The sequence below is a fragment of the Plecotus auritus genome, assembly GCF_963455305.1.
Source record: "Plecotus auritus genome assembly, chromosome: 6".
Classification (NCBI taxonomy): domain Eukaryota; kingdom Metazoa; phylum Chordata; class Mammalia; order Chiroptera; family Vespertilionidae; genus Plecotus; species Plecotus auritus.
The window spans coordinates 145,384,409-145,456,497 of record NC_137773.1 but is presented as its reverse complement, the minus strand read 5'-3'; the positions used below and the strand labels follow the sequence as shown (position 1 = coordinate 145,456,497).

The 72,089-nt window shown below is 45.5% G+C and overlaps 1 protein-coding gene and 1 pseudogene across 2 annotated transcripts; both read left to right on the top strand.

The window, feature by feature from the left end:
* Window positions 1–42,964: 42,964 nt before the first annotated feature.
* LOC308250534 (large ribosomal subunit protein uL15-like) lies at window positions 42,965–43,409 on the top strand (annotated as a pseudogene). The gene has a single exon. The product of its transcript is annotated as a large ribosomal subunit protein uL15-like (transcript).
* Window positions 43,410–47,439: 4,030 nt separating this feature from the next.
* On the top strand, window positions 47,440–47,682 carry LOC308251919 (26S proteasome complex subunit SEM1-like; the record flags this gene model as incomplete). Its single annotated transcript, XM_080675575.1, has 1 exon — window positions 47,440–47,682. The coding sequence occupies one exon, from the start codon at window positions 47,440–47,442 to the stop codon at window positions 47,644–47,646; it is 207 nt and encodes a 68-aa protein (XP_080531701.1). The 3' UTR covers window positions 47,647–47,682.
* Between the last annotated feature and the right edge of the window lie 24,407 nt (window positions 47,683–72,089).

Sequence of the window (72,089 nt, the reverse complement as noted above, 5' to 3'; positions counted from 1 at the left end):
GCCACTCTGTCTCTGGAGGACCCTGTCGGGGTGCTTTACACCCACTCTGTAAAAGGGGTAGAAACACCCCTTGGGAAGGGCGGTCATGACGACAATCGGGCTATAGAAGGAGAACATATCCTCATGGACTCACGCATAGTGCCTGGCCTGGGGCAGATGCTCAGTAATTGATATTTGCTGCTACAGTTACAAGGATCATCCACCCAGTTGATGTGAACTGCCTCTTTTAAGGAAAAGCAATCTGAACTTTTTCCAAGTTACTGGCCCCTCTTCAAGAATCTGAAAAAGTGACAGACCCTGGCAAAAAGCACATAGGCACAAGATTTGGCACAGGATTTCAGTGGAGTCAGGAAGTCCCTCCTTGCAGGGGTCCAGGCGGGCCGCACCAAGTTCAGGGCCCTGCATTCAGGAGGACTTGCCTATGTCTGAACTCATTTATGTTCTGCTGAGATGAGAGTGGGGTGGCCTCTGTGTCCATTTTCTCAGGCCAGTCTTGGGAGGCCAGTCACCATACCACCATGAAGGGCTTACGGAGATCTCCTGGCCCAGAAAGGCCCATCTTTGGGCCAGGAGCAAACAGAGCTGCAAGAACTGGGGTGCACACCAGGCCCCGTGTGAACAAATCACACACACCCCCATGCACAAGCTTGCATTTTTCAAACACAGGAAACTGCCTTGGCAACAAACACAAAATACAAAGCTACTAAAAGCACAAGCACCAACCTGTGGGGTACCAGAAATATTTGACATTTAGGGAGACCCTCAAACTTGACAAGGTCAGACATCCCTGCTGTGGTCTAGCTGCCCTTTCTGGACGCCCCCTCCGGGGTAGGCATCCATGACAGGGGGTTGCCTAGGCAATGCCTGAGCAGTTGGCCTCCTGTGGCAACTAATATAATTAAAGTGGAGACCTTTTAGAGCACAGTTTAAACAGAATAGAATCGTGCCACATCCAAGGGCCCCTTTTTTTAGATCCTGCAAATAAATCCCATTTCCAGGGTCCCTGGGTCACGAACTCTGCTCACAGCCACTTTGCCAGTCTCCGTGCCTAGACTCTCACACAAAGAGAAAGGTTTGGCTTGGGTTTGTTTTTCTCTTTGTTTCTTTGTCTCTCTCTCACAGAAACTAAAGTTACAGAAAAAGATGAAATATGAAATAGTGGGGGACGGGGTGGGGACTGGGTGAGATGGGCAAAGGGATCAAGCAAAGAAAAAATAAAAAGACAGGTTCATGAACACAGGGGTGCTGCTTCACTTTTGGGCCCAGATGGAACACACATGGAACAAACCTGAGCCCAACCAGCAGCAAGGAGCCAAGGCCACCTGGAGTCATCATTTGAAGCTGAGCTGTCCAAGCAAGGCAAACTTGTGTCCGTCGAACTGCAGCTCCCGTGATCGTAAAAATAAGCGCTTATTGCTACATGTCACTGAGTTTGGGGTGATTTGTTATGCAGCATTACTGCACCAATAGTTGACCGATGCAGTGCTGAAAGTTCTTCAGATACCTTGATAATTTACTTTACAAGTTTATGACACAGTGATCCTAGAGTGTCATGCCAGGAAAATGATGAAGGCAGAGCCTGGCAAACGCTGCCCATCTTGTCAGGACAAGGAGAAATGGGACAGAGTTGGGCAGGCTGCACTGTCACCGTTTAAAAGGGCAAGGATGTATGAGATTCCCATGTGTAGAGTGGACACAGAAGTTAGTGGGTTTGAGCCATACTGATGGAATCTTACTACAAAGTAGCGTCTGCCAGGTGGGGAAATCCATCAGTAAGAGGCGGCGGGTAGACCTTCGGGGCAAAGTAGAGGGAGAGGAGCTGCAGCAGATGTAGAAGGACAGCAAGATGAATGAAGAGGTCACCATGCCCTCCTTTCCCACGGTGGGTCCATGAGCTTGGGCCATTCTAAACTGGAAGGAGGAGAGGAGTGAAATGTGAGATTAGAGTTTTTACCTAGATTTGACTAGACCTTTTAAACCGTGGAAAACAGGGTTCTTGTAACCAAGAAGCGGACAGAAAACTATGAAATCTGGGGAAAGAAGAGATCCGACAGAACAGATTGGAAGACAATGTTGGGATTAAACCATTCAATCAAATGGTTACAGTATTATGTTACATATAATTTTACCACAGTCTGTATATATATAGTTATGTATTAATTATGTTATATATTATATATATATTTAGCATGTCAAGATATTTGTGTTTTGGGTCTGAGACAGGATTGTCTGTTGGGTGGGGCTCCTGCAGTGGGAAAAGACTGCAGCCATCTCCTCTCCTTAGTTCGCTGGGCCCTAACATATGGCTCACTCCTCAGCAAATCTTTCTTCAAATGTACAGCCTGGACAATGAGATATTCTTATAGCTTTTTCTTTAACATCCCCCTGAGAATTATCATTTGCATTCATAAGGTAATACCAAGAAGCAAAGGCACATTTTCCCCCAACAAATTTTCTCTTCTTCCAAATAATGGAGGGATCAGAACCCAGTAGGGCAGAGAACTGGACCCCAGAGTTTAAAAACAGGAATTCTTGTCTGGTCAGTGGCCTAGACTCCCTATGTGACCTCAAGCAAGTCCCTTGGGCTTTCTGGTCTTCATTTTCCTCTCATGTAGATCTGCCACAAGATGTGCCCCGAACATCCTGTGTACCAGGATGTCTTTTGTTGTGCACTGGGTTGATAATCAGAACATGTGTATTCTAGTCCTTCTATTCCACCAAGGATCACTATGACCCCAAGCAAAGAATTGAGTGTCATTGAGCATCAGGTTTCTTAGCCTTAAAATAAGTCACATTTTACCAACCTCCCAAATATTATTGTTAACTTAATGTTTCGGTTACCTAGTGCTGCATACCACCACAAAACACAGTGGCTAAAAACAAAACCATCTATTTTTCTCGTGATTATGTGGGTTGAGGATTTGGGGAAAGACCTAACTGGGTGGTTCATCTTTGCCCTGTGTAGCATCATGTGGGGCCTCTGGGGCTGGAGAATTCAGTCCCACAATGCTTCCTCACTCACATACCTGGCACAATAATACTTACTGATCTCTGTCTCTCTCTCTCACTCATTCCTCCCCCCTCCCCACATACATCCCGCATGGTATCTCATCCTAGAGCCTAAACATGGTAAGCAGGAAGCAGAGCTTCTGTCATTTAGGAACTACTCCCAGAACTGGCACAGCGTAACTTCCGCTGGATTTATCCTATTGGTCCAAGCAATCAAAGTCCAGCCTGGGAGCAAGGGTTGAGAAATGAGCATCTCTTGATGGAGGAATGGCAAGTCCACGTTGCAGAAGAGCAAATGGGGTGGCAGATATTGGAAAATAGAATCTGTCACATATGGTTTTGTTGTTTATTCTGGGCAAAAATTATAATAGATATGGAAAGTCTTTGAAAAATTAAATCTCTGTGCATCGAGCAAGTGCCATTATAATTTTCATTTCAACTTTCCATGTTCAATCTACTTTGGTTAGTGTGACTTTGAGGTAAGCAATAGCTCCATCCCAAGTCCAGCTGCGGTGGTCTCCAAAGCATTATAGGCCCCTGAGATCGACTTCAATTAGAGACCCAGGGTAATGCCTCCAGCAGGAGGACACAGGGATCTTTTGGCTGAGCAGAGATTTGATGTATCAGTCATGACATGACAGATTACGATCTAGTAACTGACAATCCCGAAATCGATGGCTTAAGAAGAGCGTACCTCTCACTGTGTGCCTATCACAGGCTGGCTGGGCTCTGCTGCTCTGAGCCCTGAGCTGAAAAGAGCCACCTGCAGACTTGCTGGGCCCTGCAGCAAAGGCAGGCAGCATGGTTTCCACCCAAAAGTGAGACACGTCACTTCCACCCACATTCCATTGACCAACACAAGTCACGTGGCCACACCCAACCTCAAAGGGGCAGGTGTGTGCAACCTTTCTATGCCCCAGAAGGAGGAGAACCAGAAATACCAGAGAACTGGGTGCCTAATGACATTCTCATCGACTTTTTCAGGATTCTGCTCAAGGACTCTTTCAGAGCCCCTTTGCAATGCACAGCACCTGTTTGAAGTTGCAGAGAGGAAATGCGTGCCGTTATCCTATATTCTCCTGCTCTAATATGCTATATATTTTTTGCCAAGCTTTTCTTTGCTGTTTCTTGTAAGACATTTCCCAGGGGAGTGACAGTGATTGAAATCCTGACCTTGCGTGGAAATTCATGGAGAACAAAATGTTCCGGGGGAGGAAGCGGGGTGGAGTCCACAATAGTATCCATCTGCCAGCTCCATAGAACAACACATGGAGCTGCTACATGCGGCCCACATTAGTGAGTTTCCACCCAGAGTTTCATGTTCCTGCCTTAGATGGTGGTGTGTTAGCAGTCAGCACGGCAGAGTGGAGAGAGCGGTGCAGTAGGAATCACACTGCCTGGGTTCAAAGCCACCACTTCCTAGTCTGTGGCTGAGAAAAATTTACTCAACTCCTTGAGCCTCGGTTTCCTCAGCTGCAAAATGACAATAGTAATAACACCTTTCTGGAACTGTTGTTAAAATCCAATGAGATAATATGTGCAGAACACTTAAAACAGCAACTGGAACTTCTAACATGGTTAATTTTGCTGTTGCTGGTATTGTTGTTGGTATTTGGCCTGGCTCTGCAAGCCTGAGACTGGTGTTGAACCCTGTGCCGAAACTGACAGTCATGCTCTGATGGGCAGGCCCTCGGTGCCCTGCAGGAGAGCGCAGCCACTGGTGCTGTGAGGATGAAATGAAGAAGGTGCGGAAAGCAGCAGCCCCTGACATTTAATTATCATGGGGTGATTATGGAACAAGGAGGTAGTTATCTTTCTTATCCAAAAAATCTCTCCTACGAACCTGCCAAGGTGCCTGATAGTTTACCATTAGAAATCCATCCCTCTGCTTTAACCTTTGGTTTGTCTAAGTGCCTCATAAACATTCATTAAGTAAATGAGGGACAGAGGGAAAGGAGTAGCCGATGCATTTCTGACATATACCTTGGTGAAAAGGACTAGAAAATTCTCCTGCCCAGTAATCTCCCAAACAACAAAGAATAAGTAAAATACCACCTTGTGTGATGACATTAAAAATTCTTATTAAAATGTGTGGGGGTTTTTTCATCTGTCTCACTGAAATGGTTTCTGCTGAACCAGCATTCTTATCTCCAATCAGCCTCCTCTACTCCAGCCCACTGCCAAGGTCATCTTCCTACAAATAGGTGTGATCTTGTCATGCACCTGTTCTAGTGCCCTGTGCTTCAAGATAGATACTGGTTCCTTGGGATGGCATGGTCACACTCTTGGCCCCTCTTTAGCTTTGGCCTTTACTGCCGCCTCTAGCTTTCTCATCACCAGCCAACATTCTAACTCACACACACAAACTGGCTAAGCAGGAACTATCACATTGTTTTCTTTGCCTGTCACCTTTGCAGGAGTTGTCCCCTTTGCCTCCATCACATTTGATGGAAATCGTAGCCCAGGGAGAACTTTCCTCCATCAGCATTATCATGAGACTCTTGTGGGACGAACAAGACTCATTTCTTCTAGACACAGAGAATGGGCACGTGACTCAGGCTCAGCCAACCAGAGAGCTGTTTCTCCTTGGAAATGAGACTGGTCCAGGTACGGCCAAGTGATCCAAATAAGGCAAATCAGAGCATTCCCTTGTGGTTTTATTAAATGAAGTCTGATCTCTTTGGCCAGGAAGCTAGAATCATGTTCACCAGGGGCTGCCAGAAGCTCTCCTCCACCTCCATTGCATAGATATCATCAGCTGGAGGAAGTGAAACAGTAAAGGGAGAGAGAGAGGGAGGTGAGGGAGAGAGGGAGAGAGGGAGAGAGGGAGAGAGGGAGAGAGGGAGAGAGAGAGAGAGGGAGAGAGGGAGAGAGGGAGAGAGGGAGAGAGAGAGAGAGAGAGAGAGAGAGAGAGAGAATATGAATTTACAACAGATATTTTTATCCCTGGATCCAGTCAAACCTGCTGTGGTGAATTTAAAATAGGTCCAAAATTTTTTGAGACCCCCTCCTTCAAAAGGCGGGGCCCAATTTCCCTCTCCTTTTATGTGGGTTGTATTCAGAGTCTTGCTCCTACTGAATAGAATGTGGTAGAAACTACGTACAGAGCATGACTTTTGAGGATGGGTCTTACAGGCATTGTGGCTTCTACTTCTCTCTCTTTTGCACCACTTAAGTCTGGGAGCAGCTAGCTGCATGTGAGAGGACACTGAAGCAGTCCTGAAGAAAGGCCCGCATGGTGAGAACAAAGGCTCCTGCCAACAGCCAGAGAGGAACTGAAGGCCCTTGCCCATGGCCACGTGAGTGAGCCATCCTGAAGGTGGACCTTTCAGCTAGCCAAGCCTTCAGATGCCTCGGACAACATCTTCTCTGCAGCCTCATGCAAGACCTGAGCCAGGACCACCCACTAAGCAGCTACTGAAACCCTGACCCTCAGAAATTGTGAGATAGTATTTGTTGTTTTAAATCACTACGTGTTGGGGTAACTTGTTTCTCAATTAGGTAACTAATACATGAAGCATCTCCAGGTCCATTCTTGGATATCCCATTTTTCTGTAGTTGAGTTAGGTTTCCATCTTTTACATCTGAAATTTCCCTAATTAGAATGTCACCATTCCCTTGCTCTCCTAACTTCTTCACCCAGCTAAGTCCCTCTTATCTTTCAGGTTCTTACTGGGTAACACCTCCTTTGGGAAGGCTTATCTGTCCCCCTCCCCATGCTCCGCCCCTCCGTGCTGGGATAGTCCCTTCTCCCCGCTTCCTTCCACTCAGTGCCAATGTCATTTTGTGTGTCTCCCCAACTAGACTTCAAGCTCCTGAGGGGCAGGACCATGTCTTTTCAACACTGACCACTGCATTCCCACTACCAAGAAGAGTTTTTACATATCAAGACCCCAGCCGATGTATTCAACACAATCAATGCCCCGCACACACCTCCTCTGCTGCCAGGTAGGATGGACCACTAATGCCAGACTGCCCAGTACTGAAAATCCTGCGTCCCGGGGCCTGCTCAGTCCTGGGTAAATCAAGTCATCCTGGGAAAATCAAGGCCACTGTAGGTCACCAGCTCCCAGCTCCTGCTGCAAGGGCTGCTGCCAAGAGTTGACACATGTGACCATATTCAGAGATGGCCTTTGGCTGACAGAAGCTGCCTCACCCAGAGACACTAGGAGGGGCAGTGACTGGCTGATACAGGGGTTCAAAAGCACAGCCCCCTTATCTACGGTGGGGCAACTTGTGGTGCTGTTTATGCTCCAGAGCCCCCGTGATGATTCAGGTCAAGGTGACACTCCACCTGAGACCACATCCTTGCTCCTTGCTTTCCCCTGCTTACCCTGCTTACCCATTTCCTATGTGATTTGAGCACCCCTCATTAGACCACATGTGCCCAGTCCCTGCAGCAGGCTCTGCTTCAAGGGACCCCAAACACGGTGGTAAATAGTTGCTGAATGAATGAAGAGAACCTTAGTCACTAACCATCTCTGAGCCATACCTTCCTCACCTATAAACAGGGATAATAACACTCGCCTTACAGAGTTGTCATGAGAATTAAAGGAAGTGTCATGAGAATTAAAGGAAGTGTGCTATCCCCATGAGAGGTTGTTCCATAGCAACTCCCACCCCCGCCCCGACCCGACACACACACATGAAAGAAAGCCCACTGCAGGGATAGGGTAGTGCCCTTCTGTGCCCTGGGGTGAGCCAGGCTCTTCCCTCTGCCCGCAGTGACTGACAGCTTTCCTGAGCCTGACGCAGCCCAGAGGTCTGACTGTGGAGAATGTGGTTGTTTCTGAATTTAAGGGAGGCTCTGCCACTGCAAAAAGCTAGGAGGTAGACAGGGAGAAACTGACAAGCCATCTGATAGCAGGTTGAGTAGAAAGCAGTGTGGGCCAAAGCACGTTTATTTTCTTGAAAGGAAAGGAAATGTCCAACTTGGGGAAGGAAATGTCCAACTTCTCCCACTTTAAGCCTCTCCAAGGTGGTTTCCTGTTGGAAAAGAGGTCCAGAATGTGCAGGGGCTCCTGTGACAGCGGCAGATGCATGTAAAGGCCGTGGACAGAGCCTCCCCAGAGTCCCACAGCAAGCAGCACCAGCCCCACCCGCTGACCACAGGCACCTGCCCCATCCACCTCCCTGGGAAATTCATGGTTCCAGGGAACATGGTAACTTGTCACTTCATTGGAGGCTTAGCTGAAGAAAGACCCTTGATCTTGCTCTAGAGCAGCGATTTTTCAACTGGTGTGCCACAGCACACTGGTGTGCCATGAGATGTTTTAAAGCATGCAGGGCCTGACTATTTAGTCAGGGCACTGACCTTTTTTTCCTTAGATTGACAAATAAGAAAATGACAACAGCCAACACAACAATAGCCATCCGGTATGAATGAATCAAAATTAGTTTTTTGTCCAGTTGGCAAAAAATATATTTTATGGTGTTCTGCAGAATTTTAGTAATTAGTTTATGTGTGACATGAGGTGGAAAAGGTTGGATGTTGCTGCTCTATACCACAGGCCTCTGAGGGAATGAACAGCAAGCCCTGGTTATGGCACTTAGGGAAAACTGCCCTTCCTCCACCACCCAAATGTGTGTGGCAGGTCTCTGGTGCCAAAGGGAAGCTCTTGTGATTGGGGGGTGTGGGGGAGAGCTACCCCCAGAAAAATGCTCCAAGTCTCAGCTTAAAGAGACCTGGCTTCAGAATTAGGTGGACATGGCCACAAAGCCTGGCTCCACTCTCATTGTCTCTGTGACCTTGGGTGAAGTCACATCTCCATATCTCTGAGCCTCCATTTACTCATCTATAAAATGGGTGTCATCATCCTTGCTTCACAGCGCTATGGGAAAGATGAGCAAATGCCATAGCAGTAGAGAGCTTGGCTTGCCCCAGGCACTCATGTTGCAGAAGCTATGGTCTCCTTGAGCTAAGAACTGAGCCAGGGCACCCAGGCTACGTCTGGACCCACAGAGTCCAGCCTCAGAATCCCCAATCTGTTCTCTCTGACCCTCCCTTTCCCTCACCCACATGGCCAAGGCTTCAGGCTAGCTGGATTCTATTCCCAGTAAAACCTGCGTTCTAAAATTATATTTTTATTGATTTTATTATATTTTTATTGATTTCAGAGAGGAAGAGAGAGATAGAAACATCAATGATGAGAGGGAATCATTGATTGGCTGCCTCCTACATGTTGGACCAAGCCCGCAACCCAGGCATGTGCCCTTGACCAGAATTAAACCTGGGACCCTTCAGTCTGCAGGCTGATGCTCTATCTGAGCCAAACCAGTCAGGGCAAAAACCTGTATTCTAAAAGGGGTGTTCCAGATAGCTTAATATCTCACCCCAAGAAATAAACTGGCCATGATGGAATTTCCACACAATAATAAATGTTGGATCTTGCCAGTTCCCATTATCTATTACTCCTTAACAAGCCAATGCAGAACAGCACTTAAAATAAAACTGTATGTATGAATAAATAATAAAATTATTATCTGGGTTCTAGGGTTGACAGAGTGGCTCTCACTTGGGTCTCTCCTGCAATGGCTGGGGTTGGAGCCACTGAAGGCTTCACTGGGCTGGATGCCCGATGTCTCACTGGCATAGTTGGCAACTGATACTGGCAGTTTCCTAGGAGCTCGGCGAAAGCCGGCCCCAGAGCAACTGCGCATGCTCTCTCCATCCAGTGACAGCAGCTGGGTTCTGAAGGCTGTGCCCCACGAGTAAGCGTTTCCGGAGGCCCAGGGGCAGCTGCGGGGCTTCAACTCTGGTGACCCGGCCTCGGACACTCCACAGTATCACTTCCACTGCCTCTGCTGGGGAATCCTCACAGCCCAGGTCAAGGGCCAGACACAGCCAGCCCAGCAAGGTGTGGACATCGGGAGGCCCGGTTCACTGGGTGCCATCTTTGGAGACCACTTACCACAAAAATAAATTAAGGATGAGAAGAGGAAGGTTAGCATTTATCAAGTGCCTGCTCTCTGCCAGGTTTTCCAAAAATTTCACCCCAGAAAGGTGTGCTTGCCCCCATTTTTAAGAAAAGGCAACTGAGGTGCAGAGAGATGATGTGTTTAGCCAAAGTCATAAAACCACAGAGTAGCCAGACCAGAGTTTGAACTCAGGTCTGTGGGCTTCCGTGCCTGTGGCCTCGCCTGGGCTGTGAGGATTCCCCAGGCAGCCATTTCCTGGCTGTTCTGCCTCAAGATGCTGAGGGCTTCACAAGCTGATAATTACCTTCTCCTTTCCACTTGGACAAGTTGCCCTTTCATTGGAAAGGGAAATGACTTCCAGCTCCATGCAGTAAATCCCCCGGCGCCCGCTCTGACCATGGAGACAGTGAGGCCCGTCCATCACTGCGGCCTGGCTCACCTGCTCCCTTACTGCTGTATTAGCTCAGACCCTGGCCCTGCCAGGAGCAGGGGCAGCCATGTTCCAGCTCCTCCCCAACTTCCCTCCTTCCTGCTGAGATGAGCCCCCATTTCCCCACGGATCTCTCAGCCTGCTTTGCTGGCTGGCTTCGCAAAGGTTCCCTGACTTTTATAGACATAAGCCAGAGCTAGGTCATTAAGCCTGAATCTTTTTAAATCCCAGAGATTCGTTTCAATCTAAGACCTGTGGCAGGTGGGGGGCAAAGCACAGGTAATCGGGCAGCACAGATTCAGAGCCTGTAAGTTGGAGTTTGAGGCCACCCTGGGAGGACCGGCTAAACTCCAAAGGCCCCCAGAAGCTGAAGTCCAGGACACACACCAACTTCTTACTGAGTACCCCTGTGTGACCAGCTGAGAGTCAGGGCCTGTGGATGCAAGAGAAGAGTGGAGAGCTTTGCCTCCAAGACCTTTGAGTGATCAGCAGAGCCCTGCACATAAATAGATGTTGATAGAAGAATAAAAGAATGAATGAGAGAATGAACCTTGTATAGTTCAACAGCAGATTTTATAGGTGTACTAGCGGCCTGGTGCACAAATTCATGCACCAGTGGGGTCCCTTGGCCTGGCCTGCAGGATGGGGCTGAAACCGGCTCTCCAACATCCCCCGAGGGGTCCCGGATTGTGAGAGTGTTCAGGCCAGGCCGAGGGACCCCACCGGTGCACTGTTGGGGTCGGAGAGGGACTTGGGTGGTTGGACAGCCGGGGAGGGACTGTGGGAGGGCTCCGGGGCATGTCCAACCCATCTTGCTCAGTCCCAATTGGCCAGACCCCAGCAGCAAGCTAACCTACCGGTTGGAGCGTCATTCCCCTGATGGTCAGTGCATGTCATAGCAACTGGTCAACTGATCGACTGTCTGCCCCCTGGTGGTCAGTGCATGTCATAGCGAGCAGTTGAGCGGCCTTAGCATATCATTAGCATATTACGCTTTGATTGGTTGAACAGACAACTGGATGACTGGACACTTAGCATATTAGGCTTTTATTATATAGGAGGATATGCAGCTTCCACCAGAAGGTAGTATGGTAGGAAAAACACTAATTCTATTAAACTGAGCACCAATTGTATACCTCCACCATTAGAAAGACCAGGTCCTGAAAAGTGGACCTAAATCATCTTAATCACTTAAGCGTCTGGAGTGGAGGAAAGATGGTGGTGGCCTGAAGCTGAGGGAGGCTCTATCAAGGTGAACTTGCCTGGGGCCCACAGGCAGAGAGAGGGAGCCCACTGCCCTTGGGCACAGCACACAGGGGAAGCACCCCCAGTAGTATGGCCCCACTGTAATATGGCCCCACTGGCCCAGGTGCTCATTCACAGAGGAAATCAAAGCAGGATGGGTGGCAAGTTTTAAATGTCCACCCTTGGTTCTTTCCTAATAGACAACGGCTGAAATGTGAGGTGAGGGCCAGAAACTGTTCCCACCCCCACTACACAGAGTGATGGCCAAACCAGGAACTCCTCAGTGTTAAGGCCTGTTCACACAGGCCGCCCACCTGCAGCTATGAAATCATCCGCATCCCTAAGCAGCGTGCCCCTCCTTGGCTGTGAATCCATCCCCCGAGTCCAAGGGGAAGGACCCATGGGAAAGTAAGGATGCACATCCTCCGTGGGCTCATTTGCAACCTGGTTCCAGGACTCACTCTCCCTTTTCCCCAATTAGGGCACCAATGCCCTTGCATCTAGCCCTGGAGGGTGGGGGCCTGGGAGAGTGAAACCTCCTCCCAGCCTCTTTCTTCCCAGAGCACAGAGCAGCGCCTAAATACTGCAGCACCTGTGCTCATTTGATCCCGATGTTATGCGAAAATGCAACTGTTCCAGCTCACTGTCCTCACCTGTTTGGTGAAAGCTTGAACTAAATAAAGGTTCCTCCCAGATCTTAAATCCATGATTTTTATGTCAGAGTGATGGAGTGATATTAAAACAAATTCGCCCACAGAGAGTTACCATAATTTTTTTTCATTACCCTTTTTTCTCTGCTGCTTCCAATCCCAGGAGTCATTATGCGTTCGCTGGTACTGGTTTCCATCCCTGCTCTGCCCCTGTGTCACCTTGGGCAAGTTACTTGCCGGCTCTGAGGCTCTGTCTCCTAGGAAAATGGGGTTGAAGTTAGCTGACTCACAATGTCATTATAAAGATCAAATGAGATCATGTCTGCAGAGCACCTGATTCAGGAGGGACTCAGAAGACACTCAGCAAATGTTAATTCTCTCTGGCTCCTCCCAAATTCCCTGCTCATAAAGAAATCCCCACAGGAACATTCACACCCCACCCCACCCCAGGCCTTTTGCTATGGGAATAGGGTTTCCTCCCTCCCATCCACGCCCTTCCCTGACAGACAGTGGTGGTTCCAGCCAGCTTGCACCGGCATGTGAGAGCTCACGGTGCTCATTTCTTCCCAACTCTGCCTCTAGTGCCCTCCTATTGACAGGCTGATATCGGCCACAGCGGTCTTGACACTACAGGACTCAGCAATGCTACGTGTCAAAGCATCCATCCCCCAGGCCGGTTCACCAGCATGCCCCTGCTGGCCGGCTACCCTTCTCCACCATCCTACTCACCCAGGCCCGCCCAGAGCCCACGAGGGGGGCAGGAGGCTGGACACCGTGGGGAATGTTGGGCATAAAGCACGCTTCCTCCATACTAAGCAGAGCTTTTCAACTGGTTACGTGGGGCCGGTCCCAGCGCACTGATCGCCAGATGCCATTGATTTTCTAACAAGAGGCAAAACCAGCAGAAAGAACGTGGACTCAGAGGCCAGTCAACCTTTTATTGGATCAGATGAACCCAATTGAAAAACAACTGCCAAAAAGCTCTGGCTCAGACAGCATAATAGGGGCTCTTTCTGAAACAACACCACTTCGTGGTTTAAGCATACAAAATTGATGGGTTCTTTTCTCTCCATGAACTGAAAAGAAAATTTTCTAAAGAAGATTTTAAAGCAGATGCATTATATATAAGGAAAAGGCAAAAAAAAATTAGAGGCCACAAATTGTTCATAATAATACATATACTTATTTGGCCCTTAAGGTTCACCAGGCCTGGTTTTAAGCACTTGACATATGTTAACTTATTAAATCCTCACAGTCAACCTGTGAGATACACTAGCATTAACCCATTTTGTAGATAAGGAAACTGAGGCTAAGAAAGGAACTCTCTGAAGTCAAGATCCACAGCCTTTGACAAGGTAGCCCCTGGTAGATATTTGCTGAGGCATTTGCTGAGGTGGAGGAGGGGTGAGAAGGGGGTCCTGGCATGCTCATGCCCTCCCTACATTGTTCCTCCTCTCTGACCATCTCCTCTGCCTGGACCACCCATCTCCTCTTCGATCTGGCAAACTCCTGCTTATCCTTTCCATTCTCATAAGCTGTGGGGGAAGGAGGTTTGCCTCTCCTCTCTTGGCCTTCTTCCCATCCAACCTACCCCCTCCCTGGAGAAGAGAATAATATCATGATAGCCCAACAATGGAATTTTAGGAAATGCTGTTGGTGGTAGGAGGAGAAAGGCCTGCTTGTCTCCCAGTGCTCCTGGAAGGCTCTGGAACCTCTAAGATTCCTGTGGGGCTGCACAAGACTCAGGTTTCTGGGCAGGACTCCCAGGAAGCGTGTGACCCTAGAAGAGATGGCAAAAAGAAAGACACAATGAGATGAAAGGGGAGATCGGAACACCCACAGGAGGGACCTGGGAGACTAATCCGTGTCTCTGTGAGAACAATGGGAAAACAGTTTGCATGGACGCCCCTGAATTCTGAGTGCAGGCTTCATCAGTGAGGACAAAACTCACAGATGCCCTGGGCAAGACTGAGAGCCCACTAACCAATTTACACAGTGCAGCGGGATGGAAGGTGCAGTGTGAAAATTGAGAGCATATTTCAAGTTTTATTTACCTAAAAAGCAAAACAAATCATAGGGGATCAAAGAATAAAAAAGGAACGTAAAACTTTAATAAATCACCCAAACATTGATTTTTATGTGAATAGGGAAATTAATCTAAAAGTATAAGAAAATGGAAGAATCAATATTCAATGATCTGACTAAAAGCTGTATTTTAAATACTGAGCCACAAGTCAGGACTAGAAAAGAATGCCCGCATTTAGGCTTTTATTTGGTGACAATGTTATTGTCATGAGATTAGAGGTGTCACTTGAAAATCAAATTTTGGAAAAATTGTGTATCAAAACTGCATTGCAACTGTTCCTATAAAGAAAATATATCCGTTACTCCCTTTCACCTTTTCAATTTTAACATGAACAAATACAACATACATTCATTTGAAAAAAAAACTAAGTCCCTCATTAACCTTGCCTGAATCCCCAGGGGACTGGTGACCTTCCAGGTCACTTCTTCATTCATATACGCCTACTGTTTTCTACGTAATTGGAATCATACTCTACATATTATTCTGTGACTTCATGTCTTAGAAAATCTCCCTGTCGATACCTATAGATTGACAGAGGTCCTGTTTGCCATTACGTTGCATTCCCTAATAAAATGCACTCATTCCCTATTGAAGAAGTATTAGATGGTTTCCAGTTCTCTACTAATGCAAACTATTGCCAAGAGCTTGGCCATGCCTGTGCTTATTTAAGGCTGGCTGAGGGATAGATTCCTAAATGTGGGATTGCTAGGCCAAAAGGTGTGAAATGGTAGATTCTGCCAAATTTCTTTCCAGTAATGAAGTAGCAATGACTCTCACACTAACAATCCATGTAAATTATTGAATCTATAAAATAACTTGAGGAGAATCGCCATCTTACTGTCTTCTCCCATCTAGAATGTCCGTCTGCCTGTTATCTCAAAACTTGTCTCATATGGACCATGTACCTCTCTTGTCAGGTGTATTCCTAAACATTCAGACTTCTAAACTTGCTACTAGTTCTAACAGTTTCTCAAGTGACATGACTGAATGTTATTTTTAAAATACCCGTGTCATTTCATCTTTTCTTGTATTACTGTGTCAACTGTTTTTCTTTACAGAGCCATCTCCAGAAGCCATCACTTCTCAGCCTGCTTTCCTCTAACACATGGCACACAGCACCTTGCACAGGATCACCTGTGTACTGACAGTTTCCCATTTGAAAATTGGCTTCTCATCACCACCATATGTAAGCATATGTAATGTGCCATGGCCTGTGCTGAGCAGTTTCCATTCACTGTGTCATTTAATTCTGGTATCACACCTCTGGAGAGGTTATTATCATTCCCATTTGCCAAGGAGGAAACTGGGGCTCAGAGAAGGAATGTGGCACTCCCAGGTCTGCAGAGCTAATAGCTGAGGAGTTCACATTTCAACCTCAATCATATTGTCACAAGCCAGCACCCCCACTCTGCTATGGCACCTTCCTAAGGACAGGAACTCATGTTATATTCATCTCCTCATCCTTTCTTCTAGCACAGTGTGCATTGCATCTTAGATCCTTGCCTAATGTCACTCCTTTGTGATGTCAGTTAGCTCAGAAAGGTTCCAAATAGTTCCCCAAGCTTGGACAAAACCCATCAGGTCCCTACTTGTGGTCTCCAGTGTATGGAAGATGCATTTGATAACAACAAAGGATTGGGGTTTCAGCAACAGAAAAGAACATTCTGGTAGAAAGTATCAGACGTCTCACATCCTCTTTGCCTGCCTTTTACTCCCCCATCAGGGCAGCCAGCAGCTCAAGCACCTTTCTTTCCAGCTGTCTCTCTCTCCTACCCCCAGATTTCCCCACCCTTGCTGGTGAACCACCCATGGCAATGTAGTCAGCCATTCTGAAGCTTGAGCCAGGCGAGAAAAGCAAAGGTTGTAAACCTGCCAGATAAGGACTCCCTATTAGGGTGGACCACTCCGAAGCACATCCTGGACAGCTCCACAGAGGGTTCCACAAGGCCTGAGTCAACTGTCCACAGCAAGACCAGCTTGGTGACACACCTGGGTTGGTTTTCCCACCTTCTCTGTTTCCCTTCTTCAGTCTCCCACTCCTGTTCCCTTGAATCACTTGCCAAAATCAGCTACCTGCACACAAACTCTTGTTGTGGGCTCTGCTTTCTGAGGCTTCCTAGTCCAAGTGAACAGAGGATGTGGTACAAGTGCCAGCTCATATGGGTGCTGCGCACACATGCTCACCTACACCCCTCGCTCATGTGCGCACATGTACACTACACACATCAATTGGGATCAATCAGGGTTTGCTTTTTTTAAATCTGCATTAAAGAAGTCAACTGTAGTCAAGGAAAATGAAGCATTTGTCCTTTCAGCCTCATCAGGGCTCACATTTAGATGCCATTATTCCTTACACTACAATAGATTACATCAATTAAAAACCAGAGTCTACTTACCTAATATCATTAGAGCCCATGCTACGCTCATTTAAAAACAATCTTTTTTAAAAATTTGTCTATCTGTGCCCAACCCCCAGCTCTGTCTCTTCACACCTATAGGAGGCAAGAAAGCTCAAGGTCAAAGAACTAGTCTTGGGTTTGGTGATCGACAATATAGTACATCTTACTAATGGTAAAGAGTGTTCAACTGCAGAGACAGAGCAATGGTCAGGCTCTGTCTGACTTGTAGTATGACCCTAGCGACCCTCATAATTTCTCTGAGCCTCAGGTTCCCCATCTGTAAAATGAGGAACAGCCTAGAATTCAGATTTTGTACTAATTCACAATCATTTCCCCAGTTACTCAGAATATCAACATGTATCTGTGTATGGGAGAAGGATGAGGGATTTAAGATGGACGAGGCACTGAACTATCCATGACTTCATCACAGCCCTTATTTCATTTAATGTTCACAGCAAGCAGCTACATTCTCCTCTCCATTTTATAATGTGGCCACTGAAACTCAGAGGTCAAGTAACACTCTCAAAGTCGATCAGATGGTCAATAGCAGCACCAGGACTTAGACTCGTGTCTCTGAGACTAAACCCATTTGCTTCCCACTGCTCCACCCACACCTTAGAGTGTGGCAAACAATAAGGTGCACAGTTAGCTTTCAAAGATTCCTCTGGGTCTCATCTCACCTGCTAAAGTGAAAGCCCCTTAAAGGCCAGGATCCCATGGATGAAACTTCTCACCTTAGCCCATGTATTAGTTTCCTGTGGCTGCTGTAACAAACTGCCACAAACTTGGTGCCTTAACACACGTTTATTCCCTTAACAGTTCTGAGGTCAGAAGTCCAAAGTGTTTTCACTAGCCCAAACCCATGTGTTGACAGGGCCACACTCCCTTCAGAGACACTAACCTCTCCTTTCTTGCCTTCTCCAGCCTAGAGAGCTACATCCCTTGCACTCCTTGGCTCATGGCCCCTTCCTTCATCTCCAAAGCCAGTATCTTCTCTCTGACTCTAACTCTGCCTCCCTCTGCTTCGGGCATATGGCCTTCTCCTCTTCTGCCTGTAGCCAAGTCTCCCTACCTCTTCTAAGGAAATTTTGGATTGTGATTAGGGGCTACCTGGATAATCCAACATAAATCTACCCATTTTAAGAACGTTAACTTAATCATATCTGCAAAAACCCTTTTTCCATATAAGGTAACCTTCACAGTTTCCAGGGATTAAGAGGACCATTATTCAGCCTGCCACAGCCCAGTTCAGACAAATCCTTATGACTTTTTGAAGCCAAACAAAGCCAACCAACTTTGGAGCTGCTCTAGAAAATTAACCCAGAAAATGACTAAATAATCAGCCTAGTCAGTCATGCACACTTTAGACCTGAGGAAAGGAGGCCAACCCACAATACACTCATGAAATCAGCAACGTGCAAAGACGTCCCAGACACCTCAGCTGGCCTTGCTACACCTGCCTGCTTGCCCCGGGTGCTCAGGGTCCTCCCATTCCAATGCTCTCCTTCCTCGCCTGCATAGTAATAAACTCTCGGAGAGAAGGATATCAGGAAGTTACTCTGCCAAGGATTTGCAGCCTCAGCCTAATTTTTAGTATAGGATGAAAGGCCTTATCCTCTGCCAAAGGGATGTCCAGCATCAGAGACCAACCAAGGGCTTCCTACTGCTCATGCGGACAGCCAATGAGGCCCCTTGGCATTTCTTCCCCACCAAGGAAATATTCAGGGTTAAGCCAGAGATGTCTTACCCCCAGGAAATGCATTTCCATTGCAGGCATCTTCAGCTGAGTGAAGATTCTGCTGAAGGCTTGTCTTCCCTCCTCCACCTCGTCTTGCTAGCAACACCTGCTACACTTGCTTAACAAACCATGGTAGCAGGGACACCAGCTGCAGAAATGGCAGCCTCGCTGAGCCAGGGTACTGAAAGCAGGGTCCTGAAGACTTTATGGTTCAAATCCAAAAGCTGGATTCTCCCTGCCTCCCAAGGGCTGCATCAGTGACCTTCTGCCTGCCTATTGGCTTCTCTCCAGCAATGAAGGCACAAGGGAACCAAAGCTGGCCTGGGCACCCTGCCACTTCCAGGCGTTCATCCTCCTCCCAAATGGCTCTCTACTCATCCCTTGCCAGGTTTGATAGATCATCCAGAAGATATTGAGAGACTGAAAAACATTTTAGACTCAAGGGAAATAAGAACCAATGGTATCATTTGGGGCATGATAACAGGCCAGAGAGGAAAATGTTTGGGAGCAGGGAAGTCTCCCAAGTTACCCTTAAATTATACCAAATAGGCAATGACACCTTCTTTTAACATGTTCGACTAGGAAAATACCAGAGGTTGTACTTTGGGCTTTGTCTGGTTCTTACTGAAGGATAATTTGAAGGATTCACTTCAATCAAGGTTCCCAAGATGCACTGCTTCCAGCCATCCACCAGGCCACTCCTCCATCACGTTACTCTCTGTGGCCTAGAGCCCTTTGACAGTCAGATCTGATTAAGTGTAGCGAGGCATGGCCCAAACATGAGTCCCAAAGGGACTGTGAGACCTGGTCCCTGTGAGCAGGGGTCCAGGAAAGCTGCCTGGGTTTTCCAGCCCTATAGTCAACCCCAGAGCTTAGCCAGCATTAACTTAGAACTTGAGTGGGTAACTTAAATATCCTGAGCCTTATGTTCTCCCATGTGGAAAATGGAAATAATGCCTCCTAGACTTCTTGGGGAAACTAAGTGATGTACATATATAAAGCACATAGCACAGTGATTACTATATATTAGACACTCAACAAATGTTATTCACACTAATATTAATACAAAGTCACACTGCTAGTTTACTGATTACACTCTAAGATCATAATCTATAGCTATCTGAGAACAGAGCAATGACACACAGAAATCTCTCTCTCTCTCTCCCCCTCCGTCCCTTTCTCTCCCTCTCTCCCTCTCTCTTTCTCAGCCTTTTGAATAGGGAAGCAATGTTTTATTTCCTTTGGGACATCCACAAAAATTGACCAAGTGCTTATTGTGTGCAGGTAACAAGCTCAAAGTATGAAGTTTACCCTTAAAGGAATTACCACCTCAATGTGGAGTCAAGAAACAACAGATCCAAAAAAAAAAAGGTGGATCACGGTCATATTTCTCAGTGCTCATTGAGTCAGAAAAGCTTCCAAAATTCAGAGAAGGTCTTAGTTCTTGGGGCAGGAGGTATACAAAAGGCTTCTTTGGGAATTGGACCTTGAAGAAAGGGTAGGACGATAACATGCAGAGAGGAGTACAGAGTCATCCTATGTCCAGAGCTTAGAGCAAAGGGGCGGAGTAATGAGAATTCAGGTTGGGTACCCTTCCTCTCTTTGTCCCCAGCTGCCTTTGTGATTGTCACCAAGATGGCGCCCAGGAGCTGGAGTGCTCGGTGAGGCTCTGCATTTCTGTAAATCTGCACCAGAGATGTGAGAAGCTTGGCCTGCACACTGATTCACCAGTTTGTGCAGAAACCACTCCTACCAATAAGCTGGGCCCTTCTTAACTGGCTGAGGGATGGAAATGGTCTTGGAATCTGCTTTCTGAAAGATTTTCTCAGTTCAAATTAGCTACAGTGGTGTTGTTAATCTCCTTTGTAATGGGATTAGAATATATCATTGCACTGAGATTAGAGCTAGAGAGATATGTTTGGAGGAGTGTGGCTTCAACTCAAAATTCCAAGCAACGCTGCTTCCCAACAGGCTTCGTGGTCTTTGGCTGGAACAATGGCACCATCTTGTGGCCACAATGACCTCTATCTGGAAGGGTTTCCTTTGGGGCACATTTCATCAACTCCTGAGCCAGAAATACCATGATGACTGACATAGGCTAACGCCTCCCTCAAGGGGCTTGCATGCTGATGGGCCTAACTAGTCCCAGTTCTATAATTCCCATCAACGATAGCCCCCAGGGACTGCATGGTGGGCAGCATGGACTGACCTTTGCAAAGCCAAGAGCTGACATTAATGTGGATGTCTACAGAGTGGGATTTCAATGATTATAAAATAGCCTCTTGGATCCACCTGCTCTCTGATGCCTTAAGTCCCTTCCACACACAGTTGACTAAACTTGTTCCTGTGCTTACTCATTCATCAGCACATATTTATCATTAGCCTCTATTAACCGACACTATGCTTAGAGCTGAAACATAGAAATGTTTAAAGACCAGCCCCTACCTTCCATGCATGGCCCAAGAGATGAAGACAAGTCCTCCCTTTGGCCCTGGTGCAGACATTGGAGCCCTCTCCGTGGCTGGCAGAGCCATGCATCATCTTCATCTTGCTTCCCCCAACGCATTGTGCCCTCTCCCCCTCTCCCCACTGTTCCCCTGCACCCAGGCCCAGGCCTGCCACCACGCCTTTCCTGGGCTGCTCCACCTAGAGAAATGCCTTCCTTCTCTCCTCAGCGGTGGCTGCTTCTGGATGCTCTGGGCAGGGAGGGCCAAGCTTGTTAGAGAAAAGTGGCTTCCCACAGCAGATACATATGTGAGCAGCTGCACTCTGGCTGCTGCTCTGGGTGGGCAGATGAGGCTGGACCCGGGGAGAACAGAGACAGAAGCCCAAGAGGCAGAGAAGGGAGGGCAGTGTTCCATGAGCGGAGGGTCTGGTTCCACCCAGGGACTATAGGAAGGACTGAGCATAGCGAGATGTTTTGCATCTAGCAGCTATTCAGCATGAGGAAATGAGAAGGCTGTGTTTTACCCTGAAACTCAAGAAAGCGTGGGAAAGGAGGAGAGGCTAGTTCTGTGGGTGAGAGGTGAGGGGACCCTATAGGGTGGAGAGTGAGTGTGCCTGGATATGATGACCACAAGATAATATAAGTGTGGGAGTGGCTAGTGTCAAACCTACCTGTATTACTGAATGGAAATCCATCTTCTATCCACCCCCCAAATCATCCAGGAAGGGTACTGCATTCACATTAATGGAAAGCCTTGTGTGCATAGAAAAGGAATTACCTAAGGAAAGGAATGTATTTCCATATCTAGGTCATGGAGAAAGCACCCACAGGCCCAAGAATCTGAGCCACATGGGGCAATGGGCACATAAGCCCCTTGGAAATTCACTAGCTAGAGGAGGGCTTTGAGCTTCCACATGGCATAGAACATTCTTCCAACCTGAGGTCCCAGTGACCAAGAATGCCAGCAGATATCTGGTCCACCCATGCATTTCTATAGCCTTTCTCAGATGTAGAAAGATGGACCCATTTTTATGTCCATTGTTTCTCTGTTTTCTTTTTGTTAACAACCTGGTCTTGAGATGTGATGCTACATAGAATAAATAATTCAAGTCTTTAGATCTAAAAATATATGAATGTTCTTCCTATCTAGGTGAACTTAACAAATTGCTCAGCCTCTTTAAGCCTCAATTCCACATCTGTAAGTCTGAGAGGTAATGTACAAAAACAATGTTTTTGAGAGACATCAGCTTCATCACTATGAATGAAAGCTCCTGGTTTGTTATGGACCTTACCTAGTGAGCAGTTGGTCCAAGGAGGAAAAAGAGAACCCAGTTTTGGGCGGGGCGGGGGGTGGGGGTGGAGGCTGGTGCTCCCAAGACTAAATCAATAGCATAAGCCCGAAGAATGAGATGATAAACACTGGGACATAGGTCTGGTCATAGCTCCACCTGGAATCAGAAATACGTGCTCTCTGTCCTTCCATACGTAGGTATTTATATACTTCCCTGTCAGAACCTGAGTTCCAAAGTAGCAGGAGTCACAGAGCTAGTTATCCATTTGTGGGGTGAATCTGGGCTCTTGCTAGCAATATAATGGACACTTCTTAGATTATCATCCTACTATTGCTTCCTAGGAATTGGCCCATCTTCACCTCATCCATAGGGTTGCAGCAGAAGTTCCATGTGATGATGGACTGGTCCCGGGAAGGGCACTGCATTTGGGGGAGGGTCAGACTCTCTGGGAGGCGTGTAAATTTGGGAGCTGGCAGTGATGACCGTGTCCCCCCAGGAGAAGTGGGGAACACAGGAGGCTGGACTAAGAGATGATAGAAGGACAAAGAGAGAAACATGAGTGACACAGAGTAGAATCCCAGCTCAGGATAGCACTATGGGCCAGCTGTGGTCTGCTGCCTGGCTTCATCTCTGAGGCTGGATTTAGCAACACACCCTGAGATTCTTCCAACCAAGTTCTTTTTCACTTGAAGTAGTTCGAGTGAAGTTTCCAGAGCTGACATCCAGAAGAAGCCCAACTAACACGCAGGCCGAGGTTTCACTGGGAAGAGGGAAAGGACAGTGATATTGAATGCACGTCTCCCCAGATGAGGAGCAAATTGCCTTGCAGCTCAGCAGTTTGGGGACATGGACTCCAGTATTGCACACCTAACAAGCTGCCGTTTCCCGTGGATGAAAATTCCACTCAGGCACAGAAGTCACATTTTACTGTTTAATAGGCTGCTTAGAGAGGCATTCCTCCACAATGAGGCCATTTCCTATTACAGGAGCAAAACGAAAAAGGAGTCATTCATTCCCCATAAAAAAACAGGGGTGTCAAAAAGTGGAAACACTGTCAATTGGGCTGAATCACAGCTGGGATTAAAGACTCCAGACTTTTCCCCATTACTGTGAGCACATTTGAATTTTAGCCCAACACCAAGCCTGTACTACAGTCTGATATCTTTTGCTTTGAACATAATGCCAAACATGTTGTAAAAGTAGAATACTTATCGCCTAAGTTCAAGCAAATTTTGGTCTTTTATTCAAGAAACAGTCATAGCACCTCATTTACAACCTTAACTCAAAAGTAGATCTTCCTAACCAGGGAAATGATGATAAAACTGGTCTACTATCTTTGTTCTTCTGGTGTGTGAAGCATCATTTGTGGAAGAAGAGCCAGACTCCCCTGAGAAAGGCCATCTTCTACCTCCAGCCAATGATTGCTGTGGCCTGCGATGGATCCATTTTGCTGCTTCGGACCAACAATGACTGAGCCCCTGCACTGGGGACTGGGAATATAAGTGATACATGGCCCCTGCCTCAAGGAATTCACCAGCTCTTAAAGGATGACCCTCAAGTAAAAGGATAATGAACTTTACCAAGAGGCTGTGGGCACATAGAGGAGAGGCCTGGGGCAGGAGGGGCTATGGGAAAAGGCTCCAAGGATGAGCAGGGTTAGTCCTCAGAAGAGGACAAAGGCCTTTGGGCATAGAGAGTGGCATGAGCAGGGACACAGGTGTAAGGAGCAGAGCACAGGTGGGGGAGGAATGTGTCACATGGGCAGCTCTCCGCCTAGCCACACTTGCCCAGGACCATGCAGTGACCTCTTCCCACAACCTGAGAGGCCCGGAAACTGAGGGGCATTCCTGCTCTGAGAGGCAGGGGTGTCCAGAGTCATAGGCAGGCCTGAGGACAAGAGAGGCAGACGGTAACCCCGAGTTTCTTTAATGATTTGATGTGCTTCCAGAGATGGCCCTGGTCCAACTGGTGGGCCAACTGAGGAGGAGATTAGAGGGTTTTTGCCCGATGCTCTGATGCATTGAAGGGAAAGGCCAAGAGAGGCCTCAGCTCAGAATCCATCAGCTTTTCAAGGTGCCTTTGCTGAGCACTCTGGGGCCTCTGCTGACCTCAGGGGCAGTGAGATCACCACTTCCTACAAGGTCAAGGCATCTTCCTTAAATCCATTTCTTCTTCTGTACCCCTCCCCCAACATTCATCAGCAATTCCTCTTACCTTTACCTCCAATGCCATCTCTCCTTTGCCCATGCCTGTCCCTCTCCTCTGCCACTGCCAAGTCCAAGCCACCATCAGCTCTCACCCGGACAACTGCAATGATGGACCGTGTTCCACTCTAAACCAGATCACAATGTTTCCCCACTCAAGACCCTCCAGAGATTTTTCTTCCCACTTGGAATAAATCTAAGCTCTTTTCCATGGCCCACAGTCCCTACCTACTTGGGGCCCTAGCCCAGCTCTCCAGTCCCACTGTAGACCAGCCTGCCACGTTCACCAGGCCAGGCCCCATCACCCCATTCCTTTGCCTGCCTTTGCTCTAGCTCTTCTCTCTACCTAGAAGGTGCTTCTCACCTAATTTCGGTCTCAAGAAGCCAATACAAAGCCTGACTGATTATCTTCACACAACATCACTATTTCCTTATAGTCTGCTCTCCCATCCCTGCTACATATAGGCCTCGCTACTGACCTGTGCACCAAAAAATGGTTAAGCTGTTTCACATGATGTGTGTTGCACCACAAATATTAAAAAATTTTAATAAAATAAAATCAGATTAATGCTGCCAATGGTAAGAGGAAATAAGGCCGTTATCCCTTCAGGTCAGCCAAGGGTCCTGACACTGCCCAGACAATGTGGGAAGGACCCTCTGGCTCTCAGGCCTTCCATTTACAGGTGTGAAAACTGGAACCCTGAAAGTAGCGCCTGCTCATAGCCACACAGCAGGTAGCAGGGCAGGGACTCAACCCCAGCCAGTCCCACTCCAGAGCCAGCTCTTTATCATTGTGCTACCCTCTGGAGATCAATGCATACCCCGTGGGCAGGTCAACTCACAGAGCTGATGTAAGAATTAGATGAGATAATGTAAAGTGCCTCACATGGCGCCTGGCCAATACTCAAAAATGTGGAAGTAGAAAATGAAGCTCCACCGGGAGCTGTCACTGGATCCCAGGGCAGGAGGAAACTTCTCCCCTCTCTCCCTCTCTCCCTTCATCCTCCATTCTCTAGCCCCTGCATCATCACATCACCTTCTCTTATAAGGACCCTGTGATTACACTGGGGCCACCTGGATAATCAAAGATAATCTCCCATCTCAAGATCCGTCACTTAATCATATCTGCGAAGTCCCTCTGCCATGTGAGGTAACATATTCACAGGTTTCAGGGATTAGAACATGGACATCTTTGCGGGGGACACTATTCTGTCTACCACAATGGCCAAAGACCACACAGCTACTAGGGCAAATACCTCTAGGATTCAAACCCAGGTATTGCTCACACAATCTAAGGTTTTTGTTTTGTTTTTCCACATTACTCCACTCTTCCTTCTAATATATGTGCATATGTTGGTAGAGATACTGTGTTTGAAAACAGAGTGAGCCATGATGTGTGGGCGAAAAACGGACTCTTGCAATTTCATTTCCTTCAGCTGTGGAGCCATCTGAGTCCCCTGCAGAAAGTTGAGGCAAACATGAGGGACCTGCCCCTTTAAGCTCTCACCCAGACAGAGCATCAGGAATGCAACCAGCAGCCGGAGCCCAGAAAGCCCTGCGATAAGTCACCTGGAGAGCACAGACATGCATCTCAGGAGTGACGGGTTTGGTTCAGCAAGGACAATGTTCCTTGGCAGAGTTGAATTTTTATTCCCAGGCAGATGGATAAATAGATATGTGATTCTTATCAGCAAGAAGAATCGCCTGCACGCAGTTTCTGCAGGAAGACATTAAGATAATCCAGCAGCAGCAATCCACTGCCGGCCCCAATCAATTCTTCGTGGGAAGCGTTTATAAATCAAACTCAGAGGACTCCAGAACACCTCAAGAGCTTGTTCTGTGATGTGTGGTTGATGCAAACGCTGGCACCATCCACTGTGTGGGGGTTGTTAAATCAGAGCGTTTTGCTCACTGATTCTACCTTGTCCCACATCCAGCCCCAAGACCATCAGCCCCTCCTAAGGGCTGTGGACTGCCTCCCAGGGCAGCACTGGGAAAGGACAGCAGAGACACTGCTGGACACACAAGATCAAGGGCTCCCACCTCGCTGTGCTCCTGGGCTCAGAGCTGAGAAACTATCACTCCTGTCCGGCCCTGACCAGTGGGATTGAGGTGTCAGGGCCTGAACAGGAGCAGGTACCTGGCACTTCCTGTCCAAGAATGTGGCTCAAGGAGCTGAGGAGACATTCCAGAGTCTCAAGAGACTGCAGACCAGAGCCAGGACCCACCCCAGCAAGCCAGGACTAGGACACAAAGGCAGATGGGGCTGATTCTGGAGCCAGAGGATGTAGGAGAGGAGCTGGAGTCCTCCCTGACCATTTCTTTACCTAATCCAGAATCACCGGGCTCTGGCAGTCCAAGAGCATTGAAAGGGGCCTTCCGGGCCAAAAGACATATGAAAACATGCTCAAAGTCACTAATCATCAGAGAGATGCAAATCAAAACAACAATGAAGTACTATCTCATACCTGTCAGAATGGCTACCATCAACAAATCAACAAACTACAAGTGCTGGCGAGGATGTGGAGAAAAAGGAACCCTCCTGCACTGCTGGTGGGAATGCAGACTGGTGCAGCCACTGTGGAGAACAGTATGGGTTTCCTCAAAAAGTTAAAAATGGAATTCCCATTTGACCCAGTAATCCCACTTCTAAGAATATATCCCAAGAAATCAGAAACACCAATCAAAAAGGATATATGCACAATTTACAATAGCTAAGATTTGGAAACAGCCTAAGTGCCCATCAGCAGATGAGTGGATTAAAAAACTGTAGTACAGCTACACAGTGGAATACTACGCTGCTATAAAGAAGAAGGAACTTTTACCATTTGCATGGATGGATCTGGAGAGCATTATGGCTAAGTTAAATAAGCCAGTCGGAGAAAGATAAATATCACATGATCTCACTCATTTGTGGAATATAATGATCAACATAAACTAATTAATAAAAATAGATACAGAGACAAAGAAACAACAAACAGACCGTCCAACCTCAGAGGGAAGGCAGGGGAGGGTGTGTGTGGGGGTAGAGGGGGTGGTAAGAGATCAACCAAAGGATTTGTATGCATGCATATTAGCATAACCAACAGACTCTGGGGTGGTGGGGCTCATCCTGGGGGTGGGAGTGGCCGGGGAGGGGTTGATCAGGGAAAAAGGAGACATATGTAATACTTTAAACAATTAAAAAAGGGAGGGGCCTTCTGCAGAAATATTAGTACTGCCCTCCACACTCCCTTTCAAGACTGCACCCACCTCTGTCTTAGGGCGTCCCATTGGTTGTATAAATACGTCTTTACTTGTCTGCAGGGCTGCTATTTAGGGATGCTTGGACTGTGCACTGTACAGGGCACCTCACCTAAGGAATGCCATTGAGATCCAAACATGCGCTCAATTCTCTGAGAGCTCACTGGCCAGTGTGTAGACTCCAGACCTCCCAGCCATGTGTGCACTGGGCCAGCAGCCATGAGCCACCTCTGACATAAACCCATTGTGGACATAGCCATCCTTGTGCACACACAGGAGAGAAGGCCCATACACGTTCACTGGCTCACCCAGGTGTGCAGCTGTGCCTTATTCCCATTGCACTTCAGGCCTCTCTCTTCTCTTGTGGACTCATTGCTCTGGAACCTATAATTCCACTCCCAGCACCCCTGTTTCAGACTCTGATCTTAACTCAGTCGCTTGCTTGGAGGTGGAGGCCAGGCAGGGAACCTAGGCATCTAGCAGTGGTAGGTGGGTATGTGTGTGCCTGCAGCCCCAGGACTGCCACCTAGGTTCTAGAAAGTTCCCCCAGAAAGGGACATGGCTGCTGGGCACATTGTTCAGGTGAAACAAACTTATTGATTTTTTTCTTCACTTAAAAAAATAAAGCACCTTTTTCTTCAATAAAAAAACAAGCACCTCTGTAAACTTCAGAACGATGGGTTCTGCTCCAGCAGTAACCCTGATTGTCTCCCCCTCCCTCAGTTGGCTGTGAGCTCACTGAGAGTTTGGATTGTGGGCACTGCTTTGTGTCCCCACAACCAGCAGGTGACTGGATCCTAGACTGATTTATGGACAGAAGGAGGAAAAAAGGAAAAATGGAAAAGATGAAGGGAAGGAAGAAAAAAAAAGGGAGGAGGAACAGATAAATATTTGAATAGATAGATGGATGGATGGATGATGGATGATGGATGATGGATGGATGATGGATGATGGATGGTGGGTGACTAGATGGAGGGGTGGTTGGATTTCCTATACCTGTTAGACATAGAGATCCAGCCTGCTCTCCCCTGCTCCTTCTGCTTTAACCATCTCAGGCCACGCCCACCCCTTTCCCCTTATATCTTGCTTCCTCTGCACCCTCTGGGTTATCCCTGAGCCACCACATCTAGACTGAATCACTGCCGGGGCCCATGCACGGCCCTTTCATAGGTGTGGCCTGGGCCTCTACCCCTATTTCCACCTCCCTACCCTGTCAAGGAAGCACAGCCCTGGAGCCAGACCCCAGGCCAGAGGGTGCCCTGTGGTATGGCTATGTGCAGCTCTGTCCTCAACACTCACCCCCGGAAAGTAAGTGGGTCTCCTTCTCCCATCTCCCTGGGCAGCAGGTACCCCAGACGGATCTTGCTACCACCACCTCACTCCTGGAATACAGAACACCCTCCTTATTCAGCCCAATCTCCCCAAACCCTACTTCAGCTTCAGTTTTCTTCGGGGAGTTATTGTTCCATGACATTCTTTGTGCCTAGTGCTCTGAGGTTTCTTATGAAGCCTGTTTCAAAGAATGAGCATTTTCAAAGCTCCAAGAAGTTAACTCCAAAATGAATCCCCTCAGGGGGCCTTCCAGTGGACACCCAACAGGCTGGCGCTGGACAAGGTATGTTTTGAGCACCTAATCTGTGCTGGACATTGTCCTGCACCTTGGGTCACAACAGTAGATAAGAGAGATCCCAGTTCTCATGGAACTTCCAGTCTGATGGAGAAGAGAGAAATAATAATTAAATGGTAGCACATGCTGCACCATGTCGGATAGTCATGGGTCATGATGGCATGATGGGCCCAGGTGGTCTCTGCAGAGATGACGTAGATTTGAGACCTGAGTGGTGAGGAGGAACCAATGAGTGCAGATACAAGGGTCAGGTGAGAAGGGAATGGGCTTGGACACCTGGGGGGACAGGCGGAGGCCAGTGTGGCTGGAGCCTTACTGAGCCATGAGAGGAGAGGGGGTGGAGGTGACAAGTGGACAGGGACTTGATCAAATACCTATTCAGGCACAGCTATTGATATCTACATTGACTACTCTGTATTGTGCCTGTTGTGTGTCCACCACTATGTTAAGTCTTTCATATAAGTTCTGTCATGTAATTGTCACAACCCTCTGAGATGGTGATTATTAGCCCATTTAACAGATACTAACAATAATGATATGCATTGAATACCTATTATGGACCATGTCCTGGGCTGAATGTGTCATGGGCATGATCTCATTGGTTCCTTATGACAACCTTATAAGGTTCAAGCATTCTTACTTCTCGCATTGTAGAGATGAAAAAACAGGCTGGGAACACACATGAGTGATTTGATCAAGGTCCCAACACTACATCTGATTGTCCATACCATGGGGGTTCTCCCTATACAGCACCACCCTCTTGTCTGCTTGCACTTCTGGACTGCCTTGATATTTCACTTTGGAAAAATTAGGGGCATGATTCCCACCAGAGGAAACACTGGGGACATGTAAGGATGTGTCCTTCCATCTGGGCTCTTTCTGGGGCTGTGGGGAGGATGCTGTAGAAAGGCTCTGAGACATACATGGTGTGGGATGTGTAGCTGTAGCTGTAGCTTCAAGACTCCCCCAAAGTGGGCCTGGCCCACACTCCATCTCCGAAGATTCAATCCAATCCCACGCTGCCTTTAAAACCTCTGCCACGCTTGAGGAATATTCCTCCTCCAAAGCAAACCTCCCGACAGCACCATTTTCATTCTTCTCTGTCACAGCCCGGACCAAGCCCAATCGACTTTAAAGCGATTTGCCTTCCAGAACTCTCCCAGTCCTCCTCAACAGTTTTCAGGCCAATAGATCATTTGAAATGTTTTTATAACATAAAAATCCAATCCTTTATAGCAAGCAATCAGCAGTCTTAAAATAATTACCCGTAACTAAAGAGAAACTAAAGTAAGATCAAATGAAATGTGATTAATGATGGGAAAGACCAGTGTTCTTTAAATAATTCCTTAGAATAAATTTCAATGAGATAATGTCTGCATGAAGATATTTCTTTAGGGGCTTTAAGATAAATAGACTTTTTTTTCCCAAAGCACCTCACAACTAAATTACACACCGTTTGGGGGGAGGTTCTGGTTATTTTTCCTAAGCAGAGAATTTTCTGTGTGCTTCTGTTTTCCCTCAAGGCCATTACAGAAAGAGAATAAAATTTCATTTTCCTCTGCAATTATGTAGCTATATTATTTTTGTAATAGGCTTACAAAGAACAAGCTTCCTAAATGCAATCCTCCAACTGAAGTTCATGAGGTTGAAATCAAGAAACAAATCCTCTTTGCTTCTTACCAAACTCTTTTTTTTTTTTTTTAAGGTCACTGTTGAGACAATTCAGAAAACTCAATTTCTCCCCAAGTACCAAGGTTTCTAGGACACACCTGGTAAAAATTTGGAGCAGGGCCACGCTGCTGTATGAGTGAAACATAGGGCTGGCAAGATCCAATTCCTACCCCAGTCCTGCCCTCCACTGGCCTCATACTTTGAGCTCTGAAGTGCTATAACATAGGGGTTGGGGAACTTAAAGATGGGGAAATTGCCCAGCTAATGAGGAGATGAGAAGGCCAAAGGTGATCAAAGAACCCTTCCAAGATGAGAAGAATAAATGGTGTTGGTCAGGTAGAGGGAACAGAATATGAAAACACGAGGAAAGGAAAATTGAGACCCAGTTGGAGCAAGTGGTCCTCCACCAGAAAAGAAATATTTTTCCTTATGAGACCAGAAAGAAAAAGACAAAACTTGGTGGGGGTACAGGTGATTTTGGAAGGTGGAGCAAGAATCCCCTCTGAGCATCTACTTTCTCAGCTCAGTCAGAGGCCAAGTTAATCCCCAATGGTGAAGGTGGAGGTATTGGAATAGAAGGTTTAAAGAGAGAAGAGAAACTGTGGATGAGCTTCTGAGTGGAACAGAGGAGAGCACCACTAGGGATACATGTCTTTTCATGCAGAGTTGAGCACCTAACTCAAGTAATGCAAGTACTGGACCATGAGTTTCTGGTGGCCCAATCAGCAAAGTTGTGTAAATGTGCCCAGCAGCACTTGACAGACCAGCGATGGAACGGAGAAGGTAGACAGCCAGACTTGACCCAGTGTGCAGGGTATTTGTGGTGTGGGTGGTCCTGAAGGACAAATTAGGCAAAAGGAGGACTGATAAGAGAGAGATTGAAGTGATGGACCGCAAGATTGGGAGTTGATAGGAAAGGAAGTGAGTAAATGAAGGGTGAAAATTAGAAGTATAGGGGATAGAAATCTTAACATGACCAAAGAGCAGATGAGGGTGAGAGGTATAGAAAGATGGGAGGGGTTGTCAGAAAATAACCACAGTTTGGGATGTCAGAATGGAGAAGATCCAAGAGATAACAAGGTCATGGCCCCTGGTATGGCCAGGAGAATAGACGGCTGAAGTGGAGAGGAGATGAAGGCTTCTGGAGTTATGGAGATCAAGACTCTGAGGGGGCAGAGCACAGAATGGACCACCCATGAAGACTTTGAAGTCCCCAAGAATGACAGCAGGCCTTGACATGGGGAGAAATTCTGCCCTGTGCCTTCTTGGAATCTTGGGACAATCACTTTGAAGAACTGGGACTCACTTTACTCCTACCCATAAACCAAGCAAGCATTTTTATAAGAGACCTTTCTACCTTTGATCAATGAACTGTATCATGAATTACCTATAGGCCTTAAGTTAAAAGCAGGAGGACACAGATAACAAGTTGGAAACTAAAATTAATTAATTAATTAATTAATTTATTTATTTATTTATTTATTTTTAGTCCTCACCCAAGGATATGTTCATTGATTTTATTTTTTTTTTTTTTTTTTTTTTAAAAAAAAAAACTTTTTCTTTTTTTTTTTTTTTTAATATATTTTATTGATTTGTTACAGAGAGGAAGGAAGAGGGATAGAGAGTTAGAAACATCGATGGGAGAGAAACATCGATCAGCTGCCTCTTGCACAGCTCCTACTGGGGATGTGCCCGCAACCAAGGTACATGCCCTTGACTGGAATCGAACCTGGGACCTTTCAGTCCGCAGGCCGACGCTCTATCCACTGAGCCATACCGGTTAGGGCATGTTCATTGATTTTAGAAAGAGGGGAAGGGTGAGAGAGAGAGAGAAACATTGGTGTGAGAGAGAAACATCAATCAGTTGCCTCCCACATGCATCCCAACCAGGGATCAAACCCAAAACCTGGGTATGTGCCTGGACTGGGAATGGAACCTGCAACCTTTGGTGTGTGAGACAATGCTCCAACCAACTGAACCATACCAGCTAGAGCTAGAAACTAAAATTTAAAAGCAAGTATTGTGTTTAAAATGTTAACTCCCAAATATGTCTTAAACCCACTAGCTGCTCTCACTCTGCATGCCCCTTGATCCCTATTCCAAGCTACCACCGTCCCCTGCTCTTCCAATAGCTTCTTACTGATCCTTCTATTTTCACATCCCCACCCCAAAAATCGATCTCTGCACTTCAGTCCACTCAGTCTTAAAATGCAAATCTGGTCATCTCCTACCATAGCGGTGGTTCCCAAACCCCCACCCCAGTGGCATGTTATGGAGAACTTACGTATACAGCATATAAATCTGGAATTTCTTGGTTGAAAGGGGAACTTTAGAGACTTCTGCCCATTTAGCCTCTCCTTCACCTCCTCTTCCATATCCCCATGAGTCTTAATGCCTATTTGTATGTCCACATACATAAAACAATGACCACATAAGAAGAATGGCAATAACATCTGACACAAAATAGCAGGGCGGGTATCATTCTATTAAGGGCACAGTACAGCGCAGAAGTTACAAGCAGGGGTTCAGGATATAGATGCTGGGTTTAAAATCTGGCTTCTTCACTTACTGTGTTATCCTTCCAAGTTAGTTAATCTCTTAGTTCCCCATTTCCCACTATAGTTAAATGAGAATAACAGTACTTGATAATTGTTAATAACTTATACCTACCAATCCTTGCAACAAAATTCTCAGGCCTCCCTTTCCAGCAGTGTCAATAAGATACTGGTAACTCTGCAGGATGACTGAGCATGCTGAGAAGGATCTGGGTTGGTGGTCCTCCAATGCCCAGTGGTGGCTCAAGGGGTTAACCCTCCACTCAGGAATCTTCAAAGACCAAGACACCCAGAACCACCATGAACCACCTTGGAGAAACCTTCACTTGACCCTTTTGAGAGGTTTTACTCTGACCCTCTTCCTCAAAGCCCAGGGCTGTCAAATTTTAATCACCTCACCCCATGACCCATCCTGGCAATTAATAGACTCACCGTTGTTCAAGGGCTGGAATTTACTCTCCTTTCAGCATCCTTTGTCTTTCTTGTAATTTCAGGGTGGGCTCTTCTCTTCTGTCTTTATCAGCTCAGGCTGCTATAACAAAATACCACAGACTGGGTGGCTGAAACAAGACATTTGTTTCTCACATTTCTGGAGGCTGAAAGTCCAAGATTGAGATGCTGACAGATTTGATTCCCGGTGAGGGCCCTCTTCCTGGCTAACAGATGACGGCCTTCTTGTGTGTTCTCACATGGTGGAGACAGTGTGAGCTCTGGTCTCTCTTCCTCTTCTTATATGAATACCAATCCCATCATAGGGGCCCCACCCTCATGACCTCATCTAAATCCAGTTACCGCACAAAGGCCCCACCTCCAAATAGCATCACTTGGGGGTAGGGCTTCAACATATGAGTTTGGGGGACACAAACATTCACTTCATAACATTTTCCCTTTAGCTTCCTTTTCCCCCCCAACTCTTCCATGAGGAGCTAATAACTTCCACAAATATACTCACTTACTAACGCCCATATTCTCACGAAAACTAACAAAAATGCACAGATATGAAAAGTGCATCTCAGAGAGTGAAAATGCACATCGGGGAAAGCAGGATCTAAGGCCACAAGACTGGGCTGGAGCCTTGCTCAGCCACTAGCCTGCCCTGTGTCTTTGGGTAAATCTCTTCCTGTTGTCTCACCTGTGATATGAGAACAAGACTTTCCTTAAAAAGTTTCTATAAGGACTTAATTAAGTTTAGGTAAAGTGGGTAGAATAATCCCTGGTGCATAATAAGTGCTAGCTCCATGTTTTCATTATGTGAGGTGATAAGTGAGCTATCTATTGATGATGAATCAACACAAATAAAGAGCAAGTAGCCAAGCTTAGCCCAATCCCAGATTCACAGAAGGGACAATATCTGAAGAACATGGGCTCAGGAGGCCACCTGTCTTAGCTTGGGTTGCCCCAGAAGCAGATCCTGAGACAAGCTGTCTAGGGGATGTGCAAAGAACAGGGGGTCGGAGGGGGTCGGAGAGAAGACAAGGAGTATGGGAGGCAAAGACAACCAGTAAAGGCATGTTATTAATCCAACTACCACAGTGGAAGATTAAAGCTTAGTCACATGGGGAAACTAAAAAAATAGCACAAAATCATGGCTCAGAATTATCTGGGCCAAGGCGCCAAGGGGCTGGGAGACTCTTATCTGATCATCCATCAGCCAGTGGTGGCGGGCTGACCCCAGGGGAAGCTAACTCATAGGCACTTGCAGCCAGCTGTGCACAGGGACACACTGGGTTCCAGTAGCCTAAGGGCAAACCCAACCAAGATGTAAGTGTTGGCTCCCAGGTGTCAGGCTGGCATCCAGATGAAACAGTGAAAGCACCTGAGGACATATGAGCAGAGCACCCACTATAGCTACACTTGTCAAACTTTCATCGGCTTCCTCATTGGGATTACAATGCTGATGCAGTTGTCCTAAGGTGCAAATGTTGTTCTTCATTCTCAGCCCACGCCCTGCCCTTTCACTTCCCTTGAGACCTGTGTGATCAATTTAGTCGATTTTCTCATGATAGCGCCCACTCTGCCCTCGCTGTATGTACTGCTGAGAATGCTCAGGGTGTAAGCTCCGGGGGCTTCCATCAGTAAAGGGGAATGTTTGTGTGAAGAACACTGTGCAGCACTAATACACTGATTCTATGCCGTGAGTGTTCCATGTCATACTATTTACAGTGCCAATCAGGGGATGTGGGGTAGGGGCTGAGCAGGAAGAGAGGGAATCATATTTGCTGAGCACCTACTATGTGCCAGCACTGTGCTGGGTCTTTTCACCTTACTGAATCCACAGCCAGCCCTGGGAGCCAGTCAACCTGAATGTGACAACTGAATTCATCTCAGTGCTGTTTGGGCTTGAGTTTGTTATAAATGAGGTTGAGCAGCATTTTGTGTTTATTGTTCCCCAGCCTTTTAGCCTGTATATCATCACCTTCCTCAGCATTCACATACCTCCCCTCGCCCGTTGATAACATTGTTCTCCTGGGAAAGCAGACTTCTGATCTGAGATGCAGTTTGGAGAAGCCAGCTGTGTTCCAAGCCTGCTGTGCTCACAGGAGAAGCAAAGTCAAAGGGCAGAAAAAAGGGGTCAGGGCAGCAGTTCCTCTGGTGCCTTTGGGATGTATCCCCTGCTAGCCCTGACTCTGAACTTGAGGGATGTAGAAGCCAGAGGCAGGGCTGTGCTTAATCTCCACGTACAGGCACCCTCCACTCACTCTCTGCCCTGCCCTGTGCCCGGAGGCTGACCTCTAGGGACCACATAGCCAACTCTTCCCTCTCCTGCTTCTAGGTGGGTCTGACCAGTGAGAGGCACCATCATGAGAGAAGGCAGGAGGGCAGAGATGAAGGAATTGTTCCATTCCTGCCTGTTTTGGTTCCCTAGGCCTGCCATAACACAACCATAGCCTTGGATGACTTAAAACAACAGATATGTATTGTCACAGTGCTAGAAGATGGAAGTCCAAAATCAAGGTGTCGGCAGGGTTGGTTCCTACTGGAGGCTGAGGAAGAACCTGTTCTGTGCTTCGGTGGTTGCCTGCGATCCTTGGTGCTCCTTGCCTTGTCGACCTATCACTCCAATCTCTGTCTCCATCTTCACATGACATTACCCCCATGGGTCTGTATCTGTGTCTCTGTCTTCTCTTCTTATAAGGACGGACACCAGTCATTGGATTAGAGCCCACTTTTATGGCCTCATCTTAACTTGACTGTATCTGCAAAGACCCTATTTCCAAATAAGGTCGCATTCACAGATACGGGATTAGGCCTTCAACATATCTTTTTTGGGGGACACTATTCAAATCATAATACACCCCAACTGGCCACTGCTCTAGCTCTAGCTGGTTCCTCATAGCCACCACATCTGTCCAGTAGCCTGTCTTTCAAGTACACCCTTTCCTCTCCTATTCCTTTGGGGGCACAGTGCTAGGATCTGGGAGCCTCACCACCTTTTGTCCTTACCCTGCCACACCTCTGTCCATAGTCCTTTGATTAAACCCTCCTTGGTTGCACTCTGAATGCCCACAGCCAAATTATGAAGTCGAGAAAATCCAAAAAGGACATCGTAAGGACCACTTAGGGCGTTTGCCCTGTGCCTTTGGAGTGTGACAGGTACAGAGACAGGTGCAACACCTTGGTCCAAAGAGGTGTATGAAAGACTTGGCTTGAATGGCTGGGGGAAGCTGCCCTCCACCAACAGTGGGGCAAAGAGGCGTGTTGTGTTTTACCCAGGCCCCATCATGGAAGCTGAAGGTTTCATTTTAAAAAACCAAGACTGTTTTCTATACCAGGACAAGGCAACCTCTGTAGGTGGAAGCTTTCAGGTAAGTTGGATCTCCCATCCAACTCAGGAAGAGCAGGAAGCAGTCTGAAAGAGGGTGGGAGTGGTTAGAAGAGCAATTTAGGGAAAGAGCGATGTTGACGATAGGTGCTGGGAACCCTCAGTCCACCCCCAACCACCCTTAACGAAGTTCCCATCCAAAGTAGGCTCAGAGCTGAAGACGTTTAACCTGGAAGGAAGTTATGAGTTTTGGTTACTGCTCTGGACTAAACATTGTCATTATTTAAGATGAGACCGATCTTATGATTAAAAGTGAACAAAGGATAATTTTCCCTAAGAGTGACAAAAAATGTTATGGGACTTCACAGCAATTTCATCTAAGGTGGAGGGAGAATGGTCCATGAGTGGGTCTGCTGGAACAATGATGGAAAAAAAAGAAATACAAAAAACAACAACAACAACACTTATCTTCTGCTAGCACCCAATTGGGATCTACTCATTCTGTATGCTTGATAGAAGGAGATAGAGCTAGAGACATGCATATAAATATACATCAAGTAAAATCAGGAAAGATGAGGTGTTAATAAAATAGAAAGATGAATCAAGGGACAGCACATATAAATATGGGCTCCCAGGGTCGTCCACTGGTAAAAAGGTTGGACTGCAAACATGGCCCTGAGTTTCCTGGCAGCCAAAGCAAGACGATCAATTACAAAATTGAATCTGTCCACAGAAAATGAAGCATAGTAGTTTTTCAAATGAAACAATGCCCTTCTTGTACTCAAGCCTTAAATTTTTCATGTGACTCTTCCAACAGGCTCCACTGATTTAGTGGACAATATCCTCAGCAACAAGCTACGATAAATATCGTAGAGGGTTTCACCCATTAGTTCCTTGTATCATCTATCAAAGAAAGCCTACAGCAGTGCAGAAAAGGCGCATTGTGGGAAGTTCACACAATTGGATACAAACAAGTAGGCAGCTCCTGTGGTCTGGCCTGATAGGTTTTTACTGTTGTGGTTGGAACTGCCATCAGAGCAGTGCACACCTAATGAATTTCACACAGCGGGATGCGGGGACTGGGGCAGGTGGAAGGGTCCTGGGCAAAGCAGTGGGGTCACCACTTTTCATCAGCCACCTTCCTCAATGCCCAGGAAGGGAAATTCATCCATCACTCATTGCAAACACTGGCACAAATGGCCTCACCAGCTTGGCTGATTGAAGCAATCTCAGGTTTTGCAGGGTACCCAGAAGGCACCATATATAAGAATTCTATTCTCTTTTTAGGCAATTTAAATTTTTTTCTCTAGGTTTTGATTCACAAAGTACAATTAGGAGCTCATTCATGTTAATTCCGGCTCAAGTGAACACTCAAACCAAATGGTGTCAGCAAATGGAAAGATAGGCCACCCAGATTACATATGTGTGTCCTGAAAGGCTGTTTCAGAAGTGTGGAGTTATTCTAACAAGGAATTGATTTGGATGTACAAGTATACTATTATTCAAATAACTTTCAAACATAACGGGGCTTAAAGAAGAATACCATTTTCTACCTCAGCAGAGCATGTAATGGTTTGTCACTGCACGTAAAGTTTAATATGTACAAAGGCTCAATATGCCTTCCTGCAGGCCTCCCTCTCTGAGACCCACACTGGGTTATCTGGCCCTTCTTTCTCCTCTCTGTCTGCCTGTGAAGTTTTAAAAGAGAATGAAAAAATAGGAGAAAGTGTGTCATCAGCTGGGCTTCTCCACTTAAACTAAAAGAAAGATCAAAGGTGCTATTTGGGCCCAGCCGGCATGGCTCAGTGGTTGAGTGTCAACCTATGAATCAGGAGGTCATGTTCAATTCCCAGTCAGGGCACATGCACCGGTTGCAGGCTCAGTCCCCAGTAGGGGGCATGCAGGAGGCAGCTGACTGATGATTCTCTCTCATCATTGATGTTTCTATCACCCTCTCTCTCTCCCTTCCTCTCTGAAATCAATAAAAAATATATATGTGTGTGTGGGGGGGGGTGTTTTAAAGGAGCTCTTTGGGAGGAAATTCCTAAGCCCCATGTGTGTAGCGATAGATAGGAACCAAGTAAGCGTTAGCCAGACAGAGAAGGGTAGCAGGGGTCAGGTCAGCAGGAGGGCACATAAGGGTATCTAGACAGAGAGAGCAGCATGGCCAAGGCTGAGAGACTGCAGAGCCCTAAGGGCAGAGTGCCTTTAGGACCCTGTGGGTGGTGGTCCTGGAGCACCCAAGGGGGCTGGTGATGGCAGGGATCAGGTCTCAAAGGGCCCTCTCTGTGTGTCCTGCAAAGAAGCTGGGGATTTCTTTCTCCTGAAGGTGGCGAGAGGCATACCAGTGAAGGGCTTTGAGCAGAGGAGCAACCCTGACCATCAGGAAACCTGGAAAAGCGTGTCCCCAGAGAGAAGCCCAAAAGGAGCCTGCCTCAAGGCTGCCCCAGTGCGTGGGGAGGCTGATTTGGGGAGGCCTGGCCATGGCTCTTCAGGACGTTGAAGGAGAGGGGCCACAGTCTTTTGGGTTCCACCTGGAGATGTCTGAAGGTGAGAGGCTGAGCAGAGCAGCCCATGACAGCCCCATGAGGTGAGAGCGCCACTGAGTGGAGGCCCCAGCCAGTGCCAGGGGAGGAAACAGACTGGCAACACTGCAGGGGACGGCCTGCAGAGCAAGGGGCCCCAGCAGGAAAACCTGTGTGGGAGGGGCATGTCACAAAGGGTCAGACACATGGCAGCCCTCTCCTGATGGGCTTTGAAAAGCTCACAGGTGTACCTGCAAGCCAGCCAGCAGGTTCCTGCCTGTCCCTGGAGACACTATCGCCAGCCCAGGAGCTAAGAGCCCATTATGCAAAAAGGCTTTGGCCCTTTAATGTTATTCTCCTCCTGCTGCCCACCAGAAGAACTGACAATAAAGAGAAAATGAAAGAAGTGCCCTAGCTGGTTTGGCTCAGTGGAGAGAGCCTCAGCCTACAGACTGAATGGTCCGGGTTTGATTCCAGTCAAGGGCCCATGCCTGGATTTCGGGCTTGATCCCCAGTAGGGGGCGTGCAGGAAGCAGCTGATCAATAATTCTCTCTCATCATTGTTTCTATCTCTCTCTCCTCCCTTCCTCCCTGAAATTAATAAAAATATATGGGAAAAAATTTTTTTAAAAAGAAAGAAGGGTCACAGGCCACTGCTAAGCTAGGGGAGGAAGAAGCGTTGGATGGGGGACAGGCCGAAGTGGTAATTCATTCTCCAAGGACTGCTGCTGCCTGAATGTGTCAGCAGTGAAGATGGCCATTCCTGCAGCTAAAGGGACCATGAAATTATGGGGTCTACAGAACCGCTGTCAAAGGGTCAGGAAGGAAAGCAGGGCGGAGCATGTTTGAATGCTGTGGCTGGGAAATAAGTTTGAGTTTGGACTACCTAAGATCCCAGTTGCAGATAAGTACCTGTATCCCCAACACAATATGACTTTTGACAGGGAAGGGTTGTGTCTCCTATGCATCTGACATCACCTTGTCCAGCACAGGGAGCCCTTGAAACACCCAAGAAACCCATGTTGGTCGGGTGAAAGTGGGGGAAGAGAGAGAGATGCTTGGAGTCAGTAAAACTCACAACCCAAATAGCCTCTTCAGACCCCGTTTGGAAACCTTGGCCTCAGTTAAACAATATTTACCCTTTTTAAGCAGATCTGGTGGAAACTTTACCATGGTAATGTGCACCTCAGCTCTCCTAGAGGGGAACGAAATATGCCACTTTTTGAAACGTATTTACCCACCAACATTCCCTCTGTTCGAATCTTTAGTAAGTTCTCATAAACCAGCTGAGGAAGTTTAGAAAATGCTGTCCTACGCATCACTGACCGAGCATCTGCCAGGGACAGGGTCTCCTAGGCCCCAGCCATGCAAACCCCCTCTCTCCTGTTCTTTCATTTAGTCCAGAAACATTTAGCGTGTGTACTCTGCAGCAACGTTCTGGGTGCTGGAGACACAGCGGAGGACGAGACAGATGCTGCTGTTTTCCTTCTGGGTTTACGCTCCAGTGAGGGAGAGTCTTCATGTGCGTGCACCCTAAACGGCAAGGAGACATAGCAATGAGGACAGCCAGGGGCCATGGGAGCCCATAACAGGATGACTTGATGCAGGCAAAGGTGTCAGGGACCGGGTCACTGAGGAAGGGGCATTCAGGCTGAGAACTGGAGGATGAAGAGAAGGTAGTGGAGGAGAGAGAGAACCGGAGGGGATTTCATGCTGGAGAAGCAGCAGCCCAAGAGGCAGGGAAAAGCTTGGCTACTTTCCAGACGTGTGTTTCAGCCCCTAAAACCAGTGGCACCACCAGACACTAAGGAGGGAAAAAATACACAAAAGGAAAACTGCACTTCAGAAGTCTCTTGAAAGTTAAAATATATATAGACAATCTTTGTGTTTTGCAGGAACCACTAACATTTTCCTTCCATGCAGAGCCTATTGACGTTAAATTATGGAACAGCAACCCCCAACCCCCGTGAGTCTGGGCAGCTCCTATCTCCTCAAGTGAGGAGGCATTGATGGATGTGCCACTGTTTTCCTTTATTGCGTGGCCCAATCCATCATAATGCGTTTTATAAATTAGTATTCTTAAATTCCCATCGTGCATCCATGTCTTTTGATTTATATAATACAGATCTAATTTATGGATCATTGCAGTAATTTATAGCTCAGATAACTAATTTGTCTACTCTGCACCAAAATATGTAAGTCACCTAGTACTTTTCTCAGTGACAAAGATGGGTCCTAAATAATTCGGATGATTTATACTGGCAGGGCATGAAACCATGGGAAGCCCTCGCTTGCAATCACTCTGAGGATCCCTCTTCCCAAAGGTCCCAAAATGAGGGGTGATCAAATGCCCTTGAACCCACACACCCCACTCCCAGCAATTTACTCTAAAGCAAATAAACAGTCGAGAAGAAATGGCCATCAGCATTGTAAATTGCACTGCAATTGTGTTTTGCAGTGGTTCCTGTAAAACACAATTGCAGTGCAATTTAGAATGGCAAAATGTTAGATGTCCAGTAATAGAAAATAATTTGACCAAGAGTCTTCAATTAAATGTATATATTGCTAGGCAGCCTATAAAAATGATTTCCAGGTTCTCAATCAGGGAGGATTTTGCCTCCCAGGGAGCATTTGCCAATGCCTGCAGCATTTTTTATTGTCACACTTGGGGGTTGGAGTCTACTGGAATCTAGGGAGTAGAGATCAGAAGTGCTACTAAGTATCCTATAATACAAAGGAAAACTTCCCACAATAAATTATGCTCAGGTGCAAAATGTCAATAGTGCCAAGGTTAGTAAAGTTTGCCGTCATTACATACAACATAAACAAGGTGCTTTACTGATATAAGTGAACCACAAGAGCACAAAATTGTATCCATGCTATAACTTTAGCTATAAAAACTATATGCATATGCACCAGGACCACAGAGAGACAAGAAAAAAAGAAAGTAGGTGTGTTGTTTGGAGGGTGAAACTATGGGCAATTATTTAAATTTTATTTCTGCAAACCAGTTTTTCAAGAAATAAAAATGGACAAAGTACTTTATGGCAAATGAATAATATTGAAGAGGAAGGAGATAGATGACAGGATGAAAAAAAAAGAAATAAAAAGTAAAGAACTCTAGACTTTCCAAAAGCCTCCCTCTTGCTGCTCGGCCACCGACATGCCATCCAGACTCAGGAAGACCCGAAAACTTCGGGGCCACGTGAGCCACAGCCACGGCCGCATCGGGAAGCACAGGAAGCACCCGGGGGCCGCAGTAATGCTGGTGGCTTGCATCATCACAGGATCAACTTCGACAAATATCACCCAGGTTACTTTGGGAAAGTTGGTATGAGGCATTACCACTCAAAGAGGAACCAGAGCTTCTGCCCAACTGTCAACCTTGATAAACTGTGGACCCTGGTCAGTGAGCAGACGCGGGTAAATGCTGCCAAAAGCAAGACTGGAGCTGCTCCCATCATTGATGTGGTGCGATCGACTACTACAACGTTCTGGGGAAGGGAAAGCTTCCAAAGCAGCCTGTCATTGTGAAGGCCAAGGTCTTCAGCAGAAGAGCCGAGGAGAAGATGAAGGGTGTTGGTGGGGCCTGTGTCCTGGTAGCTTGAAGCTATATGGAGGGAAGTTCATTAAAATGTCCAAGTACTTTTGTCTTCTGGGCTGAGTGTAGGTCCTTTGGCATCTGTATTTCCCTACCTGTAATTCCAAAACCTCCTTAACAGGTTCTAGGAGTTAGGGTATCAAGGCCTGGGGGGCCTCTGCAAACTTCCCTGAGGAAGAAAGAAGCCTTTGGACCGATACCTGACTTGAACTTTTCATTTATAAAGTGAGAATGATTAAAAAAAAAAAAAAGTAAAGAACTCAAAAACAAACAGCTGAGTTAGGCAAATAGTTCACCAACCTGACTGAAGCTCAAAATACTTTATAGAGATATTTAAACAAAAATGCAGCCCCTCACTATGAAATGATCCTTTGATCTCTGGTAGTGCTCCTTATGTGAGATTAATATAGCTACATCAGGGTTGTTTTTTAATGCTTAGTATTTACATAGTACTTAAGTGTGTATCTCTTAAACCCTTGTACTCTGGGTTTGAGCCTTGCTTTTTTATCCAGTTTTAGAATCTCTGCCTTTTAAACAGCATGTTTAATCCATTTACAGTTAATGTAATTCTTATTTTCTGCTTATCTCTTCTGTTCTCTTTTCCTTTGTTCCTCCTTTGATTTGAGTTAATCAAGCATTTTTTAGTTCTATTCTATCTCCTCCATTGGCTATATAACTATAACTTTTTTGTTTATGTTTTGTGATTGCTCTCATAATTAAAATATGCATCCTTATACAATCTATCTGGAATTAATATTACATCACTTTCTTTATAATGAACAAACTTACAAAGTATAATTCTCTTTACACGCTTTCCTACCCTTGTACTATTGTATATTTCACTTCTACATATATTTTAAATTCCACAATACATTGTCATTATTTTTGCTTTAAACAAAGTCAATTGACTTTAAGGAATATAGAAAATAAATAAAAATAGCATTTTCTATTCTCCATTTCTAGTGGTCTTCTATCCTTCTTATAGATTCAAATTTCCATCTGATATCATCTCCATGACACCAAAAAAAAACTTCCTTAGCATTTTGTGTAGCATAGGTCTGCTGGAAGCAAATTCTCACAGCTTTTATCTGAAAATGTTTTATTTCACCTTAATTTCTTTTACCAACTTTTTATTATAAAGGCTTTCAAACATATAGGAAAGTTGAAAGTTTTTCTACATGTCAACATATGTGCAAGGCATGCATCCCAAAGCCTCACTCCATCCCTTTCCAATGCTGGTGGCCCCAAGTCTGCCCTGGGCCACTGCAGCCGAAACTGCGTGGATGTGGAGCCTAGCTCTGCCACGGACTGGCCACATGATCTTGGCTGGCTTCTTATCCTGTCTGTGTGTCAGTTTTCTCATCTGCAAACTCAACATAAACATAATAACACCTACCCCTTCGAGTGGTTCTCAGGATTAAACTAGTTATTTGTAGAACGTATTATGTGGCAGGGGATGTACTAATCATTACCTATCCACTTAAACTTTGAGGTGGGTGCTATGATAATTCCTGTTTAGCTGATGAGAAAAATGAGGTTTAGTCAGGTGAAGTAACTTACCCAATGTCATTATATGGCTAGTAGGTGAAAGAGTCTGCATTCAAACCCAAATCTAACAAGAGCTTAATTTCTTAGCTATTCTGCAAATGTTCCCAAGACTTACCAGAGTATAAGAATCCCCTGCAGCACAGATTAAATCACAGATTCCCAGACCTAACCCCAGACACACTAAATCATCTCTGTGGTAGGGCCTAGAAATCTGTATTTTACCAAGGGCCCCAGGTGACTCTTATTAGGAAGTCTTGGAGGCACTGGATAAGCTCTACCCATGTGCACTGTACAACTACCACTAAGGACAGCCATCTCCTATTTGTTAAAACAAATGTGTTCCCTTCATCTATAGAGCTAAGAGTGGGCATTCTGGGGGGACAAAGGAGGGACACTCAGCTCACAGGAAGAGATTCTCAGAAGAAGCAGTGCATGAGCCGAATCTCAAAATTACTGCAGCCCTGGCCAGTGTGGCTCAGATGGTTGGGTGTCATCCTGTGGACCAAAAAGTCCCACTTCGATTTCTGGTCAGGTCACATGCCCCAGTTGCAGGCTTGATCCCTGGGGTGCATGCAGAAGGCAATGGATCAATGTTTCTCTCTTTCTCTACCTCTCCTTCCTCTCTCCCTAAAATAAATAAATAAATAAATAAATAAATAAATAAATAAATAAATAAATAAATAAATAAATAAAAGAATTACAGAAGTCATCCAGCAAAGGAGACAAAGGCATCTCTGGTCAAACTCACAGCACTGGCAAAGGTACAGAGGCATAGGAATGTGCTTCTACTAGTATGTTCAGGGGATCCTATGTTCCAGGCACACATGTGGTTAAGTAGCCAGAAACCTGATGGAGACAGAGGTGGGGTCCAGGCCTGAAGGGCCACTGGCCTTGGTTTCACACAGCCTATGAAACATGACCTGCATCTCTTACATCTTTTTTCTCTCCCACCTCCAGTTTCATATGAAGTTGGTGGAACAGGCTTCACCATCCCTGCCTTCCCACCCTCGACCAAGCCCTGTCTCTCACTCCCTTTCCTGTCTCAAGAAAACCATTGCTGCAGGAAACCCTCAATCAAATCTTCTATGGGACACTGAGCTATCACCATGGCGCGGTCTCTCCTTCTAACTTGAAAACTGATGGGGATAACAGGCTCTGGCTACTTTTTACAACTCTTAAGTAAAACTCATCAAAGATCTGTGTGCTGGGAGAAACCAAGATGGCAGCATAGGTAAGCACCTAAACTGCTGCCTCGCACAATTTCAAAACTACAACTAAAAGAACAGACATCAGCCGAAACCGGTTTGGCTCAGTGGATAGAGCGTCGGCCTGCGGACTGAAGGGTCCCGGGTTCGATTCCGGTCAAGGGCATGTACCTTGGTTGTGGGCACATCCCCAGTGGGAGGTGTGCAGGAGGCAGCTGATCGATGTTTCTCTCTCATCGATGTTTCTAGCTCTCTATCCCTCTCCCTTCCTCTCTGTAAAATATCAATAAAATATATTTAAAATAAATAAATAAATAAATAAATAAATAAATAAATAAATAAATAAATAAATAAAAGAACAGACATCATCCAGAACCATAGGAAGGCTGGCTGAGTGGAAATTCTACAACTAGAAGGAAAGAGGAAAGCTCACGGAGAATCAGAGGAGCGGCAAAGGAGGGCTGAGGTACGGAGACGTGCGCAGAGAGGAAGGGCGACTGAGTGCCTGGCTGACTTTCTCTGGTGGGAGGGGGAAGGAAGCCCCTGACTGCATTGAACCCCAGTTCTGACTGCACTAAAACGCAGTTCCGGGTGAAGCCCTGTGGACCCAGGCTCATACAGGGGGAGTCTGGACTGTCAGGTAGAGAGAAAGGCACACGGAGACTCAGAGACTCAAAGACCCGGGAGAGCCGCAGCGGGTATGGAGGCGCGCACGCGAGTGCTCACAGAGAAAGCTGAATGGGGAGGTTGCCGCAGGCATTCCCTAGCGGAAGGGAGTTGGAAGCTCCTGACTGCACTGAACCCCAGTTCCGGGCGAGCCCCTGGGGACCCACGCTCTTACAGGGGGAATCTGAACTGTCAGGCAGAAACTCAGGGGAGTTGCGGAAGGCAGAGGTCTGGAGGCGCGCGCGCAAGGGCAGGGCTGACGGGAAGCCAAGACTCTCTGCTCCACCCTGAGACTCTGCCCCATCCAAGCTGAGCACAGAGGCTTTTGCAATTTTGCAAGTCTGATCCTATAAGGCTGTCTCCAGCACCGAACTTCTCCCAGCGTAGACACAGCTGATCCTCACAGCCAACTGGCTTAGAGGTCTATTCCTCCCAGTGATACCAACAACAATCAAGACTTAACTACAACAAGGCTGTACACACAGTCCACAAAGGGGTGCACCAAGAGTGTCCACCTCAGGGTAGAGCGCGCTCGGAGGGGGCAGTGGCGGCTGTGGTGTGGGCGAGTAGGTCCAACTTTCCTGCTGGCCTGAGAGCGTTGTGGCGCGGAGGGGTGCGATGTCTGAGAAAAATCAGCCGGTAGACTTGGGTCTCCTGGAAAAAGACGAAGAGTTCGAGGAGTTTCCTGCAGAAGACTGGACTGGTTTAGATGAAGATGCACATGTCTGGGAGGATAATTGGGATGATGACAATGTAGAGGAAGACTTCTCCAATCAGTTACGACCTGAACTAGAGAAACATGGTTATAAGATGGAGACCTCATAGTATCCAGAAGAAGTTTTGAAGCAACCTAAAATTGAACTATTGACTAAATTCTAGGGCACAGAATCCAGGATGAATAAACTTAGAAAATGTTTATTTCATTACTTGCTTGGCTTTATTTTTGCTTTTGTAACACAAAAAATAAATGTTTTGATCTAAAAAAAAAAAAAAAAAAAAAAGAGTGTCCACCTCAGGTTAACTGGGGAGGCTGACCCACTGGGCCATATAGGAAACCTAGCACACAAAGCTACCCTACCAACTCAGGGAATCAACGAAAATATGGAGGCAAAGAAACAGATCACAAACAAAAGAAATGGAGGAAAACAAATGACTGGATATAGAATTCAAAACCACGGTTATAAGGCTTTTCAAGAATATCCTAGAAAAGGCCGATAAATTTAACGAGACCCTCGAGGATATGAAAAAGGACCAACTAGAAATTAAACATACACTGACTGAAATAAAAAATACTATACAGAGACCCAACAGCAGACTAGAGCAATGCAAGAATCAAATCAAAGATTTGAAAAACAAAGAAGCAAAAAACACTCAACCAGAAAAGCAAAAAGAAAAAAGAATCCAAAAAGTTGAAGATAGTGTAAGAAGCCTCTGAGACAACTTCAAGTGTACCAACATCAGAATTATGGGGGTGCCAGAAGAAGACAGAGAGCAAGATACTGAAAACCTATTTGAAGAAATAATGACTGAAAACTTCCCCTACCTAGTGAAAGAAATAGACTTACAAGTCCAGGAAGCGCACAGAACCCCAAACAAGAGGAATCCAAAGAGGACCACACCAAGACACATCATAATTAAAATGTCAAGGGCAAAAGACAAAGAGAGAATATTAAAAGCAGCAAGAGAAAAACAGTTAATTACCTACAAGGGAGCACCCATACGACTGTCAGCTGATTTCTCAACAGAAACTATGCAAGACAGACCGGAGTGGCAAGAAATATTCAAAGTGATGAAAAGCAAGAACCTACAACCAAGATTACTCTACCCAGCAAAGTTATCATTCAGAATGGAAGGTCAGATAAAGAGCTTCACAGATAAGAAAAAGCTAAAGGAGTTCATCACCACCAAACCAATATTATATGAAATGCTGAAAGGTCTTTTTAAAGAAGAGGAAGAAGAAAAAAGTAAAGAGAAAAATTATGAACAACAAATACATATCTATCAACAAGTGAACCTAAAAATCAAGTGAATTGAAAATCTGAGGAACAAAATAAACTGGTGAATATAATAGAATTAGGGGCATAGAAAGGGAGTGGACTGATAATTCTCAAGGAGAAAGGGTATGGGGGGTGGAGGAAGAGACTGGACAAAAATCGTACACCTATGGATGAGGACAGTGGGGGGGAGGTAAGTGCAGAGGGTGGGGTGGGAACCGGGTGGAGGGGAGCTATGGGGGGAAAAAGGAGAAAAAATTGTAATAATCTGAACAATAAAGATTTATTAAATTAAAAAAAAAAAGAAATGGGGACTCAGAACTGTTGGACATTGAAATTGGGACTCAAACATTTTTTGTTATTATATGTTTATTTCTAGTCTGCAGAGGCAAGATTTTTTAAAGGAAAGAAATGGGGAAAAAATAGATACAGAGGCAAAGAAGCATTGAACAGACTGTCAAACTACAGCGGGAAGGCAGGGGAGTTTGGGGGGGTGGGCTGTAAGAGATCAACTGAAGGACTTGTACACAGGCATATAAGCATAACCAATGGATACAAGACACTGAGGGAGGGGTGGCAGGTAAAGGCATGTACTGGGGGGTAGGGGAGGCCCGGGGGAGGTCAATGGGGGGGGGGGGAGGAAACATATGTACTACTATTTGTAATACTTCAAACAAAAAAAAAAAAATTAAAAAAATAAAAAGATCTGTGTGCTGATTCCCGGGACACTAACAAGGCAAATGCAGCATAGGAGAGGAACGTGGAATATTGACCGGGTCCATGCAAGCCATGCACCTTTGTCTATTGTTGAAGAAACCAGGGGAATGTCAATTGGATACTACCAGTGACCCCACATTTCTGCCCCGGGAAAGCCATCAGGAGAGTGCCAGCCCCTTCCCATCTGAAATGGTTGCCCAGGAGTGCCAGCAGAGACTCAGAGCGGATAGCAGGCAACCACTCCACTGCCCGCCCTGAGCACCAATAACAATAAGAGCAAACCCTGAGACAGCACTCGCTGTGCCCGGCACTGTTTTAAATACTCCACATGAGTGAGCTTACTGAAGCCCTTCAACAGCCCTGTGAGGTGGGGATAAGTGGAAGCGGCTCTAGTTTACAGACAAAGAAATGGAGACACTGAGATTAAGTGATTTTCCCAATGCCACGCACTAGCAAATGGCAAAGCTGAGATTTGAGCCCAGAGTCTCTACTCTGAGGCCCTGGACCAACCAACCAGGTAAGTGATCACCTGGCAACATAAATGAGAGCCAGTTTTGACTTGATTTGGTTGTTGGTGTCTGTCCCTTAGTCTCCTAATCAGTCAGAATGTATGATGTGGCCAGGAGAGGGGAGGCGTGAAGACCCCCACTGAGAGGTGAGTAACACAAACACCAGGGTAGAGTTTTTGCTCTTTAACAAGTGAGAACAGGAAGCTAAAGGGATAAAAAGAATAGAGGGGTTTCAGGTTTGATCCAGGAAGTCTGAAAAGATTTGGAGTTCAGTGGGGAAGGGAATAAAGGTCTTCCGAGGCCTACTGCCCACGTGGGCAGGCTGATGGCTGTGTTCCCCATAGCTGCCTATGAGATTCTTTGATGTTCAATTTAACTGAACCACATCTGCATTTATTGAGCATCCACTATGGATTAGATGCTGCACTATGTGTTTGTTATGAATAAGGCCTGGGACATAGTCCTCATGGAGCTCAAAACCCAGGGCAGGGGGTAGGGGGCAGACATGCCAATTAATGGCACTTGTGTAGTAGAAAAGTATTGGAAAATAATGTTAGGGTCCATGGTATGAGAGGTCAGATCCTTATCAATCTGACACCCCCTGAGCAACTTGTAGTCTGAAATGGCGATGTGCCGGCTCCCTTGAACCATGGTTGCATCTCCTCCTCATTAACCTCCTGCCCCCATCTACAGCGTTACAGGATGACTTCAAAGCAAACCCTCAGAGCCTGCTGGACTCTCAGAGGCAACAGAGGCTCCCATGCTCAACTAAATGTTTTTGCTTCTTGCCTTTTCCTCTTTAATTACAGCACAATTTGCATTTATATGATTTTATCCTGCCATGTTGTGGGCAGCGTTGATGATGATCGACACTCCGTAACTTCCCATCGTAGCTGGAGAGTCAGGAGGGCGGACGCCATCTCCAATAAAATCCTTTCCAATTAAACAGTTCATTGGACATGTCATGGTTTGGGGTTCTCGTTATCCTCTGATGTGCACCTCTCGTGGATATTTCTTTACACCCATCACTGTAAGAAGGTCTTAGTGCAGAAGACGCTTGGAGAATTATGCTCCCCCACTGAATGGTTGTAACGACATTGACTTGAAAACAGGCCTCCCTAGGCTTGCACTAGAAGCAGAGCCATCCTCCCCGCTTCATTGGAACCTCCTGGGCTTTACTTCCCCAGGTCTTCTGTCCTAAATGGTATCAGATGTAACAAAAGGTGAAACATGGCAAAGATGTCGACAAAATAATGTCGGACCACTAACAGGGAGCATCTACTGAGGGCAATGTGCCCACAGGTTTCTCCAACCAACACCTCAGCACGTAGCCCCTGCTCTGGATGGTGTGGCTCGCCTGGTCAATGTGCTTCACCTGGCCAGATCCACCTTATAAATAAGCAATTCTTGACCTTGTATTTTCGACCTTGTGGTTGAAAATACAAGGTCAAGAATTGCTTATTTACAACCGAAAGAGCATAAAGAAAATTCACCAAAATACCAGTGCTACTTACCTCTGGATGGTCTGATTACTAGTGTTTTTTTTCTTTTCTTCTCCCTTTGTTTTCGTGTTCTCCAAGTTGTTTTTTTAACCATTCAGTACATTCTATTTTTATAATAACATGTTTTAAAATAATACTATAGAAGTGGAAAATAAGCAAATTGTAAGTGTGGTTTATTTACAACTGATTCTATAGCCACAACCGTGGGAAAGGGAAATAAACAATGAGAGTGTCTGACCAGATCCTATACATTTAGGGCCACCTAACAAGCCTAACTACATCAGTGCCCCCTCCACTCCCCACCCCACTGCACCCTAACCAACAAACGTGAACTTCGAGTGCCCCATGGCAGCAGCCACCACCCAGACACAGCACTGTATTCCAGAACCACTCCCATTTCTTCCATGCCCGACCTGACTCCTGATTGTCGTTCAGGTCCCCTTTTACATCCTTCCCCCTGTGCCATGTCTCGCTGTTGATTTGGGCTTTGACTCAGACACTGGTTTCTGATCACTTCCACCCAGACCACCTCAAGAAGCCCCTCCCAGTACTGGCCCCCTGGTGGGCACCCTGGCTCTTGTAGGAAAAGGCTGATTTAATCCATAGGTGAGATTGTGCCAAATGGCTTGAGCCAGGCTGCCCTGGGACCCTAATTAGTGAGTTGCTTAGTCCGAAAAAAGGCATAAGTGCAGCTTTTCTTAACTTCCTCCTCCAAACACTCATTACGGCTCTTCTTGAAGCTTGAAGCCTCAGTGAGAAGGATTAGCAACAAGAAAGTGTTGCCTCTGGAGGGACCCCAGGGGGAGAAAGAAAAGTTTGTGAGGGTTAGACATGTCTAATGCTTTAGCATCTACCAACCCTGCAGCTGCCCCTCTCCCTGGACTAAGTGATACTTCAGTTATTTTTAATTAGGATAAAATGAACGTTTTCAAAACCCAAGGTAACCGATACTGGCTAACAGGTCTCACACGTCTTTTAATTCTGTCAAATGCAAAATCCAAGCAATATCTTGCTATAGCCTGTATTTCGCCCAACCATTCCCCTCCTTTCTCCAGAAGTCCTTGACCCCAGCTCTGACCTTTCTTCCTCGGTGACTGGAGCCAGTAACAAAGGGATTGCCTGCAACTTTGAGCTGAAATTCACAGGCCCAAGCAAGTTGTCTAGGAAAAGGAGAACTTCAATGTCATGACCCTTTGTATTCCTTTTCCTGGGCAAAAATTGTAGGTTCAAGGCAAACTCCAACTGCAACTTCCTTTCACTTTAATTGGGAATCATTTCTCTTTCATTCATTTATTATTTTCTGTAGGGCTGTAAAAAACAAATACAAATTCCTTTTGCTATAAACTAATGACGTATCAAAATGTTAAATAAGTAGGATTTCTAAATATAGGAGCTTTACACAGGAGAATGAGCGAGATGTTCTCCCTCCCCCAGTGTGGATACCCAGCAAACATCCCAAGCCAGGGTGCAGTGGTTTGGGCCTCCCTTAGTTAAAGACGAGAGTCTAAAATTATTAATGATCTGTGTTCTTACAAGAAGGAAAAATCATATATGGCCATCCCAGAAGTTTCGGGCCCAATTTAAGGACCAACTAAAGGGCCTGTATAATATTAACACAGCCTTCAGCTACTGCAGGCACCAACTGTCACTTACACCTCAGCAGACATCATGATTTAGGCAAAACTCTCATATTTCCAAAAGTACCTGAGTGTGTAATGACATGCATGGCATGTTCCAAAAAGAAATAGAGCCCGGCCGGCATGGCTCAGTGGCTGAGCGTCGACCTATGAACCCAGGAGGTCATGGTTTGATTCCCAGTCAGAGCACATGCCTGGGTTGCAGGCTCTATTCCCAGCGTGGGGCGTGCAGGAGGCAGGCAGTCATTCTCTCACATCATTGATGTTTCTATCTCTCTCTCCCTCTCCCTTCCTCTCTGAAATCAACAAAAAAATTTATTTTTAAAAGAGAAGAAATTTCCTTATAAATGATCAAGAAAGTCACTACTAGCCCTTTTTGTGGAAATCAAGCCCTGCTATTTCTCTGTGGCATACTCTACGCAAGGTCCCACTCGCCAGCGTGTTCTGTTCATCAGTGCAAAAGCATGAATAAAGCCATGCAACTCTCAGGCAGCTCACTCCAACGCTCTGGAAATACCTCTAAAAACACAGTTGTCTGGAAATTCCAGTGCCAGCCAAAATTAACAAAGTCCACCTTAACCCTCTCGCCTGCTGGTTACAACTAAAAAATTAGGTAAAATGCAAAAAGCAACTACTTGCAGCCTCTGAAAAGTTAACAAAAGTAAGTAGATTAGAGAAGGGAGCCAACGCTTAAAGAGTGATCCATATCAGTGAGTGAGATTCCTAGTTTTACCTTTTTCTTCTGACTTTGACCAAAGAATTGTATCACTGCAGAACTACACAGTAGACAAGGGTCCTAAAACACAGAGGAAAAAAAACTAAGCACATGATGTGGGAAAGGGCTGCTGGGAGTTAAAAGAGTATGGAAGAAATCTTAGAGAGGGGAGAGCTGGAGAAAGGGATCCTTTATTCTGTCACAAGTCCCAGGACCACCTCTAAGCTGTTTGTGCATAAGATCAACCCAAAGCACATAGCCAAGGCCCTGGCCAGTGTGTCTCAGTTGGCTGGGCGTCATCCTGAACACCAAAAGGTTGCTGGTTTGATTACTGGTCAGGGCACATGCCTGGGTTGCTGACTTGATTCCCAGCAGGGGCGGGGAGGTGGGGGGGTGTATAGGAAGCAGCTGACTGATGTTTCACTCACATCAATGTTTCTCTCTCTGTCTCCCTCTCCCTTCCTCTCTCTCTAAATATCAATTTTTAAAAAAAAAATTAAAGGGAAAAAGCACATAGCCAAGACCTTGAAATCTGAAATACAGTATCATCCACTGCCTATGTCCCAGGGAGGCACGTGCCTGGAACAGACCCAAAGCAGCATAACGAAGGCTTTAAAAACCAGATTAACATTGAAATCGCTGCCCATGTGTTGGCAAGAGGTAAACTTGCAGTTTGAACCAAATCAGATTGATTGCCTGCTAAAATAATAGGATCAACATTTTGCAGAGAATGTAACAGTACCCAAAGATTCACGACATAGTGTTCCAAATTTCCAAATTTATTATAATGAAAAAGCACTCCACTTACAAAGAAGCAGGACAATGTGACGAATTCTCAAGAGAAAGTACCATCAACAGATGCCAATTCTGAGATGATGGAATCATCAAATACTTTAAAAGAGCTATTTGTAAACATGCTCCACAAGGTACAGGTAAAACTCTTGAAATGAACAGAAAAGGGGACATTCTCAGCAGAAAAATAAAAGCTTTTTTTAAAACAGAAATTTTAGAGCTGAAAAAGAAAATATGAGTATGTGAAATTTAAAGGTCACCAAATGAGATCGAAAGCAGAATGGAAATGATAGAGGGAAAGAGTCAGCAAACTTAAAAATAGATCAGCAGAAATTATCTGATCTAAACAACGAAGAAAATCAAAGATTATGAATACAGCCCCGGGAACCTATGAGACAATACCAGAGGTCTAACCTTCTAACATTGGAGCGCCAGAATTAGAAGAGAAAAAGGTTGGTGTGGAAAAAAATATTTAAGGAAACAATGACCAAAACCTTACTAAGTTTTTTTTAAAAGATATGAGAATGAACCTCTGTATGAATGGGACCAGAAGAGAAAGATACTTATGTTGCAAGGACAACCACTGTAGAGGAGACTATTCATAACATGGACAAGATGAAATGTTCCATGGATATCAGTTACCCTACTGTTTGCTCAATAAATGGTGTACAAAGTGGGCATGTTGGCAGGGATGGCAGCTATACACAGGCTCAGCACCAAGGCTGAATTAGCTACTGCTACTACCAAGGGTCTTATATGCCAATCCTGAGCCCTTTGTAGGGCACAATTCCCCTAAGGCAGTAGTCGGCAAACTGTGGCTCTCGAGCCACATGCAGCTCATGAGCCGTGGTTTGCCGCTCTGTTGACTAATGAGTTTGCCGACCACTGAACTAGCCTCTCGATTCCAATAATTACAGGCTGTTGTTGTTCCTTGTGATTAAGCCCCTATCCAGTGGTCGGCAAACTCATTAGTCAACAGAGCGGCAAACCACAGCTAGCGAGCCGCATGTGGCTCGCAAGCCGCAGTTTGCCGACCACTGCCCTAAAGGGACAAGCCAGCCACCTAGTGGTAAGTTGATTACATTACACCCATTTCATCAGGGATGCGGCAACAATATGCTCTCACTAGACTAGCTATGTATTTGGATATGAATGTCTTCTCTAACTGTGATGCTTCTGCCAATCTGCATTGCTCACAAAATGAAACATACTCTTAGCATACGATTCAGCAATTGCACTCCTTACACAGAAGAGTTGAAAACTGATGTCCACATAAAAACCTGCACATAGTTTGTAACAGCTTTATTCATAATTGCCAAAACTTGGAAGCAACCAAAATGTCCTTCAGTGGGTGAATGGATAAATATACGGTGGTGCATCCAGACAATGGAATATTATTCAGATCTAAAAGAAATGAGCTATCAAGTCATAAAAAGACATGGAGGAAACTTAAATGAATATTACTAGGGGGCGGGGGAGGAGCCAACCTGTATGATTCCAACTATATGACATTCTGGAAAAGGCAAATCTATGGAGACAGTAAAAATATCAGTGGTTGCCAAGGGGTAGAGGGGAGGTAGAGATGACTCATCAGAGGACAGAATCTTTAGAAGAGTGAAACCACCTTGCATAATACTATAATGGTGAACACTTGTCATTATACGCTTGTTCAAACCCAGTAATGTACAACACCAAGAGTGAGCTCCAACATAAACTATGGACTTTGAGTGATAATCATGTGTCAATGTAAGTTCATTGATTGTAACAAATGTACCACTCTGGTGAGGATGTTAATAATGAGGGAGGCTATTCATGTGTGAGAGTAGATGGTATATATGAAATCTCTTACCTTCCATTCCATTTTGCTGTGGACCTAAAACTGCTCTAAAAATTAAGTCTTTTTTTAAAATGCACTCCCACAAGGTTATATACTGTTATATAAATGGTTCCATTAATATAACATTCTGGGGATGACAAAAGTATAGACTTGAAGAACAGATTAGTTGTTTCCATGGCTTTAAAAGGAGGTGGGTGTGAGGAAAGGGAAGGTAGCTAGAAAAGGGCAACAAAAGGGATTCCCACCTTGTGATGATTGACTCTCAATGTCAATATCTGGTTTGTGACGGTATACTGTATTTTTGCAAGCTGTTGCCACTGGGGGGAACTGGGTAAAGGGTACACAGGATCTCTCTGTATTATTTCTTACAATGCAGGTGAATCTACAATTTCTCAAAAAGGTTAATTTTTAAAAAGAATGGCTTGTTAATATACTCAATAACATGGATAAGTTTTAAAACATTATGCTCAGTGAAAGAGGCCAAACACAAAAGAAATCATACTATATTATTCCATTTTTGTAACATACAAACTATTCTATATGTGGCCGAAAATAGATCAGTGGTCACATGGGGCCAGGGGTAAGGGGGGATGGAATGCAATAAGGCAAAAAGGCAATAAAAATGTTTTTGTCCTGATTGTGATAGTGGTTTTATTAATGTAAATAACTGATAAAACTCATTGAATTGCACACTTTAAATGAATGTGATTTATCTTAAATGAATTGTTTTGCAATAAGGTTGATAAGAAATATAAATAAATTAATGGTCTGGAAATGAAGGTCTACAGGTCATGATATTATAAGTGAAGGCCTCTGCCCAAGCAGGTAGAATTCACCAAGGTTCTGAGAACGTTTTAAGAGCCAACCCAGCAATTAATCAACAAATATCTTTTTATTCCCTATTCACATGAAAATTACACAAGTTCCCCGAAGAACAGAACCCAGCGGAGCAATGAACCCACGGAGGTGACCACCTGGTGGAGGGATGTGGCACACACCTGAGCCAAGGACGGTGCTTAGGAAAGGGGACAGCAGCAAACACTCAGAAGCTGGGAGATGGCACCACAAGGAAAAAGAGATTTGGACAGGGCACCATCAGCATCCACTATAATGACCTTTCCCACAAACTTCTCTAATTTCATCATGTCTTTGATTAAAACTGTCACATGATTCCAACTGCACTGGGCTGGGGTGGGGGCATATAGCCCAAACTCTCTCCAACTTCATGTAAGACTATCACAATCTAATCCAAATTAAATCAACCATCTCTTTCTCTCTCTCTCTTCCTCCCCAACCCCCTCATTTACAGAGGTGAAGTAGGCTAGTGAGTGGAAGCAATCACCTCATCCAGAAAATCCCACTTCCTAATCCATTCACTTTAGAGTGATCCAAACTTCCTCTACAGTTGATCAAACAAAGCCGACGAGGGCACCTCCTCCTCTGTCACTTTAGCTCTGAAGATTCTGTCACTGAGGCCCTGTTTTCTTGCCTTCAGCCCTGAAGGGCTTGGGAAAGGTGGCCTGACACATGAATGGACCCTCAGGCTGCCAGGAGTGACATCCCAGCTGGTGCGCTTTCATCCCACATGTCTAATTGGGCTTCATCACAGACTTCTCAGGTGGTTGGGAGCTAATGCAGTCTGATGGGAATCAGAAGGCACCGTTAGCTGCTGTCTCTGGGGCCACAGGACCATGTCAACATGCTGATGCCAGAACACAGCCACAGCCTCACACAGGGGTATCGGACTGGCAGCAGAGGCTGTGTCAGCCAAGCAGAGCCATCGCTTAAAGATGACAATATGGCCCTGGCTGGTGGCTCAACTGGTTGGGCATTGTCCTGGTCCGATTCTGAGACAGGGCACATGCTGGGTAGCAAGCGCAATCCTGGGTAGGGGTGTGCAGGAGGCAGCCAATAGATATTTCACTCTCAGATCGATGTTGCTCTCTCTCCCTCTCCCTTCCTTCCTCTCTCTCTAAAAATCAATTTTTTTAAATATATTTTTATTAATTTCAGAGAGGAAGGGAGAGATAGAAATATCAACGATGAGAGAGAATCATTGATCGGCTGCCTCCTGCACACCCCCTACTGGGGACCAAGCCCGCAATCCAGGCATGTGCCCTTGACCGGAATTGAACCCTGGGACCCTTCAGTCCACAGGCTGATGGATGCTCTATCCACTGAGCCAAACCGGCTGGGGCTAAAAATCAATTTTAAAATCTTTAGAAAAATAAATAAACAATAAAGATGACAATATGCCATGCAGCTAAGTGCTGGTGCCCTTCATCAGGGAGGAAAGACTTTTCCCTGAGGGGCCGGCAGATCTGGCCACTCATCCCAGGACCTCTGGATCAGATGCCCACGCCACTCTAACCAAATTTAACAATTACAGCATCCCTGTCACAGAGTGTGGTTCGCGAGTCCTTCTGCCAGTGCTGTTCTGCCCTTTTCACAGGATGGGCACCCGAGGCTTCAAGAAAGCCACCTGCTAGCCCCCCTAGGGCCTGAGATTCACATTCAAACCTATTTCCCTCTCCTAACCATCCTACCCCAGAGAGAAGAAAACAGAACAGGAAACAGAAAGGCTCAGACGAGTAAGACTAAGCCCATGTCATTCCTTCCAGCCCAGGCAAGAAGGAGGTGTTGACATAGGGTTCTTATGACCCTCAACACTGCCTTTTCCATGTCGTTCTTCATGAAGCAGGGAGGAGAGGGGTTCCCTTTGTACTGCTTTGGGAAGGGGGTCAACCACAGGAGGAGATCAAAGGCACAAAGTGGGAAGGAACCTATTGGTGTATTCACAGCGGGGAGATGGAGCCGAGTGGGTGACCAGTAGCAGAAGGAATGTGAGGGGGAGCCAGATGATAAGGGGCCTGAAGGAAAGACAGAAGTCATTGCTAGGAGCCCACAGGGGCTTTGGAAGTGAGGATACTGACCACTGCTTTGTCCCCATCACGCAGCATGGCACCCAGCTTGCAGAAGACAATAAATGAGTAAATAAAGGGGAAATTCTGGAGATACAGATAAAGGTGTGGCTGCAGAAAACTAGCCAGCCCCAGTTATTACACCATTTGCCAGAGAAAATTCTCCTCCCGTAAATCAGCAGGCCTGTCCTGTAAGTCAGCACCAGGCCAGCTGCTGGCTCAGGACCTGTCACCTGCCTCCTACCACCCTCAATGAGATGTGATTGCTGAAGGGAAGCAGCTAATTGCATGATGTTTTATTAATCCTCTCTCCATGAAATATTAATTGCAAACTTTCACAAATACAAAGATCTGCCTGCTTTTTAATGGCTCGGGTCTGCCATCTCCCAAGTGAACGTTTGAGAGTTTGCTGTTGAGGGACAATGGTGACAAGCATGATGCCAGATCCTGTAGAAGGAGCACAGCTGACAGCCCAAAACACAAGGGGATGCCAGGAATGCATCCCTCAGTGAGACCTCTGTCCTGTAGTCAGAGTTCTGTTCAGGGGGTGGAGGGGGAGCATGGCTCCATCGTGCTATGCAATGAATTAGTCTGAGAGATTTATGTTCAAATACCCCACCCACTTGGACCCCTGCAAGAGGAGGTCATCAGCACCAACACAGCAAGGATTGTATTGTGAGACTCACCTCTTCCTGCCCCTCTTTTCCCTGAGATTGGTTCACCTGGGGGGAAGGGAGGGAGGAGCAATAAAGAGAAACATGAGCCTTAAGCCAGATGTGTTGACTGAATTCTAAGAGTAGTGTGTAGAGAGAGAGCCCCTGGGAAGGCACATGGACATTTCTTTAAATTGTCAGCTGAATCCAGGGTGGTAGGCAAAGCCATGCCCTGGAAACACATCCTGCCAAAAGGCGGAAGTGTTGTCAGCTTGACCTTCATCTCTGTCCAGGTGCCAGGGAGTGGGTTTTATTATGTAAATCCATCCAAGCACCAGGAATGAATAGGAAAACTTCCTGGTATTTGGGGGTATAAAATAAACACACTGCATCCATCGGCTCTGGGTCACTGTCCCTCCATCAGAAGAGGGCAGCGGTCCTACCCGGTCCCAGCTTTTTCCTTCCATCTCTGTGTCTTTTTCTTTCATTTTCTCAATCCCCAGCCGCCCCTACTCAGGAACTGGACCGCTCTCTAGCCGAGATGGACGCCGAAAAGAGAGAAATATCCACAATGGTGGTTCCTGGAAACAGGAGGGAAGACACTGGCTTGCAGGGATGGAGTGGGACAGGTGGATAGAGCTTTAGGAGGACTCTCAGCGCACTTCACACCTAGCCCTGGAAGGCTGCTATGGGATGCCTGCTAGCCTGGAGCCAAGACCAAGCCTTGTACCCCCACAAAGGGACTTCTGTATGAGTGGGAGAAGTGGGCACGGCCACTCCCCGAAATTATCTCCACAGCCAGGACCCAGCACCAGACTCAGAGGCTAGTTCCATGGCAATAAGAGAGATGGTTCCAGGGCCAGGATGCCCAGCCTGGAGAAAGGGTCACTGGGATATACCTCTAGGAGCCAAAGGGAGGTAGGGCTGCCCCTCTAGCAGGTTCCCTAGAGGTGGAGGGGCCACCTCGATCACTGGGCCTAAACCCCACACAGCACCATCATGGAGACAACCAGCAAAGGCCCTCAGCGATGGCTGGAGCCTGCCTGAAGCAGGGTCTGCAACACTTCCCGTGGCCAACATGAAGGAGGCTAAAGAGGGAGCCTTCACCTCCCCATCACTCTTCACTACCCCCAAACCCCTGATGAGATACACTGGGGAAAGGGGGCAGTCCCTAAACCAGACCACACACACCCTCCTCAGTCTAAGAAGGCAGGGCCACAGCTCTAGCCTGCACTGGAGAAAGGGGAGAATTTTACCAAAAAGTTTGAAACCAAAGTAGATATTTCATTATAGAATTGGGAAAACTGTGGCACAGAGAGATGAAATCACTTATCAAGATCCCACAGTACATGGCAGAGCAGAGACCCAAGCTCCCAACAAGGCGGCCCTGCCTCTGCCTAGCAGCTGCTGCTCTGATCAACGCTATGAGGAGGAGGAAGATAGTAATAAATGACAAACTCCTCATAGGCAGACGAGACTTAATGAAGACTTTTAAATGTTCAAAGTAGTGAAAAGATAATGATCCTCCTATCCCCAAATATCATTAAAATTAAAAATTATAGTGCTCAGTGAAAATAAGTCACAAAATGTCCATGTATACTGAAATTGAAATAGCTTTTCTCTGGATATGACTGAAATATTCTGTAGCTCATCATGCTGAGCATTTTGTGATGTACTTTCCATGACCCTACTTGGCTGATGGCCTAAATATATGTTTGGTACCTTGGGGCCCTGAGGGCAGGGGCCAGGCCTGGTGCTTCTGTTTCCTGTGTCCAGTAGAGGGCCTCACACATTCCTTCTCTATGAAGGTTTGTTGCATGAATGCTTGACTGTGTTTCCCTATCTAGTTGGGTAGCCAGATTAAATGTGGGCTACCTAGTTAAACTTGAAAATTCAGATAAACAATAACTTTTTAGTATAAGTGTGTCCCATGTAATGTTTAACTGGCATCCTATATTTTTGTTAGCTAAATCTTGCAATCCTACCCTCTCGGTATAAGAGGAACTCAGAAAAGGGAAAGTTAAGTGCGGCTTGGAGCCAAAGCAGAGGCTGTCATGGAAGAACAGGGCTTGAGCTGACTCAAGAAGGAAACATAAAATCCAGTGTTGATGGCACCTCCTGGAGTTGTGCAACCCAGTGACCCTGAGAGATGGAGGGCATTCCTGGCAGAGAAACCGGCATGATGAGAGGCCTAGCAGCCGTGGGCAAACTATGGCCCGCGGGCCGGATCCGGCTGTTCTATCAGGTTCTCTTGCTCTCCCCTCCGCTCCTTTACTTTGAATTTATATTAGTTCACACAAACACTCCATCCATGCTTTTGTTCCGGCCCTCCGGTCCAGTTTAAGAACCCATTGTGGCCCTCAAGTGAAAAAGTTTGCCCAACCCTGGTAGAGGCTGAAGTGAGCATGGCAGGGTGGAGGACAGCTGCCTGGAGCACCTACAATCCAGCATTTCCAAACAACTTCTATTTCCCCATTGCCTATTTTCCTCTGTGGCCACCCCCCCGGCATCAAGCCTTTGACTAGCAGTCCCTCTGCCTGGAAATCCTTCACTTCCTCTCTGCCTGGTCACCTCCTTGTGCACTAATGAGCTTCAGTGTATCAGTTGACTCATCTCTGCCCCAAATCCTATGTGTTGATCTTAACAAACTTCCCAATGCTTGAATGGCTTTCCTGTAATCTTCCAGCATGCCTCCAACAAATATTAAAGGAAGGAGAGGATGAATTGTGCAGTGACCACATGTGGCCATCATCTGAGGTCTTGCCTGCCCAGATGAAGTCCCCCGAGCCTGTGCCTGCTTGTAGGGCCCCGGCTGCAGGTCACCTATTGAGTGTCTAGCCCAGCCTCCATGAGGCTGACAGCAACGGGAGTTAGTACCATCTTGAGAATTGTACTTCAAAAATTGAGGGTTTAATAAGCCCAAGATCTGATTTATCTGGTTAACCGTTTCCCTGAACCATTCTGACTGGGCTATTTTTAAATTCAGACCACTTCTATAAAGGGGGCCCTTAGTGCTGCCCCACAGTCATGGCTCATATCCCAGTCCATGCTCCCCCACTCTCCTAGTCAGCCACCTCATACATCCTCCTCTTTCTTCACACCTCCAACACCTTCTCCCTCTCCTTATGCCCATCTTAAAACCCAGTGTCTCATTTCACTAAAAAAGTAGAAAACATCAGAAAAGAATTTCTGCATCACCCAGTCCCCAGGCTCCCACCCACCTTCCTGCCTTTTGCAGGAATGAGCTGCCCCACTGCTGTCCACTCGGTTACTCACCTGCTCAAGGACATCACTCCTGCAGTTATCACTCTGCCCTTTGTCATCATTTCCTTTGTCTACTGGATCATTCCCACGAGCACACGGACACGCTGCTCCTCACCCACTTGGAAATATCCTCCCTTGACCCCACTTCCTCCACCAGCTGTAGCTTCACTTACCTGCCCCACCTGCAGCCTTTTGCAGCAAAACTCCATAGAAGAGGTGACTCTAATGGCTATCTCCACTTTCCTCTGCTCATCCTCTCTTAAGCCCACTCTGTCAAGCCTTTGCCCCACTACTCCATCACATCTGCTGTGGTGGGTCCACAATGACCGCTAGGCCTCATCTCCACTGGCCTCTCAGCAGCATCTAATAGAGCTGGCTATTCCCTTTGAAACCTCCTTTTTGCTTGGATTACAGGGCAGCACACACTTCTTGTCTCCACCTCACCGACTGCTCCATCTCCTTTGCTAGATCTTTCTTATCTCCCCAACCTCTAAATAATAGAGCTCCCCAAGGGGTCAGACCCCATTTCTTTTCTCTGCAGGCTTACCCAATTGGTGATCTCAACCTGTCTCGTGGCTTTAAATGACAACTCCCAAACTCTCCCTTGCAATCCTTACTTATTATGTAATGATCTGCCTACATAAAATCTCCAGGTGGATGATTGCCAGACATAATAAACTTTGCTTCTCAGAAACTGTTCTTCTTTTGGTCTTTCCAACTCAGTCAGTGGCAAATCTGGTTTAACAAAATCCTTTGAGTCATCATTGATCCCTTTCTCCTCTCACACCCCCACCTAATCATCAGCAAACCTGGCCGTTCTATCTTTTAAGTATCCTCAGAATCCAACCACCTCTCCCTCTCTCAACATGACAAGCTACGTTGCCTGGACCATTGCAATAGTCTCCTAATCGGTCTCTCTGCTCCCACTCTTGCCTGCTTGCTGTCAGACCTCCACACCACAGACAAAGAGATCGTCTTAAATGCAAATCTTGCATGAGACAAGACTGACTTTATCAAGCCCAAAGGTACCTCTACAGCCTCACCCATCACTTCTCTCTTCCTAGAGCTCTAGGCTCCTGGCCTTTCTATAGTCCCCCAAACACTCTAGCATATGTCCTCCAGGGAGACTGCTCTAGTTGTTCCTTCTGCCTAAAATGCTGCCCCCTCAGCCTGCCACCCAGAAAGCCACATGACAAATTCCTTTAATTCATCAGTTCTCACTCAAGTATCACCTTAACAGAGAGGCCCACGCCACCCTATTTAAAATCACACGCACACACACATACAAGAACACACACTCTAACATCTTACTTTCATTTTTTCATTCACACCTAATATATTATCTATTTTTATTTATTTATTCATTGTCCACTCATCCCTATAGAATGTATGCTCTGTGAAATCAGGTGATTTGCTCATTTGGTTTATAGCTGTTTGGTTTACAGAGCCTGGAACAATGTTTAGACCATAGACCTGATCAAAAAATCATTGTTGATTGAATAGATAAATTGATATCCTCTGTATAATGGCAGCCAAAGACAACCCAGCACCCTAAGTGCCTGGTGGCTTCCCAGGTCAGATGAAGTACCCCTCAACAGCCTTAGAAAGGGTTCGAACATCTCCAGTCACACCTTTAGGTCTCAGCTTTTCTGACCCCTCGTCCCCTCAATAAGATTAAGTGCTCTTTCTATCTGCTCCCATAGTATTCTATGTTTCTCATTCCAAGGTACTTATCACATGATGTTGTAATTGTTTCTTCATTGTCTTCCTTATAAAACTGTATATTTTCTGAAGATACATACGGAATTCCCAATGAATACTTGTTGAATGAATAGATGAATGAAGTTGAATGAGCACTGTGGGGCCATGAAGTTGTAGCTAAGGGAACTGAGTTTGGCATCGAGGAAGAGGATGAATTGAAAGGAGGGGGGTGTTAAGCTTGAAATATCTATATATATAAAAGCCTAAGAGACTGTTACGACCAGATGACTGGATGGCCAGACAACCAGCCAGTAGCTATGATGTGCACTGAACACCAGGGGCAGATGCTCAACGCAGGAGCTGCCCCCTGGTGGTCAGTGCACTCCCACAGCCAACCTCCTGTGCCAGCCAACCTCCTGTGGTTCCTCCCCCAGGCCACCAGCCCCCATTAGCCCCCATCGTAGGCCAGGCCAAGGGACCCCCACCCATGCAGGAATTCATGCACCAGGTCTCTAGTTTCATAATAATAAAGGAAGGAGGGAAGGACAAAGGTAAAGGAGAAAGAAGAGAGGAGAGAGGAAGAAGGAGAGGAAACATTATTTTATATTCTTGTCAAATGTCAGCAAACTAACTTTGGCTCCCTCAGTGCCTACACACACAAGCTGGCGTAATCTGGTCAAATGTCCTCCATGCATCCACAGCACCTGCCTGGCTGGCTGTACTGCCTTCACTTCTCCACCTGCCATTCTGATGAGATGTTCCTATGGGAATTCTCTTCCTCTAGGCAGGGTGCCCAAAGTGGAATGGAATTGACTCTGAAAGCAGAGGTGCAGAGCAAGATACCCTTGCACATTTTATGGTTCTGCTGGCCACCTGCATGCGCCTCCAGGTTCCTCCACTGCCTATCTAACCCCATTTCTCTCCTGCAAGCTCTAACCTCACACTGGAAATGCAGCCTGTCTCTCCTCACTAAAGCCTTCCCACCAATAAGACCCAGCACAGCCCTAGCTTAGAGGGAACTTCCAGACTGATCCAGCCAATACATTTCTCTTTCCTCTGACCTCTAATTGTTTATTTCAAAATACATTCTGAGTCATTTCTTAGTATATTCTATCAGTATGCACATAGTAAGTAGTAGATAAACAAAAGCAATTAGCATCAACATCACATAATTAGAATTAATATGGCTTTTGTCCCCAACTAAACCATAGCTTATCAAGGGTAGGGATCATATATTTTCTTTCTTTTGACTCCCTCAGAGAACTTACACCAGGGCTAAACAAAATTAAGTACCCAGAAAATAGTTTTTTAAACCTGTCCTGTTTAAAGTTATTATAGAATAAAACTAAGGAGTATAAAAATGGTTTCCCTATTGTAAGAGATGGGATATTATCTCACAGAAGTCTTTAAAACGTTGTGTGTTGCCCTGGTCCTTTCTGAGGAGCACACGGCTTATTCCAGGAGAGAAGCTGTAATGGATCGAAGGTACGTTTCTGCTGAGTCAGGGGTTATCATGTTCCCTGGATCCAGACTCCAGATTGATGGGATATGCCTCTATGATTTATAATACACTAATCTCACTGGAGAGTGAAACACAATTAATCTTAGAATCTTGCAGCTTGCACTTAACAATGTTAGAACCTTCTCTGTGTACTTGGCCTGCATAGCAAACACCCACGCCTCCCCCAGATGCTGGGACAACTGGGCACTGAGGACACAAAACACCCCTCTCTGCAAGGCAGTAGAATGCTATGGCAAATGTTTACTTTGGGCCTTTTCATAATATTTCCAGGGGGAGGAGACAATATGATGGAATTTTAAACTAGAGTTACAATGTTCATCACAATAATATCATTAAGCATATATGTGATCAAAACTAGGAAAACACCTCATGTGTCAGAAATGTAACTACTCAACTTCCTTTCCCTTTTGTGTTATGTCACTGCTAAATGTCAGCAAGCTGACTTTGACCTTACTAATGTCTACGTGCACAATCCAGCTGGTGTAATCTGGTAAACTGACTTTGTGGAGCCTATAGCACCTGCCCATCTAGCTGTATTGCATTATTCACTTTTCCACCCGCCATTTGATGAGGTGGTCCCTCATGAATTCTGTTCTTCTAGGACAGTGGTCGGCAAACCGCGGCTCGCGAGCCACATGCGGCTCTTTGGCCCCTTGAGTGTGGCTCTTCCACAAAATACCACGTGCGGGCGTGCACGTACAGTGCGATTGAAACTTCATGGCCCATACACAGAAGTTGGTTTTCGGCCTGGGCGAGTCTATTTTGAAGAAGTGGCGTTAGAAGAAGTGGGGGTGTCGGTCAGTCAAGCGACGGGAGACGCGGCACAGGCAGGCCGCAGCGTGGGGGAGGCGGGCGCGATTCATGCAGGAGTTGAGTGAGCCAGTCAGTCAGCAATCTCATTGTGCAGTGGTTAGTGCTAGTCGCAGCCGCAAATCACGCACAGGTGACAAAAGTACCTACTCGAAGCATAAAGTTACCTGTATTTTTCCAACCAGCTGCAAATCCTACAGGTATTTTTGTCATCAATTTAAGAATTGTAATTATTTTGTGTTGGTGGCTTTATTATTATAAAATGAAACTTTTTTAGGTGCCCTGTTTGACAAAGGCTACAGAGAAGAAGCAAAGAAAAACAGAAGATGAAAACCGTGAATTTAAAGTTAAATGGACCGAGACTTGCGCGTTTATTCAAAACTTAAAGGGCCTTCTGACCTGTCTTATTTGTCAGGAAAAATTGGCGCATAACAAGAAATCACATTTGGAGAGACACTTTACAACTAAACACGTGTCATTTAGTACTAACTATCCTGTCGGTGTTGGAAGAAAGCAGTTGAGGAACTTCAGAAAAGTCAGGAAAAATCCAAGTTCTGTATTTAATTACTGGATGCAATCTTCCAACAATGTTAATATTATAAGTTTTGTGGTTAGTCAAGAGATTGCTAAGAGAGGAAAACCATATACAGACGGTGAATACATAAAAAGTTGTTTTATAAATGCATCTGAAGAGCTATTTCGGGATTTTAAGAACAAAGCAGATATTCTAAAAAAAAATTAAAGAGTTACCAGTGTTTGCTAAAACAGTGCAAGATAGAACAGTCAAAATGTCTTCAAATATAACTGATCAGCAAATCGAAGATCTTAAATTGGTTTCAGCTTTATCAATAGCAGTTGACGAGTCTTGTGACATAAATGATACAGCGCAAGTTTCACTTTTTGTACGATTTATTTCATCTACAGGTCCTAAAGAAGAACTTTTAGGATTATTGCCACTCAAAGGTCAAACACATGGAGAGGATATAGCAAATGCTGTAATTGAGTACAATGAAAAACATCATATTCCACTCGATAAAATTGTCTCAATTTCAACAGACGGGGCGAAAAAGTATGACCGGCATAAGAAACGGGTTTGTTGCTATTTTGAAAGAAAAAATTAATCACGAGATACTTACTTACCATTGCATCATTCATCAAGAAGCGCTTTGTGCGCAGACATTTCCAGAAGAAATTTGCAAAGTTATGGAATTGGTGATTAACATTATCAACTCCAATATAGCTAAAGCTCTTAATCATCGCCAATTTAAAGAATTTTTAGTTGAAATGGAGAGTGAGTACGTAGATCTTCTGCTGCATAACAAGGTACGTTGGTTATCAAGAGGAAACGTTTTGAAACGTTTCGCTTCCTTATTAACAGAAATTAAAGCATTTCTCCTTGAGAAGGGTGTTCACTATCCAGAACTAACGAACTATCAGTGGATCCAAAAATTTTATTTCGTGATAGACGTTACATCTCATCTAAATCAGCTTAATCATAAACTACAGAGGAAAGGAAACACAATTTTTTCGATGTTATAAGTTATTTCATTCGAAAACAAATTAACTCTTTTTGCTCAAGATTTTGAAAGAGAAACTTTGATTCACTTTCCAAGCCTGTAGAAAAATCGCCAAGAAAATAATTCTGATATTGACATCTGCTATTTCAAAACAACACTTTTAAATATGAGGGAAGCTTTTCTCAACAGGTTTCAGGAATTCAGAAACAGCAAAGCGACGTTAGCCTTTGTTAAAAAACCTCTTAATGCTACTGTAACAGAATTAAATTTTTCTCCCTTTAATATTGACATTGGCAACTTAGAAATGCAATTGCTGGATTTAAAAAACAAAGAATTGTGGAGCTCGAAATTTGAACGTCTTTGTGCTGATATAGAAATATTGGAGAAAAATAAATGTGAACTTAGTTCACAGCACAAGTGGTCTGCTTTGAAAGACCTGGAGAAGGAAGATATGTTGATTTTTAACACCTGGAATAATATTTCTGACTCATATAATCAACTGAAAAAACTAACGTTTGCTGTTCTTTCCTTATTCGGGTCTACATATTTATGTGAACAATCATTTTCAAGCATGAACCTTATCAAGAGTAAATTGAGAAGTCGTCTTATTGATGAGAACCTGGAATCGTGCCTAAAATTAAAAACAACAACATACAAACCTGACTTACCCAAACTTTCCAAGGAGATGCAAGGCCATTGTTCACATTAGTGTTTGTCAGTCATTGTCATGATTTAATTTTATGGATATTGTAAGGTAAATTGTAAGGAATTTAATTTTATCAATAAATAATATCGTTATTAAGTATGATATCAAGTTTTATTCAACGTACCTATAATTTAACTAAGACTTAAAACTTTAAGTAAAGTTTATTAAGTTAATTTTAGGGAACGTTGTGGCGTGAAAGAAAATGTAGTGTCGAGGACTGAGAAAGGTATGTTGAGATGGTTTGGACATATAGAGAGGATGAACGAAAGGAGATAGACGAAACAAGTATACAAGACGAGTGTGGAGGGGAGAGTTGGAAGGGGTCGACCTCAGAGAACGTACCTCAATCAGATTGAGGACGTTTTTAGCAAAGGCCAGCTTAGGAGTACCCTAATTAAGTTAATCACAATGTACCAACCTATATAGTTTAAGTTTAAAAAATTTGGCTCTCAAAAGAAATTTCAATCGTTGTACTGTTGATATTTGGCTCTGTTGATAATGAGTTTGCCGACCACTGTTCTAGGTGGAGTGCCTCAAAGAGGGATGGGGCTGCTGAGATCCAAGAAACAACAGATTCCCAGGCAACTGAAGCAGTCTGGGCAGTGAGTGTCACTCTATTCATGGGAGAGTCCCTCGGATCATGCCCAAAGTATACTTACTTTTACTTCATATGTAATTCCGGCAATCTTTGTTTTCTGAATCATGAACCTCCACCAAATTCAAAGAGGATAAGCAAATACTATATATAGCAGCAGCAAGAAAGGACCCCATAAAGAAAAATGTACTCACAAGATAAAAGGGGGGAAACTATGTATGACAAAAACACTCAAACATAAACTTCAGAGCCTATTCTTACGGAAGGCAACACCTTCGCTCCTTTAATAAAATAACCATGTTTTAGCACAAAATATCATAATAACCCCTCGTATCCAATCGTCCACTCAAAGTAGGTTCCTCAAGCTCCCAAAAAAGCAAGAAATATGTTAGTGTTTAGAAAGATTTCCTTCCCAAAAGATTCAAGTAGAAAAGATTAGTGCTTAAAGTTTTAACTCAGATTTACCTAAAATAATGCATTATTCCTTTACTTTCCAGATAGCCAAAGTCATGAATGTTTATAAAATCTGTAATTGTCTTTATTATTAAGTCTGGGGTAGGGAGCAGTCTTCCAAGGACTCTCAAACCACAGTTATTCAGTGTTTCATAACAAGAAAAACCCCTAATGATAAATAACCTTAAAATCATCTTAGGAGCTTCTTCTATGAACATGGCAGCATATTTTAGCTTATGTGTTCATCCTTTTCATAAAAATCACGTGAAAGGAGCAAGGAGAATTGAAAAATATCCACAACCTCCATTTTCATTGAAACTAGAAGCCAATTATAATCTGCACACTCCAAAATATGCTTACGGGTGGACAAAAATAACTGAAATCAGACAGAAACCACATGGGGGAAAAAGAGGAAAGAAGAAAAATTGAGTTGAAAGAGAACTTGATGGCACATCTTAGAAGTGCCAGCAGAAATAAAACTCCCAGAGGCACGCAACTCACCATGAAGTATGCAAGCTACATACCCTATTTGCAGCAGGGTGCAGGAAGTGAGGAAAGCAGAAATCACAGGAGGAGTCTCCACGGAGTTTGTAGAAACAGAAGAGGTAAGGCTACACAAAGAATAGCACAGTCAAACCATATTTCCAGCAATCAGTCTTTTGGGGCAATAGCAAAGAGAAAGCTTTGATTTGTGAAGTATTGCATCAGAAACCTTATGTAAATAGCTAGTACTAAAAAACTCAACACATTTAATAAGTAATTTTTTAAGGTGAACTGGCACAGCATCTATACAAAGTTACTATAAGGTAAAAGTTTGAATAGAGTAGCAAAATTTACCAACAGATGAACATCATCCACCAAAATAAAATAAAAAAAAAAGTTGCTATGAAGCAAAAAAAAAAAGGTATGTAAATATTTCACATGACTTTTTAAAAATTAATAAAGCAACTATCTCTTTAAAGAATACACAAAATAGAAATGCCGGAATTCAGGGAAGTTGTAGCAAGAAAATAGGAGATGTGAACTGTGAGCTAGCAAAACTACAGAAAGTAATTGACAAAACAGTTTAAAAGCCATCAGAAAAATGAAGACAAAATTGGAAAGTTTATGAGAGATTATACACTGCAGAAAAGACATTAAAGGATATAAACAGCAGATACAAGAAATGCCCAAACCATCCCAGCTGTTTTGGCTCAGTGGATAGAGCATCAGACTGCAGGGTCCCGGGTTCGATTCCGGTTAAGGGCACATGTCCAGGTTGTGGGCTCGATCCCCAGTGGGGGGTGTGCAGGAGGCAGCCGATCAATGATTCTCTCTCATCATTGATGTTTCTATCTCTCCCTTCCTCTCTAAAATCAATAAAAAAATGTTTTTAAAAAAGAAAGAAATGCAACCAAGATTAAATGAAGTAAAGATAGAATTC